Here is a 72,089-nt window from a genome sequence, read left to right on the forward strand (position 1 = left end):
CAAAATAATTAATCTCTTTGTGCTTTAGTTTTTACACCTGTAAAAAAATGAGAATTTTAGTAACATCTAACTCTTAGGGTTGTTGTAGGATTACCACACACACACACACACACACACACACACACACTTTTATAAAGTAGTACAAAGTATGCTTAATAGTTTGTTATTATTATTATGCCAATTTATTTTTTTTAAACATTGTATTTATCATATCTCTCAGAAGTCATTCCATATTTCCCTACTGCATACTGGACTACATGAAAACTCCTCACCCTGGTATGCCAGCTTTATCTCTCCTTTTACTTCACATGCACTATATCTTAGTTAAATAGGAGTAGGGATTTCCAAACCCTTTCAGAACATTCCCACATGTAAAACAAAATGAGTGCTCCATGTCATCATGATGCTCAAATAATCATCTGCCCTCAAGCAATAGGAGATAAGACTGATGACTCATCTGGGTTGTGAAATTATGTTAGAAGTGCCTGTAGACACAGGAGCCAGCATTTTCCCACCCAAACATCTACATGCTACCTATTCTGAGCATTGTTCCTGAGGTTTTTTCCTACCTCCAGGCATTGAGAAGGTCTCAGACTATGACAAGAGGATGATGGATGTGTCCGTGAAAATAATCAATAAACAATCAATAATAAGAATAGAAAATAGTTTTATTTGAGTCAAACTGAGAACTAGCCTGGAATCCTGCTTCCTAGATTACTCTGAGAAACTGCTCCAGAGAAGCAAGGTTTTTAGCATAGTTTTATATTTTGTCAGAACAAAGAATATTAAACAAGTCAGGGATACATTTCTTCAATGTTTAAAAAAAACAGACCAGCACATACACGTACAGCACATATAGCACGTACAGTGTGGCCTTGGCAGCTAGGAAGGGAGTCTTATCATCAAAGGAGTACCAGCATTAGCATCCCAGAAAGAAAGGCATTTAATCTTTACTTTTAACGTGGACATTCTTTACTTCTGGTCAGTGTGCCCTTTTCTTTCATAATTAAAGCAGATGTACAGCGTATGTTTGATAGGCCACAAACAGGCATAAAATTCAAGTTAAATCATGCATAAGCCAGAAAGACTTCCCTAGATCTCAGTATGTAAAAATTTCTTTTATCGGATGGTTACATATAGGTTATGATCATAGGTCCTGGACAGTCACTTATAAGTGTGTCTATCTCAGATACAGCAACTATATGGCATCCGTATAGCCACTTCTTCCTACACCCATAGTAGCATCAATAATTGAACGTGGTTCTGTTTACCACTGAGTCTTTTTACCACAGTGCTCTGAACAGCTAGACCAAGCGAATCAGATATGGTACCAGAAATAATGGCAAACCATCCTTTGTCTTTTCAAAATCTGCAGCTCATCTATCATTTTGGTAGCATCTTCTGCTTTGATTTCTTTAAAGTGAGATCCAGCTTAATTTTAAGGGGTTGGAAAAGTTTCTTATCCCCTTAACAATCACATAGAAAGTGCTTTCATTTTCTAGAGACAACATAAAGCAATAGTACTTGCTTTTGGTTAAAAAATATGAGCTGTCAGCCAGCAACAGTTATACATTGTAAAATGCAGCACTCATGCCTTCTCGCCTCCATTTTCCTCTGTTGCATTCTGTATTCACATTGGCATGTGAGCTTGCATTCTAGCCAAAGGTGTTAGTTGATATGAGAAGGTTCATTTCTTTGAGAGTTTATTAAATAAAGAGCTAAAAGAAAGCACTACCAAGATAGCACTGAGAAGGTAAAAACACAAATCTGGCGCCTCTTTCCCATAAATATTTCATCTGAATTTGGAAACAGTATGTTGGGAGCTCTCAGAAGCATCTTAGCCCTCTCCCTAGAATATTTTCAGGGAAAACAATTGAAATTCAGGGAAAAAATAACCTGAATATCTTTCTCAGGATGGAATTGTGTCTTCACCTGCTTAGCACCAACTAAGTGATTGAAACAGGATTCAAGTCCTGTCTTGGAGGCTCTGATGTCCATTCTCTCTCCAGTATAAGACAGAGCCTGCTGTTAGACACAACACTGCCTGCCCTGATATATCTCAAAATATTTTCAAGAATGTAAATACAGGAGGAAAATAAAAATAAAGCTAACATTTATTAAATGCCTACTAGAGGCAGGCTCTGTAGGAACTACTTTACATAAAGAACTTTGTAAATAGCAAAGCATTTTTGAAATTTTATTCATTATAGTAAAGGGTAAGTGAGATTTTTTTTTATCACCTGTGAGTACTTTCCTTTATCAGCACCCCAGTACTCCCTTTAGTACTTCTTTAGATTTCATTTCTCCAGTTATTTAGTGTCCTTCCTCTGTTCCCTTACTTTTGAGGCAGAAACTCTTGTGTCTGCACTGGTCTGTCTTTCTCTAGTTGTAGATCTTTCCTTTCTTCCTCCTCCTCATTAAAAATGACTTTCCTATGTCTCATCAAATAATTGCTTAGCTAATACATTTTATAGCAGGATTTCTTTTTGTGCAAATAAGTGATGGAGACAGATGGTTTAAATACCTGAAGCTAACACAACGTTGTAAATCAACTATACTTCAATAAAAGAAAAAAAAGACAGACGGCTTAACACAAAACCTATAGCAGAGGAAGTTACTATTGATGGACTTGCACTCACTGCAGTAGGCCACTGGAGGAAACACCTTGTGGATGGTAGTGAGATTTTGCAGTAAGAAAGACATGGGTTAGATTCTCAGTTCTGTCACTAATGAGCTCTATGTTATTGGGCTAGTCACTTTTCCTCTGGCAATCTCATTTTCTCTGTCTGTAAAAGGAGTGACAAAAAAGGATTGTTACCATCTATTTTAGCACTAAAATTGTGTGATTTTATTAGTAATGCATCTTCTTAACAAAAAGTTATAAGGAGAAAGAGCATTATAAACAGTATATTATGCTGTCTTTTTGCAATTCCCATTAAAAGCAGGTAAAAAAGTCACAGTTGTACAGTGATTTAGGAGCTACAACCTGGATATCTGCATGAGAATCTTGGCTCCATCACTTAATAGTGCCACTTAGCTGTGTGGCTTTGGGCAAATCGATCTCTCAGCTTCCACATCTGAAAAAATGGGGATAACATTAGTATTTTTGAACTAAATTGTTGTGTGATATAATTAATGTATGGGAAGCCCCTAACAAACACTAGGTATTACCGTTATAAAGCTCTGTATAAGTCCCAGTATCTTAATCTGTTACAAGAATCCTTGAGAAAAGTAGAAACAACCATCAGAGAGAGGTAGTGTGGAAAAGGATGCGTATTAATGTTTGTGTTGGGTGGAGGGGCAGATATTAAGTAGTAGTAATCCATGAGCTGAAAGTGACAGGCTAACGATGAGTCCAGATTGATTCTCATCCATATCTTGTGTGTATTTAATGGACTGCTAGTCTTTCCTGTCTTTTACTCGTTTTCTTTCGCCAGTCTCTGTTTTGATTTGGAAATCACAGAGCCTTGCCCAACAGGATGGATGATGTCTAATTTCCTTACATTAACATGGAGTTATGATGAGGGGGTTGTTTTGTGCCATTTAGGTTTTGCTAAGAGTACTGAAAGCGTATCTAAGTGAGGCTTTGGCAGAAGTGAGTGGGTGCTCATCCTAATCTTCCAGAAGATTCATTTTAAAGTCTAGATCTCAAAAATAATTCCAGAAATATCTCTTGAAGCAAGATATTGTCTCCTCACACCCACCTTTTCCACCAAGCTTTGTGGGTTTTTAAAAATTATATGAGAGCTATTTGGACACTTTTCATATCTAAGACTCTTCTGCAGACTGCCTTGTATGATTATGGGTCTGATCAGGGGTGAAGCTGAAGGAAAACCTTAGAAGTACACATGTATGATGATTAAGGATACCAGTTGAGACAGCAGAGTTGACTTTCTGGGGTTTTATAAGATTATATATGCCAGGGTGGCCTTTATCATTTTAGCCCATATCATAGGTCCCCAACAAAGTTCAGTGTTTACATTGAACAAATATTACTTCTAGGGGGAAGCTTCGGAGCCACGCAGGAGAGCGCAGCAACAGGGGTGCAGAGGGCAAAGCGGAGAGATTCCCCCGCACAGAGGATCAGTGCCAACCAGCACTCACCAGCCCGAGAGGCTTGTCAGCTCACCAGCCCGGGTGGGTGGGGGCTGGGAGCTGAGGCTCAGGCTTCGGTCGGATTCCAGGGTAGAGGACCGGGGTTGGCTGCATGAACACAGCCTGAAGGGGGCTAGTGCGCCACAGCTAGCCGGGAGGGAGTCCGGGAAAAACTCTGAACCTGCCGAAAGGCAAGAGGCTCTTTCTTGCCTCTTTGTTTCGGGATGCGTGAGGAGAGGGGAATAAGAGCTCCAGAGATGGGCCGGAGCCACGGCTATTAGCACGGACCCCAGAGACGGGGACATGAGACGATGAGGCTGCTGCTGCAGCCACCAAGAAGCCTGTGTGTGAGCACAGGGCACTATCCACACCTCCCTTCCAGGGAGCCTGTGCAGCCCGACACTGCCAGGGTCCCAGGATCCAGGGACAACTTTCCCGGGAGAGCGCACGGCGCGCCTAAGGCTGGTGCAACTGGACAGGTACATGTAAAAGTATGAGATTAGATCACTCCCTAACACCATACACAAAAATAAGCTCAAAATGGATTAAAGACCTAAATGTAAGGCCAGAAACTATCAAACTCTTAGAGGAAAACATAGGCAGAACACTCTACGACATAAACCACAGCAAGATCCTTTTAGACCCACCTCCCAGAGAAATGGAAATAAAAACAAAAATAAACAATTGGGACCTAATGAAACTTCAAAGCTTTTGCACAGCAAAGGAAACCATAAACAAGACCAAAAGACAACCCTCAAAATGGGAGAAAATATTTGCAAATGAAGCAACTGACAAAGGATTAATCTCCAAAATTTACAAGCAGCTCATGCAGCTCAATAACAAAAAAACAAACAACCCAATCCAAAAATGGGCAGAAGACCTAAATAGACATTTCTCCAAAGAAGATATACAGATTGCCAACAAACACATGAAAGAACGCTCAACATCATTAATCATTAGAGAAATGCAAATCAAAACTACAATGAGATATCATCTCACACCGGTCAGAATGGCCATCATCAAAAAATAATAAATTACAAACAATAAATGCTGGAGAGGGTGTGGAGAAAAGGGAACCCTCATACACTCTTGGTGGGAATGTGAACTGATACAGCCACTATGGAGAATAGTATGGAGGTTCCTTAAAAAACTACAAATAGAACTACCATACGTCCCAGAAATCCCACTACTGGGCATATACCCTGAGAAAACCATAATTCAAAAAGAGTCATGTACCACAATGTTCATTGCAGCTCTATTTACAATAGCCAGGACATGGAAGCAACCTAAGTGTCCATCAAAAGATGAATGGATAAAGAAGGTGTGGCACATATATACAGTGGAATATTACTCAGCCATAAAAAGGAACAAAATTGAGTTATTTGTAGTGAGGTGGATGGACCTAAAGTCTGTCATACAGAGTGAATTAATTTAGAAAGAGAAAAACAAATTCCGTATGCTAACACATATATATGGGATCTAAAAAAAACAATGGTTATGAAGAACCTAGGGGCAGGACAAGAATAGAGACCCAGACCTACCTGAGAATGGACTTGAGGACACGGGGAGGGGGAAAGGTAAGCTGGGACGAAGTGAGAGAGTGGCATGGACATATATACACTACCAAATGTGAAATCGATAGCTAGTGGGAAGCAGCCGCATAGCACAGGGAGATCAGCTCAGTGCTTTGTGACCACCTACAGTGGTGGGATAGGGAGGGTGGGAGGGAGGGATATGCAAGAGGGAAGAGATATGGGGATATATGTATATGTATAGCTGATTCACTTTGTTATACAGCAGAAACTAACACACCATTGTAAGGCAATTATACTCCAATAAAAATGTTAAAAAATTATATTCTACATAATTTCTTCCACTGCACCCCTCCCCAATTCTTTTCACTCCTTAAGGAGCTGCTGGTCTTTTTGCCAGAAGGAATCATCTACTCAGGTCCACTGTACAACTGAGTAAGTATATTTTTAAAATTGTAGACAACATCTCCCCATTTTCTGGCAGCCTGCTTTTGTGTCTCTGCTAGTAGCGAGGGTCTTGGGATCTGTTGACTCAGTTAGTATGTTACTCTAAACTAGAAATTCTTCTGAGACCTCCAAACATTTCAGCAAAGCCCTCTTCTATTTGCTTTTTTATTCTACACCCCCTGAGACCACACTTGTTCCTGATTTTGAAGTCAGGTGGTCCCAGCATACCCCATATCTGTTACCTCTGCCCATAATGTTACCTTTTCCAGTTCCTCATACTTTTATACCCAGAATACTTCCCATCCTCTGAACCCTGTCTATTGCATGTAATCTCCATCTCTTGGAAGAATTCTTGCAGTTGACACTTGGCTCTCATTTGAGGACATTTCCTTTTCTTGCAGCTTCTATGGGAAAGTTGATAGTTCTTTCAAACCCCTATACTACATTCCTAGATATGTCTCTGAGACCCAGTTGCCACTTCGAGAGCATTATTTTTATACCCTCATATGAAAACTTCCTCTCATGCCATCTGATTTTATATAATCAGCTGCCCTTCTTGATCATTACTGTCTGCTAACCCCTGGTCATTTTTCCTTATGTTCATGTCCTTACTATCTATCCTATCCATCTCATCTTCACTGCCTTCAATATCTGCTTATACAAGTCAACTAACTCCCTAACTTCACAGATTCTTGGTTTACTCAATTCCAGTTGTCTTCCCCTTTCTTCCGTACCAGGCATACCCTCTCATGGCCACATCCTGGACACAGTCATAATTCATAACTTCTATACTTCTGACATTTTAAACTCTAGTGCTACTTTCTAATTACCACTTCCTACCTTTTCACCTATCTTTCCTTTCTTTCCACTAAAGTTAGTGTATGATCTCATAGAGACCTCAAGTATTTGACATTTTATTTTCTCTATCAGCAATCTCCCATCTGCATATCTTTCCTTATCTTGCCAGTTCATAACTTTAACCACTTTCTTGCCAATGCACTAAACCCTCTATCCTTCTTGACCATTCTACCCGCTTGTTTGGTAGCATTCGAACCAATTTTATTTAACTGTCCATTTTTTCCTACTTCACTTGAGGGTGATAATCATAGCTTTCCTTAGTTATTTTCCTTAATAGCACATCTCCAAGCACATGTGCCTCTACAAGCTCCAGTTCTACAGTCTCAACTTGGCCTTCAGTGCTAGCTAGAAATGCTTCAATGGATTGATTAAAAAAAAAAGAAATGCTTCTATGTGTCCCTCATTTGCTCTCTCTCCCCTTTAACTCAGTGGTTATTTCAGATATTCACTACTGTCCTTGAGTCCTCTGTTTTCATCAAATGATATCATCTACTTGTCAGAAAATACAGAGTCCAGAACATGTGATTCCCTGCAGTTCATCCTCCTACCCTCATGACAATATCTGTATCTCCACTCATCCTTACAATCTTCCCTAGAAGTTTAGTGGAATGGGAGACCTCCTTTTTCAAAACTAAATCATACATCTGTGTCTGAAACTCCCCTGCCCTCCTGTGACATTAGGACCTTCCTCCTTAAATTGTCCTTTCTCCTTCCCTTGACATTTCACTATCCACTGGCTTTTTCATTGCAGTCAATAAACAAGATGGAGATTCTTTGGTCATTGTTTTCACAACCAAGTATTTTTTTAAAGAAGAATTGTCTCTTATAGTTATCTCCACATTTTTACTTCCCATTCCTTCTTGAACCTACTGTGGACTACAGGCCTCCCATCCCTCCAGTAAAATGGCTTTACCAAGGCTAATTCCAGCAGATACTTTTCAGTCTTTATCTTATTTGAACTCTTCATCAATTGATACTTCCTACCCTTGATTCTGTGACACCACTTTCTTGTGATTCTCATGAAATGTGCCTAGTGTGTCTCAGTTGCCCTTGTTGGCTTTATTTCTCTAACTGCCCCTGATATATTAGCCTTTCCTGTGGCAGGCTTTATTGTTAGCTCATTCTCATTTCACTTTATACAAGCTTGTTACATGAGCCCAGTCAGGCCCTTAGCCTTAATGGCCACCTATAAGCTGATGATTCACAAATCTCAGCCTCCTGATTCTGTTTCTAAATTGTAGACCCACACACTCAGTTGCTTCTAAGACACTCTTCAGAGCTCATCAAACTGGACATATAAAATAAAAGTCTTCCCCTTTTTTTCTTTCCTCTTCTTCCACCAAAACTGTTTCTTTCTCTTCCTCTCTCTTTCTTTCCCTCTGGTATTTTCTACCTTAACAAACAGCCACGTGGTCCAAGTCAGAAATTTGGAAGTCATTTTTGATCACTTCTTATCATTCTCCTTCATCCACTTGGCTGCCAATTCCTACCTCCCAATTATCACTTGGATTTTTTCACTCTTCCTTATTCTTATTGTCAGTGCCTTAATTTTAGCTATTGTTGCATCAATAAAACTGTATCACTGGATACAGATCACTGCTAAATTCTTTTAACCAGCCTCTCCTGTCTCCTAATTAAATTGCCCTCCGCAGTGCTATCAAAATGCTATATCTCAAAAACAAACCTGATTCTATCACTTCCCTGCTTTAACCTCTTCAGTAACTCCCACCAACCAAAGAATAAAATCCAGACCCCTTGGCATACCACCCAAGACTCTTAATGATTTGACTCCTGACATTTCCTTCTTTAGCTTCTTCTCTATGTACACCCTATACTTCAGCTGAATCCAATCACCCACTGACCTTTGAATGGACTATAATTTCCCATGTCTCCCTGACATCATGCATGCTCATCTCTTTTGAATTCTGAAATATTATCTAAAATACCCTCAAACTGTTCCACTCTTTTTCATCCTTAAACACCAGTTTAGAAGTCACTTCTCTGTGAAGCCTCACTGAATCCCCTATATTCAGTTAATTACCCAACAGGGATCTCTCTCCTTTCATCCTGGAATATCTTTGTAGCACTCTTTACATGTATCTTAAGCCTGATTACTTGTCTGCCCACTCCATCAGACTATAAACTCCCTGAGGTCAAGGAGTATGCTCTCTTATTCACCTTTCTTTCTCAAACATCTAGTACAATTCCTGGAACATAGTGGATATTTAGTAAGTGTGTTGAATTAAATGGATGAATTTGCTTATATCATAGCAAAAGTCTTTCCCCTGTTTTTGTCTTTTCTCTCCAAAAGGACAGAATTCCCCCACCCATTTGATTTTCCTCTCCAAGAAAGACAGATTTTTCAGATTATAACGTATTCTTTGTTTCTCAGAGTTCTCATCTCCTTTTCTTCATCCTCTGCCCTATTGCTTAAATAGATGTGCATGTGAAATGGTGGTGGTCTCCCTTTTCAGATATGTTGCATTGAATGATATAGAATGGAGCCTGGGGACAGTGGGTGGGAGCAGAGGCCTCTGGTAGGATTCAGCTGGGCATGTGTACCTGCTTGCTTAGGCAGACTCAAACCAGTTGGAGGAAGGACAGCCTATCCCAATTGTTTTGGCTGTTGTGGAGGGTAAATAAACCATCTTGTTATACCATCTCGACTGTGACATCTATAAAAAACAAAACAAAAAAAACCAAAATAAATGAATAAACCAAATAAAAAAAAACACATAGATACAGAGAACAGAGTAGTGGTTACCAGAGGGGAAGGGGTGGGGAGGGCAAAATAAGTAAAGGGGATCAACTATATGCTGATGCATGGAAACTAAATTTTTGGTGGTGAGCACACTGTAGTGTATACAGAAGTAGAAATATAATGTTGTACACATGAAACTATGTAATGTTATAAACCAATGTTACCTCAGTAAATAAATAGATAAATATTTAAAAAATAAAACCTCCTTGCCTGCAAATATTAGGTTCAGATACTGAAAATCAAGACAGTAATTCTTTGGTACTATCAAAGATGTGTTACTCACACAAGTGGGGAAATCCTGAGGCAAGATGCTAGGAAGATGGTTGTTTTGGGAAAATGTCTGGGGGGAGAGAGGGGGAGAGAGAGAGAGAGAGAGAGAGAGAGAGAGAGAGAGAGAGAGAGGCGAGTGCATGGGCATTTTATAACTAGTGGTTACCAGAGGGGAGAAGGATGGAGGGATGGGCAAGATAGGGGAAGGAGATTAAGAAGTACAAACTACTAGGTATAAAATAAATAAGATATGGGGGTATAATGTACAGCACAGGGAATATAGTAATATTTCATAATAACTTTAAATGGTGTATAATCTGTAAAAATACCAAATCACTCACTATGTTGTACAGCTAAAAACTAATATAATATTGTAAATCAACTATACTTCAATTAAAAAATATGGAATCCCAACTGGCATGAGATTTAAGAGACAGCTATTAGCATAAAGTTTAAAAGAGGCATCAAGAGGGTGCAAGAGCTTGTGGAGTATGTGTGTGGGCAGGGTGAGCCTTATTAGGATGCTGAAGGAGGCAACAGACACAAATAGGAAATGTGGCCTAGAGGTCGCTGGTACTAAATCACACATCAGTTAGGATACAAAATTTTTCCTGAAGTCTGAGTTAGCACAGCAACCTACTACATTTCCTGTAGATAAACATATGCTTGAGAGAGATCAAATTTGCAAAACCAACTCAAAATAATCAGACCAGCAATTATTATAACTCCCTGAAAGATAGTACAGCACCTTCACTGCAGGCAGAAGGAGAAATCCAGGAGAATAAATCAACCAGGGCCCAGGGAATCTCTTAGAGTACTTTTGTAATATTATTTATTATTTGGTTTGCTCTATCTGTTGGAATATTCCAAAGACCTTTCCTGTACTATTGGCCCATCTTTAAGGCACAAACCTCACCTTGATATGGCAGTAGGTAGTCCAATGCTAACTTTTAATCAGTTACCATAGGAGCTAGAGAGATTTATGCCACATTAAGGGCTTCTAAGTCTTGAGCTGCTTGATATACATGGTCTTCTAGAAGTGATGCCATTGTCTGGGTGGCCTATATGGATTGAGTTTGTGTTAATAAATTGAAAATACCTAAATTTGTGCCTGTTATACCAAAGGTTTTGAAGAGGCCCAATATAATAGGTAAAAATATAATTTGCTGCTACTTTTTGTGGGAAGGCTAGGTAAGAGAAGTTGATTTTCTAATTGGATATAACGAGACCAGAGACTAAATATGCATAAAACAAAGGTCAATGTGCATAAGGCAGAAGGAGGAGGAATGGAGGAGTAGAATATGCTACCCTACTGAACAGGAGTGGTACCACAGGAGAATCAGTAGCCCAAGGGGGCTTGGAGAGTGGGGTTTCTGATGGGAAAATTTAGATCAGTGCAGACATGTGAGGATCAAATAGTCTTAATGGAGGGACATAGCTGTGTATAATATTGATTGATGGTGGGAGACAGGAAGGATATACAGTCCATGAAGGGAAATTTAATGAGGGCAAGGGAATGCTGGGAAGAAATGCAGGGGCGCCAGATGAGGAGAAAATGATGAGCAGTCAATATGGACATCAAACACCTCCAAGGGGACAGGGGTTAGTTGTATAAGTGGTTGTCCAGGCTGGAGCACCAGGTAGCAGGTCCAGCATTATTAGAGGTTTAGCTCTTAGGTAACATGTTGCATAAATATTTTCCAGCAAGTCAAAGAAAGGAGGAAGTGGGAATGATGACTGTGAAATAGTGGAGAGTGAAGTGTGGGTTGTTGGACAAGGGGAAATCATAGCTACTGCAGTTGTGGGGGTTACAATGGAAAATGATGTGGGAATGATTATAGGTACAGTAATCATGGCCAGGTCCCAACTGCTATGCATAGTAGTAGGTAGAGTTTTAGGCCTTTGTGAAGAGATAGTGGAGGTGAGGATCCCAATTCAGGTTTTAGGTACCCAAGAGGAGAAATTAAATGATGTGGCACCAGTAGGAATAAGTCAGCTAACTTAGAGGGTGGTAGTTTACACCAAGAAGGCAGTGTATGGAGATGGAAAAGAGTGGGCCAAGAACAAATCTAAATAATCTGTGAGGAGTTCTTTGATGTAGCAGGACAGATAATGGGGCCTGCCAATAGACTTTAGTTCCTTGCAAAGTATTCTTACATGTTATAAGAGAGGATATGAAATCATAGAGATGTAGGTAAGCAGGATGGGTAGGATCTTCATTTAAGCAGTTGACAATAACCATGGTGGCACTGGCATCATCTAGGTAGGGAACAGAGGACTGCATAGATTGAAATTGAGGGATAAGGTAGGAGGAGAGAGAAGAGAGGGCAGTTAGGGAAATTGTAGGGGATCCAGGTGGGTATATTGGTGGGTGGAGGAGCCAAGGGTTGAGTCTGGAAACAGAATCTTTATTTGGTGGGTTTTGACATTGGATTGTGTTGGCAGGACATCTTGCAGTGTCAGCATCAAGGCTAGGACTGACAAGTTGTGCTGAGATCATCATTTGAGATGTGTTCATCTACTGGGCAGAGGTCATCATCTTGAAAGTGCTGGGATGCTGGGCTGAGGCCATCATTTCTGAGGTGATGGTTTGTTGTCTGTGTCCTTGTCCATTACTGGCTTGTGGGTGATACCTGTAAGGAGCCTAGTGGGGCAGGGGGACCAGGAGCTCCTGACATGAATCCTGAGCTACCTTTAAGACTTTAAAGCACAGTTTTACATTTGGAAAAATATTACAAAAGTGGCTGAATATTTGCCTTTTGCCCACCAGGTGTTACAGAGTAACTTCTTATGGGGAAACTGTGAACTGATTGAACACTTCAAACAAGTAGGGTAAAAAGGAGCCCAAGCAGTTTGGCACTGAGCTGAAGTGGTGGAATCCCACATCCAAACCATGAGCCAAATAAGGCACAGCAAGAACAAGCAGAACTAGAATGTTCCACAACTTTGGGCCTTTGGCATATAGTCCCTGGTGTGCTGGGGTGCCTGTTTATTATGATGAGAGTCATAGGCATTGTCATCCCAGATCCTGTAGTGGCTCCTCATTTGGTATCACTGTAATGAGGTGGATCCACAGTTGGTATCCGATTTAGCAATACTGACCCAGAGAACTAAGTTAAGATTTTTCTTCACTGGAAGAGCCACACAGTTGTAAGTAGTATCAGGTGTGGAGACTTCTATTCCTTGGAAAGAGGAACCTCTAGTTAACCAAACTTTAAAACCATCACATTGGGAAAGGACAGCAGACTTTTGTGGAAAGCTTCCTTGTGGCATACAGAATAACCTTTTGGGGTGGAGGCAGACTAAATTTTTGGTGAGTGTCATTCTATTATTTGCCCTTCATCCAGGCACCAATTCAGCATGATTTGTGCCAGGATAGAAATGGGGTAATAGAATGGGGATATGTCATTAATTTGAAGGTGCTGTTACATTTGGATATTGTATACCTAGACCTATAAGTGAGAAGTGCCCATTTATGGCTAGAAAGGGGATGACAAATCGTTCAGGAATAAAATGGCATGTTCAAAAAGAGATCCAGGGCTTCCCTGGTGGCGCAGTGGTTGAGAGTCCACCTGCTGATGCAGGGGACACGGGTTCGTGCCCTGGTCCAGGAAGATCCCACATGCCGTGGAGCAGCTAAGCCTGTGAGCCATGGCCGCTGAGCTTGCGCATCCGGAGCCTGTGCTCCACAACAGGAGAGGCCACAACAGTGAGAGGCCCGCATACCGAAAAAAAAAAAAAAGAGAGAGATCCAATATACAGACATATTTAATAAAAACCTGACTTCAAACTTCTTGCTGGTTGCATGATAATTGACCAGAGTTATGTATTCTCCCTAAACATTTATTTCCCCATCTGTGAACTAGAAGTGGAAGTACACACCGTATAAAAGAGTAGTGAAGCGTAAAAGAGAGAATGCACATCACTTAAGCAGTATTGATCCTGGCATTTAACATATTCTCACTATATGTTTGCTGAATATATCATTACTTGTATTCCTCCCAGCCAACCAGAAAAAGAATAAAGGTTAGTGATTGGATACTGGGGAAGTTTATTGCATTTTGTCCAATCCAGTACCCTACTTCTGGCACTGTTATATGAAGAGACCCGCATAGACCCTCTGCTGAGAAATGGATGGTCTGAGAAGTTTCTCGGTGGCTAAAGTGAAACTGGTTAGCTCTGGTTGTGGGTAGTTGACATCCTGGCATCTGCTGCTTCAGTCTGTATCCAGGCCACTGTGCTAAGGACCCTAAGTCCCTGCACACTGTGGACTCTGTCTGCAGGCCTTTTACATCCACTGACCCTAAAAGCACCATGTGATAATGTAAATACAAAATTGTTTTATTTGCATTCATAATAATAATTTAAGAGTGAAGAAAAAGGTTAACACTGAATATGGCTATTAGGGTTTTTTCTATACTTTTTCACAATCTATACTTAAAATAGGTTGCTATATATATTGTTTTTAGTCACAGGTCAGTGTCATCTGGCGAAGACGCCCAAAATTATAACTTGGACATCACGTGACAGGTAACAAGGAGTTGAAGGGGCATGAGGGGTTTTATGTGGTACAGGAAATCAGGCAGAGCACTCAAACACTAAATCACATGACAAAAAGTATTCTCTAGATCTTTCCTCAGCTGACAAGAAAGGTGTGTGTGTTTGTGTGTTTTTATGTGTGTGTTTGTGTGAGACCCTGGGGAAAGAGAGAGAGAGAGGGAGAGGAAGAGAAAGGTGTAAGGAGTGTTCAGAAGCTAATGACATACTAAGAGAATATATAGTATTATATATTATATTATTGAAAAAATATATACTATATATTAACACTATAAATATACTGTGATATATGACTGAACAAAAGATGCAGGTAAAAGGTGTTTATAACCTCATTTTTGTTTCTGTCAATGATACATATTTAACACCTTTGAATGTAAGAGAAATACATTTACACAAAATAATTTTTTGATTCAATTTAAAACTCCATTTCTTACATTTTAAAAATGTATATCAAGTTCTTTTCCTGATGACCAAATTAATATATTTGAGGCAAGCATTAGAAAATATATCAATATAAGAGGAAATTTTTATGTTGTTGCCTCTCACCTTGCCACATCACAAGATAAAACAATAGCAATATTTGGATGTATAATCTCCAGATGTGTGTGTGTGTGTGTGCACGTGCCTATCCCAGAAAATGTAATTTACCTCCTGTAACTCAGGCATTGCCCATCTTCAAAATGGGAGCAATGGAACCTTCCTTGCATGATCACTGGGAGGAGAAAATGAGAAAACCTAAGAAGGTTTGTCATATTGGGCACATTCAGAAACTGGCCTCACTCTGCTTTCTCCCTCACATGAAGAAGTCACTTTAATACCTACTGTTCCAGTTATCTATTGCTGTGTAACAAACTGTCATAGAATTTAGTGGTATTAAATATTTCTTTGGAGTCAGACAGTTATGCATTCGAGTCCCAGTTCACATTGTTTTCAACATTCAGTGGTTATAGGATAAATTACCTAATGGAGTTGGTAAAGAAAAGAATAATTTTTATCATTTTATTTTCTTTCATTTTTTTTCCTAACCCCTGAAATTATTGTATAGTATGATATAGGAGAAAATTTTCCATTGGTCTCCAAAAGGAAAAGATGGACAGAGTGACAGAGCATAATAGTGGGACTGCTAAACAGAGAAGTGGATTCAGGAGATACATACTGTTGGGCCCATACATAACCTACATCATTTTCATTAATGAACATTAATTATATTAATTGATTAATATAATTCATTAATTATATTAATGCTCCCTTCAAGTAACCATTTTGCTAGCACTATAGTAGGCTTCTAACAGGAACTGTCTAAGGTCAACTGGCTAGTTTATTCTGTCTGCTTGATTGTTTAGTACGTCTTCTGTGGTAGGTGCTCTTTAGTGGGTATTAATATGCAATACAAAGATGTTCACTTTTTGCCTACTCCCATTAGTCCATCCACATAACTCCTCTCCAGATTTTCTTGTACTGGATATTCTATCTTTCTCCTTCCAGGACCCTGACCAACTTGACAAGTCATTCTCCACTGCCTGTGAATTCATATATATTCTTACCTTGGGCCAGTTCTCTCTGAACCAAGGTGAATGACCAGATGCTCTCCCTATAGCGCTGCACATTGGGAAACTTTACCCTTAAAATGTATGTCTTTCAAGGCTACCTCTGAGCGAAGCTTAGTGCAGCAGCATTCCATGTTCAGCTTGTACCTGCATACTGGGCCAACCCATACATCAATGTTTCTTTCTCCAAGCGAGTCATAAGGAATCTCCCATGGCCACAAGTGTGACTTGAGACTTGAGTCTCTGATGCAACAGTTTTGCTAACTTGGGAGCCTGGGCCACCCACACCAGTAGTTTAATTGTGCTTTGGGGACCTGCCCATGCCCAATCCCAGCCATATCACTTCCACTTTACAATGAATCATTGCTGGACCCACTCAAGTTTATGGTTTTGTGGGTCTGACAGTATTCAGCTCATGATGGGAAATTCTAGCTGTATATTCACTTAGTGTCAAAGGATCAGGTGCTTTGTCTCTACCAAGGCCCAATAATGTGCTGGGGGGTCTTTTTTGAATAGTATCTAATTCTTCATTGCACATGGCATGCCCTTGCTCCAGGACATCAGAGATTATGTTGTAAATATCCTGCTGAGGCTTGCCATAAAGTACACGTCATCTATTCCCTCTACATGTACCTACCTTTAATATCATAGGATCTGTTGGGTCATATGGCCCAAGAAGCAAGTCTGCATACACCCCAACTTGGACCTACTACAGAGCCTTTACTCAATTAAGCCCAACTCAAAGTTGGTATTCTTGCATACCACTAGGTAAATGTGTCAGAACAGTACTTCCAAGTTGGAATATGCTGCCTCCAAAATCTGAAGAGGTCTATCAGGTGTCTTATCTATCCTACTTGATGATGGATGGCTAAAAATGCTATAACACATCCTGTACGTTCATACGATTGTCCTTGTGTGCCCAACACGACTAGACCCTTAAAAACTTCACTGATGTGAATCTGTGATGGTTTTATCTCCCACCCTCTGGAGCATTATCTGTTTTACTAAGGACTCAAATGTACCTACCAGTTCTTTCTCATCTGATCCAATTAACATGATATCATCTATATAGTGGACCAAAGCAATATTCTGCAGAATATCCACATGTTCCATATCTCTTCAAACTATGTTATAATAGAATTGGAATGTTAACATATCTCTGGGACAAAGGCTTACATTAATTAGGTTGTCCAAATCATGTGAATGTGAACTGTGCCTGGACGTTCTTCATGGTAAGGATGGGAAAGAACTCATTTGTTAGATTAGTGGCCATGTCCTGTGTACTTAAAGCCATGTTAATCTGCTCTAGCAAAGATACCACAACCAATATGGCAGCTGCAATTGAGGCTAATACTTGTTTCAGTTGGTGGTGGCTTATTCTCCTCCTCCATAGTCCCTCTGGACTTTTTATGGTTCAGGCTGATAAATTAAGTGGGAAAATGATGGGCATTATTACCACTGCATCCTCTAAGTCTTTAAGAGTGGGACAAATTTCTGCCACTCCCCACAGGATTTTTTAAAAATTTACTGTCTTGGCCAGAGTAGTAGCAATTTCAGAGGCTTCCACTTGGATTTCCCTAGAATAATAGCTTTTTCCTCACAGGCTAAGGAACCGATGTGGAGGTCCTGCCACCTGCTATGTACATTTACTCTAATTATATATTTGTGGATCAGGGAGATGCCAAGCAGATTGTTTCATAGACTTTTTAGAACCACAGTGAGTCAGACCTGGGATAATTCATATGCTCCCTCTCAAACAGAGAGCCATAAATATGCTTTAGGTCTTCAGGCATCAATGTCAACTAGAACTCCATGTCCAAGAGCCTAAATATGCCTGGGTAATTGTTCCCCAATGTGCAATTAGTTAAGTAAAAGGCTATAGGTGTCTTTGGGGAAGGACTCTGTGAACTATCCCTATATAAACTTGCTATAGAGTTGCAAGATCCTTACTTCTGGGGACCTCACATCTACGCTGTCCCTGGAGGCTGACAAGACAAAATACTGAAGGGAGTAGGTCTGTTAGATTGAGTGCTAAAGTGAGAGTCAGCCAGTGTGTATCCCATAGTCAGACCCATCAGTCTTTGTAGGACCTGAAGTAGGTCACATCCTCTGTCCCCATGTTCAGCACCCAATAAATGCCAACTCATTATTATAGTGAAGTAAATGCCCTGTGGTGCTTTTGAGTAGTTTTACAAGACCCTGTAAAAATATTCAGACCTTCACCCAAACACTTCTAGAATGGAGCTATTTTAAAAGAAAATCTTTCTTGAAGAAAAGACTTGTGAGTGGCTCTGTTGAAGAGAATTTCAAAGACGTGGATCTGGTCTGTTCAGTACACACACACACACACACACACACACACACACACACACACACACACCAGATATCAGCAAACTAAATTCTCAGACACTTCCTGTAGCATAAAATCTCTCTATAATAGATCTAAATATTTTTTAAATGCTCACGTGAAATACAACCTTTTGCAATAACAAAAAAATGGCTATAGTGACATGTATTCTGACATTCTTTACACACAGAAAATAATTATTGGCTGGGTAGTAAGATTAGTTCTAAATTTAAAAAAATTTTCTAGCTCATACTATTACCTAGGCAGTTACTTTTATTTAACTTCATTGTCACTTTAATGCTGAGTAGTCTCTAGCTGAAAGAAAAACTCTAAATATGACCTAAGAGGGCAGTTGATATCTCTTAAAGCAAGAGCTGCATGGCGATGTAGAGGATGGATAACATAAAATGCAAAAATCAGAAGTCAGGAAAGCACATGAAACAAGTGGTGTGCCGCTGAAATTTGTCCCTGACTCCAAACTCCACTGGGTGATTAAGTGACCAATACATAAACTGCTCTTCCCTTAACCCATCATAGACGATAAACTTATGTTTAGGAAAACACTTCCCTATAGTTCCCAACTGGTGAGAATTTTCTGGAATTTTCTGCACGTTTATGGAGCATATGGAGCATTAAGAGTGATTCTGGTAGAGATCTGGATGCTAAATCACATGGTAGGATGTTCCCCTCAGACCCTCTCTAGACTGACAAGAGAGTTCTGTGTGTGTGAGTGTGTGTGTGTGTGTGTGTGTGTCTGTGTATGTGTATGTGTCTGTGTGTCTGTGTGATGGGGGTGGGGAGCAGAGAACAAGAATGAGAATATATTTAAGTGTATACCATGAGACCAAGACATTAGGCATACACAGATATAGTTTCTGTGAAGTCTCTGTATAACTTCCTTTTCATTTACATATTAATTTGACAACTTTCATATTAATAAAAATATACTTCTATAACATCAATTCCTAATGAGATACATCTTATGCTGTCATAATTTTATCTATATAACTATTACTCCTTCAACAATGGAGAAATATGAAATACTCTTAGTATTCTGCAGATACATTTTATGTGTTTGTACATAATTCAGTTGTTATATCTGTATGTTCATATGCATATATTTTTTGTTTAAAACTTTGTCATGGGCTTCCCTGGTGGCGCAGCTGTTGAGAGTCCGCCTGCCGATGCAGGGAACGTGGGTTCGTGCCCCGGTCCAGGAAGATCCCACGTGCTGAGGGGCAGCTGGGCCCGTGAGCCATGGCCGCTGAGCCTGCGCGTCCGGAGCCTGTGCTCTGCAACAGGAGAGGCCACAACAGTGAGAGGCCCGCATACCGCAAAAAAAAAAAAAAAATTCACATTATACATGCTATTTTATGTCTTTCTTATTTGTACATATCAATGTGTCTATTTGCTTTTCTTTAATTTTACTGTTGTTGAACAACCGGATATTTGATTGCCATTGTTTTTCAGCTTTGATTTGTTTGTTGATAAAATTTGAACATAACTGTTCTACTTAGTCAGATTCATTTCTTTTTAACATCTTTATTGAAGTATATTTGCTTTACAATGGTGTGTTAGTTTCTGCTTTTTAACAAAGTGAATCAGCTATACATATACATATATCCCCATATCTCTTCCCTCTTGTGTCTCCCTCCCTCCCACCCTCCCTATCATGTCAATCACACTAGCTATATGCCACTAAATTATGTTCTAATTATTGTTTCCATTTTCTGATATCTTTAAGTGTATCGTGTTTGGCAGTAATGAATTTTTAATTTCCCCACATTATTCCAAACAATGCATATTATGTTTCACTGTAGAAATAGCAAAATAACAATTGGTAGGCTTTTTCTTATTGATTTCTCAGATATTCAAAGATATACTCTATTTATTTTTGACCTCCACCTTAGACCCACTTCCACAACCCCCCACCCCTGTCTTCTCTCTATGATTTGGGGAGTTGTTAGTTAAAACTCATTTCAACCAATACTGTCCTCCTCCCTCTGGTCCAGTGATATAAACAAACCATTTCAATCACTAAATTGAAAACCATGGAAAAGTTAGTTACATCCATGAGGCTGAGTGCATTCTTTAAACGGGTTTAATGAGCCCAGTGTAATATCACTGTTGTGAGATGACTGGGAAATTATGGGAAAAGACTAGCCCATAGCAGGATTCCATCAATTGTTACTCTCTGCCCCATTCCACCTCCTCTCTCTTGTGAAAGAAATTACTTTGGCATTCACTTAATAGCATTACTGTCATAGAGAGCAATGAGAAGTATAAGAGGAAGACAGGAAAGTAGGTGCATATTGTCACAGTGTATAACTCAGATTTGGTGGCATTTTTGTTTTATGGCATGTCACCAAATGGAGTTGGGGAATGGGCAGAAAATTAACTACTTTCTTTTACGTCATGCATTATCCTCTCCCCTCTTTTTACTGTTTGATTGAACAGCAGACACAGAATTTTCCATAGAGCCTAAGAAGGAAGAAGTAACTCAATAATTTAATAAATATTTGTTGACTGCTATAGTCCAAAGACAGGAAATTGTAACTGTCACACAGAGGTCAGCGGGCTCCAGAAAACCACTGCTAATCTTACAGGTCCTCCAAAGCCTTTGGGTGCAAACCTTGCAGAAGAATGTTAAGGCCACCACAAAAACTCATGTTTTGTATCTGTTGGAGTGCATGTAAAGAATGGCTTTTATCTCCATTCTATTCTAAAATGCTTACCATTGGTGAGACCTAAACCATATTCAGAATCCTGCTGGCCAAAAAGTCTAGGAAATGTAATTCATAGGCTTCCAGCTTCTGCAACACAGGGGAGAGCATAGAAGGGGATGGAAAGGCTATCCAATACTAGCTGACAGTATTTGGAAAAGTCCTCTGAGTTTTAGTCCTCTAACCTTTCTGATTTTTAAAAAATACCTGATTCCCTATATTAAATCATTTCTGTTTGAAATACCTAGTGCAGTTTCTCTTTTGCTGACTGAATCCTGAGTGATGCACGCTCCCAGGAGATTCTGACTGAATGGTTCTTATACAGCAGACTGTGATTCGTATTTTCAGAAACAATGCTTTTGAGGGATTCCCCCTCGCATATTGGAAGGAATAAAGTAACACTCCTTTTTATGCTTACCTTGTCCTACTGGCTATTTCAGTGGAATATTTCTTGTGCATGATCTTTCCAGTAGTTTCTTTGATGAGTGAATGCTGCACTAACTTAGAGAAGGACAGGAAAGAACATTAGAGAAACCACCTAATGACTCAGGTAATCTTGGGTAAATTATTGAACCACAAAAACAGCATTAGAAAATGTCCTTAAGAGCCTAGCACTCCAAGTCTCTGAATTTGCTATTCAGCTCCAGCCAGTTGTTGCCAGTCAGGAATACACAACCAATACTGCCAAATCTTCAAATGCTTTTAAGAGACTTTTTTCTTTTGTATGAAATGCACCTTTCAAATGTTGACAGGCAAGTAAATAAATAATTGTGCAGTTAAAACATATCTGTGGACCAGACATAAGGACTTAGGGACCTAGGCTTGGGGACCACTGGTTTTTGACCTTTGCCCTAGGACTTTACTGTGCTGGACCATGAGAAGTCAGAAATAAAACAAACTGTCTTTTATCTCAAAATGGTCCCAGGCTATGGACAAGAGAGGCACACAATAAAAATGTGCACAAGATATAGGTGTAGCACAGAGGAGGGCGGAATTAAGTCTAAGCAGGGACAGGGCATGTTACCTGGAAGAAGTGATGTATTATTTGGGTTTCCAGGGGTGTATAAGGATTCAGTAGGAAGGTGCCTAATGTGGGGAAAGGGGCATTTCAGGAAGAAGGAGCAATGTATACAATAGCATTACATCATGAAATAACAGTTTTTATAGGAATCTGTAAGAAGATTTAATATAGCTAAATAATAAAGTAAAAGAAGTGTCGGGGGGTGGGGGCAGTGGAAGGGGATGAGATAAGGAAGTAAGAGGGGGGACTAATAGTGCAAATGTGTGTCCTTTGACTGTCTAACAAGCAAAGGTGAGCTAGTGATAAATGGCAGCAATATGGAAAGATTGGAGGGTTTGAGATCAGAGAAAAGGAGACCAGTGGGACAGATGTCATAGGTCTGGCAAGAGATGATGAGTACTTGAAATAGGACAATGGAAGTTAGCCTGGAAAGGAGAGCATATCCAAGAGAAACTTTTGCACAGATGCACCATGACACATACCCATCAACAGAGAAATGGATGGATATTGTACAGCATTGACAGTGAGTGAACTACAGCTATATGGATGAACCTCAGAAACAAAATTTTAGTGAAAGAAACAAGCTCCAAAATGCTACCTAGAAAAATATATAAATTTTTGTTAAATTTGAAAAAAAACTAAACAACATGGTTTAGGCACACATGTATGTGCTAGAATGTATGTAAAAGGGGTATGGAAATAATAATATAAATCAAGATATTGGTTTCTTTGGAAGTTGGGGAAAAGATGGTGAGGAGATTCAAATTATAAGTAATATTCTAGTTTTTTGGTTGGGTACTGGATTCCCAGGTTTTTATTGTAATTTAGATGGGTAGATCCATAGTTAAGCAGGACCTTAGGGCCCACGATGAAACACTTCATGACCAAGGCTTCTGCTTATTTCTGTTCACTGAGGGCTGTAAGAAAGGCAGGAGAAGATATATTTTAGAGATATTTTGGGGGTGGAATAAATTGTTTTCCAGACATTTTTTTTCCCTTAAATTGGATTTAGATTAGCTCCTCCAACGGAAGAAGCTTCACTGTGTGAGGCCCACGTGCTTTTACATCCCGCGCTTTTTGCCCTTTGCCCTTGGTCTCCGTTGCTTCCCCTCCAAAGGGAGGCGGGTGACGCCGAGCCGTGGGGGGAGGGGAGGGGTGGCCCGCGGATCTGAAGCGTTCCTATTGGTGGAGAGAAGGAGCGAGAACGAGGCTTGAGCCAAAGAGAGAAGAGGGGCAAGGGGGCGGGGCTAAGAAGGAGGCGGAGACAAAGGAACTTAACTGGAGAGAGATGAAGTGCAATTGTCCGCGCCTCGCTGCGATGGCGGCGGCGCGGAGTACAGCCACACCGCTGGCGGCGGAGTCTTCCTCTAAGGAAGCTACCGTCTCTGCCGCCTCCTCCTCCTCCTACACCGCCTGCGCGGCGGCGGCGGCGGCGGCGGCGGTGGCAGCGGTTGTGCCTGCCTCCTCCGCCACCTCCACCCCTGCCTGCCCGCCTGCCGGTGGCTGCGGCGACGGCGGCGGCGGCTTTGGCGGCTCCACTATGGCGGCGGCGGGGAGGGGGGGCAGTAGTTTTAAAGTAGACACCCGCCCTTGCCTCAGAGAAGGTGAGTTCCCGTCCCGGCGTGTGGGGGCGGCCCCATCTTCTTCGCTGCCTCAGTTCAGTCAGTCCGAGATCGGACTGGGCGCGGTTCGTTAGCGCCCCACCCCCCACCTGCTGTGGCGCAGTAAAGGCCAACCTCGCCCCGCCCCACCCCGCAGTTCTAGCCCCTAATGTGCCAGAGGGACGAAGCAGAGAGGGGCTTCCCTACCTCCCCATGCCCCGAAAAGGATGGCCCCAGGAAAAGGAACTGCAGGTATTCACAAGGCAGGAGTTCGAAGGGAAAAAAAATACCACATAATTTCTCTCCCAGTCAGGGTGCTTTAGTGTTCTCTGTAGGAAGCTGAGATGTCATTTGGTGAAAGCTGAGGAGGCAAGGTAGAAAAGTGTGGCAAAACTAGAAGGTCAGGGAAAGGGAAGGGGGACTGATGGAGAGAAGGGGCAGAGATGAGAGAGAAAAGGCCAAAGAAATGAGAGGGAGGAAATCTCCCTTTGGGGAAATTCAGCATCCCGCAGTGTAGAAACTTGCAGTAGTATACGTAAGGAGAGACAACATAGACGTTTGGGGAGGTTAGAGTGTATATTGAGCTTTAAGGTAGGATCGGTTGGATTTTAGGATCCTAGGGTCTGGTGGAGGGGGTTGTACTGAGGAAAGAAGAGAGGCAGAAGCACAGATTTCAGAATTTTCTTTGGCTATTTGAGGGTGTGACCTTATAAAGCAAGGTTTTCATGCCCATCTTTAAGGTGGTTTTGGTTTTAATAAGTGCTTGTGTACCTACCAACAGGTATTACTCCTAACATAAAAAGATATTTCTTGACTATTTCAGTAGAAGTGGTATTTAGTTCACACAAAGTATATTATATACTTGTAAACAGCCTACTAATAGCAAACTGTAAAATTTGTCATTGAAATGTGTTTTAAAGCAGTTTTGGAAATGCTTCTTAGGTGGTTGAGACCAAGTCCACCCTAGAAGATCTCAGTAAAGCATTTTGCCATCGTAAAGTTCATAATTAATTTCCAGTATATTCTGTGTTACCATATGCTGCTAATTTGCCTCCAAAGTGAAAGACCGTGGACGCCAAAATAGAGTAAAATAATGTAAGTTACTTTTTCTTAGGAGGACACTGCATTAAAATTATCCCATAAAAATAATTTTCTCTTCACATTCTTAAATTATATATCCCATAACCTTTGACACCTTTCACTTTGGAGGAATGGCAAAGCAGTAAAAAAAAAATCCCTTACAATATTTGTCATATGCACATTACATAAATGGCACTTACTAAATATGGAAGTTAGAAATACACTGTAACATGATGTTTTTTAAATTTTTAACTCTCTTACTGAAGGCAACGTTTGAAAGACTATGTAGTACATTCAGTCAGGCTGCATTTGTACAGTTGTTCTGGGATGAAAGTATGAAATCTCCTGGATTTTTTGTTTTTATACCAAAGTTTCTGTCTATAACCAGCAGGAAGGAGGGAACAGTTTTTCAGGGGTGAAGATCACAATTCAGTTTAGCTCTCATGGCCTTTTCACAGTAAGGTTTAGGACCAGCATCTTATAGAAAAATGGCTTTTTGCCTGGCTCTGTAACTGGCTTGGTTGCATTATCTTTGATATGCAAGTATTAATGGCTTTAAGAGATATAAATTCAGAAAGTAGCAGCAATACCCTGTCTGTACTACTGCTAGCTGGTAAAAATGAGGAGAGCCCTTGAATAGGGGTCTGGTGTAGTGAATCTAGCTTCTGTTGTTAGTTTATCTGCTAGATTTTTCTGACCCTGAACAGATCCCAAGCTTCCTGGATTTGGGTCTTGACATTTTTGAAACAGAGGTATTGGAGTAGCCAAACTGGAGGTTGATTTCAGATCTGAAAGCATGAACCATGATTTTGCAGTTCTGCATTGATAATCTTTCGATGACATTTCCATGGCTGTGCACTAGAACAGTGATTCATAAGCCACAGAAACCTTCATTGAGAGTTATGACCTGACATTCAGTGAGTAATGAAATCTGTGTTGTTAGTGTTGAGACAATTTACTAGGATATGAGAAACCAAATATAACTGCTACCTAAAAATTATCTCTTACCATTTCATTTTGGGTAAATATCCTTCATTAACTGTTCAGTCCAAACCAAAACTCTTAAATTTTCACCTAACAAATGATGCATATTTGATATAGTACACTGTCCAAAACACTATTAGGGCTCAAAATATTTTTATTTAGATATTTATAAAGGCCATAAATGGTTACCAGTTATGATAGTGGCTAAAAGAGAAGAGAGAAAAATGTTTCTTGGTGGTGTGCCAATGTCTTTTGCTTGTTTATTTTTTTAAGTCCTAGTTAGGAGATGGCTCTAACAGGTGGCAGAAAATTGTCAAGATTCAGATTATTACAAATCCACTCCAGATAGGACCATTAAAAGTTGTTTGATAAAGCATTTGCTGATCCATATTCAACTGTAGTCAGCATTCCTGAGGATTTCATCTGTCTTGGGGTTGGTAATGAGCAAATATCAGTGGAGATTAGAGATTGCCAAGCAGGGAAGATGAGAAACTCTGAAAGTTTACAAGTGGGAAATTGGGCAATCAACTTAAAAACAATCAACAAATAAAAGAAATGCCAAGTGAACACACATGAAAAAAGCACATACCTACCCCAAATTCATGGCAAGGGGAGTCACGAGATTTTGAGGGACCCTACATATTTCATTCAGTGAAGTTTTTCAAAACTAATGGCTCAAAACTGAATTTTCATCCAGTATTGATGTTGTCATGTGATCATAGTAAAAATCAAAACAAAAATAAAAACCCTCTTGTTTATTTCCCTCTTCCTTTTAAGAAAAAGAAATTATTAAATGGATTCTGTTTTAGATTGGAGGACATGCTGGCATTTAATTTAGTTAATGATCTGTTTGCACAGCCATTACCTAACAAGACTTTCCTTTGTCTTGATGTTATTCAGTAAAGTTCAAGTGCAGCATAAGAAAACGTAGTTAATAGCCTTTCCTTCATTTATTCAGGAATCATTTATTGAACACCTGTGTGTGTGTGCACGTGCGCAGGCACACATGCACCTGTGCCAGGCACTTGGTTCAGTGCCCAGAATATACAGGCGAACTGGACACAGCTATATTATAGAGCTCAATAGTAGTGCTTGATAGTAAAGTTATAAAATAAAAAAATAATTGGGGAAAAAGCAGTTTTAAGGGTAACTAGCCAGACTCCTAAACTATCAAGGCTGCACCATCGTTTATTGTAAATCTGTACTTTGCCCATGGTGTTTCAAATACTATAGGCACACTAAGACACGTTATATTATACATCTAATGTTAGTACTAAGGAAGAATAATTAGCCAACTGTTAGAATTAATTTTTTTTCCAGACTGAAGCAATTTATTTAGCACTTGAAGTTGTTGGCATATTTAACAATCATCAGATAGACCGTAATACTGATAAAGCATTATATGGGTTAATTTATAAAATGTATTCTTAGCAGTTATCTAATAAACAACATTTCTCATTGATTGAGCACTTACTGGCATACTTGCTTTGCTTTCCAAATTGCGACAATCTTCCAATGTCACATGAAGTATTTTAAACTACTATGAAACATACATTCATTTGCTCATAGACTGAAGATTTTATAAAAAGGGCAAAATAATTAAAATTTTAAAATCAAAATCATAGGTTTTATTTTTCACCGTATTTTATTTTTACAAGAGATAAATAAACTGACACCAAGCATTGTAAATGGATGACCACAACAAAAGCAACAATGATTGCAATTACCAAACATGAAACACACTCATACTATGTCATAATATTGCCATTCAGTCCAGTAATCCTCCACTATAACAGCTCTTTACTTTGCAGTGAAAATTGATTTCCATATTTTTTGCCTCTGAGTCCTTGTGGGATTTTTTTTTTTTTTTTTTTTTTTTTTTGCGGTATGCGGGCCTCTCACTGTTGTGGCCTCCCCCGTTGCGGAGCACAGGCTCCGGACGCGCAGGCTCCGGACGCGCAGGCTCAGCGGCCATGGCCCAGCCGCTCCGCGGCATATGGGATCCTCCCAGACCGGGGCACGAACCCGTATCCCCTGCATCGGCAGGCGGACTCTCAACCACTTGCGCCACCAGGGAGGCCCTGTGGGATTTTTTTTAATCAAACAGAAGGTCACAAAAATTATAATCATCCTCATCAGTTCACTCAGTCCCATGTAATTAATTTTTTTTCCTCTTGGTCTTTTGTTAGCACTTTTATGAATTCATTAGTTTTCCATTAGAGTTTTGAAAATGCTTATTCATTCACTTCAGCAGTATAGTCAGTTACCAGAAATCTGTACTTGTCAGAGTCTTTTCCATGACTACCTTGAAGATGAAACCCTTTTATAGGAACATTTTTGTGAAAGCATCAGGGTACACCCAGAACTGTCTGTAAATGACAAAAGACTTAAAAATGACCACGGTTAAAGATTTGATGAAAGTTCATAATAATGCAACTGACAAGGATATTTAGTTATTTCTGAGATATACATTTGAAAGTAATAACTAGAATTATGACTTACAACATTATACCAGAACATATAATTATGATTTTTAGAAATTTCATGTAATGTCTGAAACATTTATATTAATGTATTTCCATACAAATGACCCAAAGAAAGTTTAGTATTAGTTGTTTTTCTTTGTTTTTTATACTGCAGCTTCTTATTAGTCATCAATTTTACACACATCAGTGTATACATGTCAATCCCAATCACCCAATTCAGCACACCACCATCCCCACCCCACCACGGTTTTCCCCCCTTGGTGTCCACACATCTGTTCTCCACATCTGTGTCTCAACTTCTGCCCTGCAAACTGGTTCATCTGTACCATTTTCACATACATGCATTAATATACGATATTTATTTTTCTTTTTCTGACTTACTTCACTCTGTATGACAGTCTCTAGAACCATCCATGTCTCAACAAATGACTCGATTTCGTTCTTTTTTATGGCTGAGAAATATTCCATTGTATATATGTACCACAACTTCTTTATCCGTTCGTCTGTCGATGGGCATTTAGGTTGCTTCCATGACATGGCTATTGTAAGTAGTGCTGCAGTGAACATTTTGGTACATGACACTTTTTGAATTATGGTTTTCTCAGGGTATATGCTCAGTAGTGGGATTCCTGGGTCGTGTGGTAGTTCTATTTTTAGATTTTTAAGGAATTTCCATACTGTTCTCCATAGTGGCTGTATCAATTTACATTCCCACCAACAGTGCAAGAGGGTTCCCTTTTCTCTACACCCTCTCCAGCATTTATTCTTTGTAGATTTTTTAATGATGGACATTCTGGCCAGTGTGAGATGATATCTCATTGTAGTTTTGATTTGCATTTGTCTAATGATTAATGATGTTGAGCATTCTTTCATGTGTTTGTTGGCAATCTGTATCTTCTTTGCAGAAATGTCTATTTAGGTCTTCTGCCCATTTTTGGACTGGGTTGTTTGATTTTTTGATATTGAGCTGCATGAGCTGCTTGTAAATTTTGTAGATTAATCCTTTGTCAGTTGCTTCATTTGCAAATATTTTCTCCCATTCTGAGGGTTGTCTTTTCGTCTTGTTTATGGTTTCCTTTGCTGTGCAAAAGCTTTGAAGTTTCATTAGCTCCCATTTGTTTATTTTTGTTTTTATTTCCATTTCTCTAGGAGGTGGGTCAAAAAGGATCTTGTTGTGATTTATGTCATAGAGTGTTCTGCCTATGTTTTCCTCTAAAAGTTTGATGATCTCTGGCCTTACATTTAGGTCTTTAATCCATTATGAGTTTTTTTTGTTTATGGTGTTAGGGAGTGTTCTAATTTCATTCTTTTACATGTAGCTGTCCAGTTTTCCCAGCACCACTTGTAGAAGAGGCTGTCTTTTCTCCACTGTATATTCTTGCCTCCTTTATCAAAGATAAGGTGACCATATGTGCATAGGTTTACCTCTGGGCTTTCTATCCTGTTCCTTTGATCTATATTTCTGTTTCTGTGCCAGTACCATACTGCCTTGATTACTGTAGCTTTGTAGTATAGTCTGAAGTCAGGGAGCCTGCTTCCTCCAGCTCCGTTTTTCATTCTCAAGATGGCTTTGGCTATTCGGGGACTTTTGTGTTTCCATAAAAATTGTGAAATTTTTTGTTCAACTTCTGTGAAAAATGCCAGGGGTAGTTTGATAGGGATTGCATTGAATCTGTAGATTGCTTTGGGTAGTAGAGTCACTTTCATAATGTTGGTTTTTCCAATCCAAGAACATAGTGTATCTCTCCATCTATTTATATCAACTATAATTTTTTTCATCAGTGTCATAATTTTTTGCATACATGTCTTTTGTCTCCTTAGGTAGCTTTATTCCTAGATATTTTATTCTTTTTGTTGCAAAGGTAAATGGGAGTGTTTTCTTAATTTCACTTTCAGATTTTTCATCATTAGTGTATAGGAATGCAAGAGATTTCTGTGCATGAATTTTGTATCTTAATACTTTACCAAATTCATTGATTAGCTCTAGTAGTTTTCTGGTAGCAGCTTTAGGATTCTCTACGTATAGTATCATGTCATCTGCAAACAGTGACAGCTTTATTTCTTCTTTTCCAATTTGCATCCCTTTTATTTATTTTTCTTCTCTGATTGCTGTGGCTAAAACTTCCAAAACTATGTTGAATAAGAGTGGTGAGATTGGGCAACCTTGTCTTGTTCATGATCTTAGTGGAAAAGGTTTCATTTTTTCACAATTGAGGAAGATGCTCACTGTGTGTTTGTCATATATGGCCTTTATTATGTTGAGGAATGTTCACACTATGCCTACTTTCTGGAGGGTTTTTATCATAAATGGGTGTTGAATTTTGTCAAAAGCTTTCTCTGCATTGATTGAGAGGATCATATGGATTTTCTCCTTCAATTTGTTAATATGGTGTATCACGTTGATTGATTTGCATATATTGAAGAATCCTTGCATTCTTGGGATAAACCCCAGTTGATCATGGTGTATGATCCTTTTAATGTGCTGTTGGATTTTGGTTGCTAGTATTTTGTTGAGGATTTTTGCATTTGTGTTCATCAGTGATATTGGCCTGTGATTTTCTTTCTTTTTGACATTTTTGTCTGGTTTTGGTACCACAGTGATGGTGGCCTCATAAAATGAGTTTGGGAGTGTTCCTCCCTCTGCTATATTTTGGAAGAGTTTGAGAAGGATAGCTGTTGGCTCTTTTCTAAATGTTTGATAGAATTCGCCTCTGAAGCCGTCTGGTCCTGGGCTTTTGTTTGTTGGAAGATGTATTTTTTTTTTTTTTTTTTTTTTTGCGGTACGTGGGCCTCTCACTCTTGTGGCCTCTCCCATTGCGGAGCACAGGCTCCGGACACGCAGGCTCAGTGGCCGTGACTCACGGGCCTAGCCGATCCATGGCATGTGGGATCTTCGTGGACCGTGGCACAAACCCGTGTCCCCTGCATCGGCAGGCAGTCTCTCAACCACTGCACCACCAGGGAAGCCCCTGTTGGAAGATTTTTAATCACAGTTTAAATTTCAGTGCTTGTGATTGGTCTGTTCATATTTTCTATTTCTTCCTGGTTCAGTCTCGGAAGCTTGTGCATTTCTAAGAATTTGTCCATTTCTTCCAAGATGTCCATTTTATTGGCATAGAGTTGCTTGTAGTAATCTCTCAAGATCCTTTGTATTTCTGCAGTGTCAGTTGTTACTTCTGCTTTTTCATTTCTAATTCTATTGATTTGAGTCTTCTCCCTTTTTTTCTTGATAAGTCTGGCTAATGGTTTATCCATTTTGTTTATCTTCTGAAAGAACCAGCTTTTAGTTTTCTTGATCTTTGCCATCGTTTCCTTCATTTCTTTTTAAATTTATTTCTGATCTGATCTTTATGATTTCTTTCCTTCTGCTAACTTTGGGTTTTTTTTGCTTTTGTTTTTGTTTATGCTTTTGTTTTGTGGTACGCGGGCCTCTCACTGTTTTGGCCTCTCCCATTGCAGAGCACAGGCTCAGACACGCAGGCTCATCGGCCATGGTTCATGGGCCTAGCCACTCCGCAGCATGCGGTATCTTCCCAGACCGGGGCATGAACCCGTGTCCCCTGCATCAGCAGGCAGACTCTCAACCACTGCACCATCAGAGAAGCCCCAACTCTGGGGTATTTTGTTCTACTTTCTCTAATTGCTTTAGGTGTAAGGTTAGGTTTTTTATTTGAGATGTTTCTTGTTTCTTAAGGTAGGATTGTATTGCTATGAACTTCCCTCTTAGAACTGCTTTTGCTGCATACCGTAGGTTTGGGGTCATCGTGTTTTCATTGTCATTTGTTTATAGGTATTATTTTATTTCCTCTTTGATATCTTCAGTGATCTCTTGGTTATTAAGTAGTGTGTTGTTTAGCTTCCATATGTTTGTATATTTTACAGATTTTTTCCTGTAATTGATATCTAGTCTCATAGTGTTGTGGTCGGAAAAGATACTTGATACAATTTCAATTTTCTTAAAATTACCAGGGCTTGCTTTGTGACCCAAGGTATGTTCTATCCTGTAGGATGTTCCATGAGCACTTGAGAAGAATGTGTATTCTGTTGTTTTGGGATGGAATGTCCTCTAAATATCAACTAAGTCCATCTTGTTTAATGTATCATTTAAAGCTTATGTTTCATTATTTATTTTCATTTTGGATGATCTTTCCGTTGGTGAAAGTGGGGTGTTAAAGTCCCCTACTATGATTGTGTTACTGTTGATTTCCCTTTTTATGGCTGTTAGTATTTGCCTTATGTATTGAGGTGCTCCTATGTTGGGTGCATAAATATTTACAATTGTTATATCTTCTTCTTAGATTGATCCCTTGATCATTATGTAGTGTACTTCTTTGTCTCTTGTAATAGTCTTTGTTTTAAAGTCTATTTTGTCTAATATGAGAATTGCTACCCAGATTTGTTTTGATTTCCATTTGCATGGAATATCCTTTTTCATCCCCTCACTTTCAGTCTGTATGTGTCCCTAGGTCTGAAGTGGTTCACTTGTAGACAGCATATATACGGGTATTATTTTTGTATTCATTCAGCCAATCTATGTCTTTTGGTTGCAGCATTTAATCTGTTTACATTTAAGGTAATTATTGATATTGATGTTCCTATCACCACTTTCTTAATTGTTTTGTGTTTATTGTAGGTCTTTTCCTTCTGTTGTGTTTCCTGCCTAGAGAAGTTCCTTTAGTATTTGTTGTAAAGCTGGTTTGGTGGTGCTGAATTCTCTTAGCTTTTGCTTGTCTGTAAAGGTTTTAATTTCTCCATCATTCTGAATGAGATCCTTGCTGGGTGGAGTAATCTTGGTTGCAGTGTTTTCCCCTTCATCACTTTAAATATGTCCTGACTCTCCCTTCTGGCTTGCAGAGTTTCTGCTGAAAGATCAGCTTTTAACCTTTTGGGGATTCCCTTATGTGTTACTTGTTGTTTTTCCCTTGCTGCTTTTTATATTTGTTCTTTGTATTTAATTTTTGATAGTTTGATTAACATGTGTCTTGGTGTGTTTCTCCTTGGATTTATCCTGTATGTGACTCTCTGTGCTTCCTGGACTTGATTAACTATTTCCTTTTCCATAATAGGGAAGTTTTCAACTATAATCTCTTCAAATATTTTCTCAGTCCCTTTCTTTTTCTCTTCTTCTTCTGGGACCCCTGTAAGTCGAATGTTGGTGCCTTTAATGTTGTCCCAGAGATCTCTGAGACTGTCCTCAATTCTTTTCATTTTTTTTTCTTTATTCTGCTCTGCAGTAGTTATTTCCACTATTTTATCTTCCAGGTCACGTATCCATGCTTCTGCCTCAGTTATTCTGCTATTGATCCCTTCTAGAGAATTTTTAATTTCATTTATTGTGTTGTTCATCACTGTTTGTTTGCTCTTTAGTTCTTCTACGTCCTTGTTAAATGTTTCTTATATATTCTCCATTCTATCTCCAATATTTTGGATCATCTTTGCTATCATTATTCTGACTTCTTTTCAGGTACACTGCCTATTTCCTCTTCAGTTGTTAGATCTGGTGGGTTTTTGCCTTGCTCCTTCATCTGCTGTGTGTTTCTTTGTCTTTTCATTTTGCTTAACTTACTGTGTTTGGGGTCTCCTTTTCACAGGCTGCAGGTCGTAGTTTCCATTGTTTTTGGTGTCTGTCCTCAGTGGCTAAGTTGGTTTAGTGGGTTGTTTAGGCTTCCTGGTGGAGGGGACTAGTGCCTGTGTTCTGGTGGATGAGGCTGGATCTTGTCTCTCTGCTCGGCAGGTCCACGTCTAGTGGTGTGTTTTGGGGTTTCTGTGGCCTTATTATGATTTTAGGCAGCCTCTGTGCTAATGGATAGTGTTGTGTTCCTGTCTTGCTAGTTGTTTGTCATAGGGTGTCCAGCACTGTAGCTTTCTAGTCATTGAGTGGAGCTGGGTCTTGACATTGAGATGGAGATCTCTGGGAGATTTTTTCCATTTGATATTACGTGAAGCTGGGAGGTCTCTTTTGGACCAGTTTCCTGAACTTGGTTCTCCCACCTCAGTGGCCCAGCACTGACGCCTGGGTGGAGCACCAAGAGCCTGTCCTCCATGCGGCTCAGAATAAAAGGGAGAAACGAAAGAGAGAAAGAAGAAGATAAAATAAAATAAAGTAAAGAAGATAAAATAAAGTAAAGTAAAATAAATAAAAAATGAAATAAAACAAATTAAAAAAATAATTATTGAGAAAAAAAACTTAAGTAATGAAAAAAGAAAAACGGAGAGACAGAACCCTAGGACAAATGGTAAAAGCAAAGCTCTACAGACAATAATCACACACAGAAGCATACACATACATACTCACAAAAAGAGAAAAAGGGAGAAAAATATACATATCATTGCTCCCAAAGTCCACCTCCTCAATTTGGGATGATTCATTGTCTATTCAGGTATTCCACAGATGCAGGGTACATCAAGTTGATTGTGGAAATTTAATCTGCTGCTCCTGAGGCTGCTGGGAGAAATTTCCCTTTCTCTTCCTTGTTAGCACAGCTCCCGGGGTTCAGGTTTGGATTTGGCCCCTCCTCTGTGTGTAGGTCACCTGAGGGCTTCTGTTCTTCGCTCAGACAGGACAGGGTTAAAGGAGCAGCTGATTCGGGGGCTCTGGCTCACTCAGGCCGAGGGTAGAGACGGGTACAGATGTGGGGTGAGCCTGCGGCAGCAAAGGCCCCCATGACATTGCACCAGCCTGAGGCGCGCCGTGCGTTCTCCTGGGGAAATTTTCCCTGGATTACGGGACCCTGGCAGTGGTGGGCTGCACAGGCTCCTGGTATGGGAGGTGATAGTGACCGGTGCTTGCACACAGGCTTCTTGTTGGCTGCAGCAGCAGCCTTAGCGTCTCATGCTTGTCTCCGCACCCCTGTTGCTGCGCTGTCCTCTGTGGCTCCGAAGCTCCCCCACCATGCCACCCACAGTCTCTGCCCGAGAACGGCCTTCCTAGTGTGTGGAAACCTTTCGTCCTTCACAGCTCCCTCCCAGTGGTGCAGGTCCCGTCCCTATTCTTTTATCTCTGTTTTTTTCTTTTTTCTCTTGCCCTACCCAGGTACGTGGGCAGTTCCTTGCCTTTTGGGAGGTCTGAGGTGTTCTGCCAGCGTTCAGTAGGTGTTCTGTAGGAGTTGTTCCACATGTAGATATATTTCTGATGTATTTTTGAAGAGGAAGGTGATCTCCGCATCTTACTCTTCCATCATCTTGAAGCTCCTCTTATATCCCTTTTTAATCACTTTTTTTCCTTTTTTGAATGCAGAATTAAGTCCAAATGCCCTAATGAAGCCAATTATGATTTGGCTTCATTCCAAGCTTTCAATTATTCTCTTTCATATTCTTGTGTACCCCCAGGTACCTTTATTCCACTCTTTTTATCTGAATTTTATTCATCTTTTAAAGCTTAGTTCAAAACCTGTTCACCTCTAGAAAGCTTTTCCCAAACTCCTCAGCAGGAATCCACTGTACCTTATGTCTTATATCACTTATGACATTTTGATCTTGGAATCATAGTTCTTTTTTAAAATAATTAATTAATTAATTTACCTGCACCAGGTCTTAGTTGCGGCACGGGGATCTTTAGTTGTGGCACGTGGGATCTTCGTTGCTGCACGCAGAATCTTAATTGTGGCCTGCAGGATCTTCGTTGCAGCATGCAGGATCTTTCAGTTGTGGCATGCGAACTCTTAGTTGTGGAATGTGGGATCTAGTTCTCCCACCAGGGATTGAACCCAGGCCCCTGCATTGGGAGTGTGGAGTTCTCACCACTGGCCCACCAGTGAAGTCCCCATGGTTCTTTCTATACACATCTTCCTTACTAAATTGTAAATTCCTTGAGATTAGGAGTTATTCACTTGCTGTGTCATTTCCAATATGTGGAGCAGTCATGTATTTATAATGGAAAAATGTCAAGGTAAAACAAAGTTCTGCTCCAACAAATACACATGTGACAAGTTATTCAGATTTCAGGGAATCCTAATTTCCTAACCTTCCAGATGTGGGAAATATTGCTTACCTTGCAGACTTGTTTAAAGAACTAAAGGGGTAAGCTATTATCTTGTTTACACATAGAGGGCCTTCAATAAGTGCTCTTCCTTTTTTCTTATCTCTTTCCAAAATGTGTACCATAGTACTTTGAAACTAACCTCAGTAAATACCAATAAAGCTAAATGATGTGCAAGACACTGAGGGCCTGACCTTGGGTAGTGTTATGGGGAATTAAAAGGAAGAGATGGATATCAAATAACGTTATAAGCTAGAATTGACATGAAACAGTGATTTGCTGGGGAGCAGAATGGCTGAGATTTTGAGTCTGGAATATTATGCCATTTAATAAAGAAAAACAGACCAAGATCTTGTTTGAGAAAATGAGTCAAAGGCAATAAGTCTAGGCAATACCATTCTAAAGGAAAAGTTGTAGGGGTACCAGTAACTTCATGGACTTCATGGAAATTTATCTGGGTCACCAGTAATGAAAGGCTAGGTTAAAATACTTAGCCTTGGGCTTCCCTGGTGGCGCAGTGGTTGAGAGTCCGCCTGCCAATGCAGGGTACACAGGTTCGTGCCCCAGTCTGGGAAGATCCCACGTGTCGCGGAGAGGCTGGGCCCGTGAGCCATGGCCGCTGAGCCTGCGCGTCCGGAGCCTGTGCTCCACAATGGGAGAGGCCACAACAGTGAGAGGCCCGCATACCACACACACACAAAAAGCTTAGCCTTCATATTTCCCAACTTGAGTGTCAGTGTCAAACTTTGACTATTAGAAGTGGGGAAATCTGGAATTAAAGGTTGATCTAGGAAATAAATGAGTGTTAAATTTTAGGAATTGTTGAACCTCTAAATTAGTAGTTTCCTTTTGTCTTCTTAATGGAAACTTTCCCTCTGTAACAAGTTATATTGCCACCAAATGATAATATTTACTTATTATTAAAGAATTTAATAGGAAGTTCAATATCTTATCACTATGCTCAGATTGCATATAGTAGTTAATTCTGAAACAAGGGAAGTCCTGAAATACATTTTAGGTAAACTCTCTACCTTGCTGACTTTAAGAGTCAAAGTTAGAGAAATCATATATTTTAAAACAACCTAAAAATAATTCAGAGAGGATACTATATATTATAGGGATAAATTTTTAAGTGTTCATCACCTTGTTTTTGACATGTTCCTAGTTACAGTTATTATTATCTTGAGCATGCAATTTAAGTAAGCATTTTTAGTCCATACAGTGGTACTGAAAACAAAGCTTAGTTGCAGATATCCAACATAACTTTTAAAATAAATACCTCTAAAGGTTCTTTAAATAGAAAGTCCTACATACTTCTTGCAAAAATTGAAAGAAAACAGTTGTACAGAAAATAAAATGTTAAATGTTCTCCCTTTCTTCCTTTTCTAGCCCTGCTTCCCAAAGTTAATCACTTTTATATTTAATTTATATCTTTCCATATTTTTTATATGTGATGTATATTTAATTTTTGTTAGTGTTGGAAATTGATGTATTTATTCTACAACTTTTTATCCATTTAATATATCATTGGCCTTTCTCTGTGAAAGTATGTGTGGTATCAGCTTATTCACTTAAATAGCCAAATAGCAAGCAAAATTTTGATGTTTTGAGATTTATACCTTATAGATGCATTAATAAATTTTGGGGGAATACATTGCAGCTGTTAAGAAGTTTAGATAGAAGTGTGGACCTCAAGTGTAAATTCAGAAAGTTTTGGCATATGTTATTTATTACAGTGAGAAACATTTAGAAATAACACTTCTAGATGTTATTATATGAACATTACTTTATAGCTTTGGGGGATTCTGTGAGACTTGTTTGGCCAGATGAGTCTACTAATGTTTGTACAACAATGGAAAATGTTTGCCTACTATGGGCAAAGTTTTTTTGTGGTTCCGTGTGATTTTTAGATAACATTGGAACCATAGCTCCAGATAAGTGACAGTCTTATAACAATGCCTTTTTAAGGATTGTCTACTGTAAAACACAAATTCCAAGGCTTGGTTTTTTAATCCTGCCACTCATTATTGGTGCCCCAAATCAGTCTACGAAGCTCATGAAGTTACTGGTACCCCCATAACTTTTCGTTTGGAATGGTATTGCCTAGGCTTATCATGTTAAATAAATAACTCTTGTTATATCCTACATTAGAGGCATATTTACTATGCTCATATTAAATTGCATACTCAATAAGCAAAAAGCTTTTACTGTAGCCTCACAAGCACTCAGGTTTGAGGTGGTATATAAAACAATATGTAGTTGAAGAATGAAAATGATACTTCTAAATATTCATTTATGTGATATGTAGTCTCATTACCCTTTATTTTATTCATAGATATGACTTGGAAAGAACAGGAAAAGACTGAACTTTTTACAGATAATTTTTGTAATATATGTGGAGTAGTGCTGCAGTTTGAATCACAAAGGATTTCACATTATGAGGTAGGTTAAAAATAATGGGAATAGAATCTGAAATAGGTTTTTAAATATAGCAGATAAACTTCATATATTATCTGTTTTTGATTCTTATGAGAATCCTGTGTACTATTTCCCTTTGATGGATGAGGAGCCTGGCTCAGAGAGGTACAGTAACTTACTAGCTTAAGTTTGGAGAATTCAGGTTTAAACTTAGTCTTTTTGACTCCAAAGCATGTTTTCTTTTCTTCACATCATTCTGCCTCCATTTGTATCTATCAAGCCACTATATCCTTCGTGTCCTTGTAGTAAATATAAGGGGAGTTTTATAAAGCTTGAGTAGGAAATAGTTAATGTGAATCAAGGGATATTATTGAACTCGAGTTTTCCTTTACAGTAAATGAAGGATAAAAACAAAATGAACTAGTCTTGCACTTGATTTAGCTACATGTTTTTAAGCACAGTACCATAGAATTCTAGAGTTAAAAGAGGAATGTTTAATGTCCTTACTTCTTTAGTTTATTGATTAGAAAACTGAAACCCAGAGGGATAGTGATTCTGCATAGCTAATCTTGGCATGACTAAGCTTAAAAATGATTTCTTCTAATTTCATATCCAGTGTTCTTTCCTTTCTTTTAGTGTTGTCTCCCATTTCTACATCATATTATGAACTATTGGATTTATTTTCATATCTGGTATCCGTGTTAACAAAAGTACTAGATACATTTACTTAAAAGAAATACAATGCCAGTTCTACTTTTTTAAACACCTCATCTTGTTTTGCCCATTGCTCATCTTATTGGAAACTATATTTCAGCCCTTAGGTTGATTGGGATTCAATTACTGTAATTACAGATAGTGAAATTGTGTTGGCCGTGGATTAAGAGGACGTAGGTTCAAGTCTTAACTCCACCATTGTTGTGAAACCCTGGGCAAGTCACTTTACCTCTCTGAGCATGGTTCTTGACCCTGCAAAATGGGGGCATAAGATCTCTCTTACTATACTTGTGAGAATTAAGTGAAATCAGGTATGTGATTGTGCCTAGCATATCCTGGGACCCCGAAGCTCAAAGATTTAGTGTTAATAAAGAGAGACACATAATCAAGGGGCTCTGTGATAACTGTGGTTGGAACCATTTGAATTTAAATTTGAAAAATCACTTTTATGGGCTTATGAAGTACTATTCAGTGTAGAATATATACAAAAATATAAGAAAATATGAATCAATCATAATTCTGTTGCAAGTAAGCATCATTTAATTAACTTCTATTTAGTTTATATGATTCCAGTATGCTTTCTAAACACACATATTTTTACAAAAGAGAATTGTATGTTGTTTTGCACTTGCTCTTTCATATAAGAACATATTCTGAACACTTTGTCCTATCATTACGTCTTTTTACTTTTCTATAATAGTTTAATGGCTATAAAGCATTATGTTATGTAATGTTGTAGCATATTTTTTAATTTAAATTTCAGCGCCATCTGTAAGTTTGGTACTTAAGCTTGTTAAATAATCAAATCAAAATTATACATGACTTTCCATATATTTGAAAGCACTTCTGTGCAAATATCCTACTTGAAAAGGTGATTTTTTTTTCTCTTTAGTATACAGCTTGGTTAATAGTGTCAGACTATCTCAGCATAGTATTTATTGTACATGTAAAATAGGACAGTACTGCAGAAGTTTTGAATTTTAATGAGGTTGCACTTATTAATATTTCCTTTTGTATTTATACTTACATGTTTAAGAAACCATTCTTTGTTCTTTTGTCATATAGATATTTCTGTCTATTTTCTTCTAATACTTTTAAAAGTTTTATTTTTTAGGTTAAAGTGTTTGATCCATCTGGTATTGATTTTCACATATGGATGGTGGTAACATTATTTTCCATACAGATAGCCAGGTATACCAGCAATATTTATTTAAACAGTCCATCCTTGCCTCACTGATTTGTAGTGGCATCTCTATCATAAGTTAATTTTCATATACATATATATATATATATTTATAATGTCATTATGTTTTATTGTATTGCTTTGTTAGCCTGTCTCTATGATAATTTCACCTTATTAGTATAGCTTTAAAATATGCCATGATACCTGGTAGGGAAAATTTATATGACAAAAAACTCATTATAAAGTCAAAAGACAAGCCACAGATTGAGTGCTATTTATAACCGATATAACTAACAAAGGATTAGTATCTAGAATATATAAAGAACTATATATCAATTAGAACAAGAAACAACCCAATAGAAAAATGGGAAAGTGTTATAAACAGGCTATAGAAGAGATACTTAACTTCAGAAGTGATCATATGGGAAATGCAAGTTAAAGTGATAATGAACTACCTTATCAAAACCATCATGCTCGCAAAAATTGAAATCTAACAGCACTTAACACTTCAGGAGAATATAGGAAGACAAATCACTCATATATGCTACATTTGGAGTTGTAAACTGCTTCAACATCTTTTTTAATTAATTTTTATTGGAATATAGTTGCTTGCTTCAACATCTTTGGAGAGAAATTTTATAATACCTATTAAAGCTGAAAACTCTCATACCTTATAAGCCAAATAGTCCATATCTAGGTGTCTACTTTAAAGAAACTCTTGGACATTATATTAGGAGATATGTTTACATATGTTCAGTGCAGAAATGCTTATGATAGCAAAATAAACAAACATAACTGCCTTCAGTAGGGGACTTGATGGGTAGCATATGGAGTGGAATATTATGCAGCATGTAATATGAATGAACTAGAGCTATATGTATCAATATGGGCAAATCTTACATAATGTTGAGTTATAAAAAGTTGAAAAGGATATGAATAGACTGATTCCATTTTCATAAAATTAAAAAAATGACAGTAGTACATAATACTGTTTATGGGTACATGCATATCTAGTAAAAGAAGAGAAGCATAGAGGAAATGATATAGACCAACTTTAAGATAGTGGTTACCTATTGAGAGAGACTGAGGAGGGGAGGGATTGTTGGCATGAGGAGATAGGACTGTATGTGTAAAACTTTACCTCTTTTGAAAAGGAGATCTGAAACAAATATAGAAAAATGTTAATAATATCTGTTAAAACTGGGCAGTGGGTATGTACTTCAGCTATATTATTTCCTGTGCTTTTCTATATGTATATATTTCACAATTTAAAATGCTGTAGAGAGAGAGTAAGTAGTTGCCTCACAGTATATGTTCAGGAATGTTAGTTTCCCTTCTATTTACACCAACATTTTCGTTATCATATATTTTGTTATACATTTGTTCAGAGATTTTTCTAATGTGCCTAACCTAGAATGGTTAATTTCCTCACATAAAAGAATTTGAGAGGTAAGCAGTACAGGGCTGATGTGACAGCTCCATAACATTATCAGAGATCTAGGCATTTTCTGTCTTTCTACTCTGATGAACTAGCCTCTGTCCTCAAGATCCCCCATAGTCCCAGATGACCTTTAAATCTTAATTCCAGAAGCAGGAGGGAAGAAGGTTAGAAGAAGGGTTCATCCTCCATCCTTTTAGGAGGCTTCCCAGAAGTTCTACCCAGCATTTCAGATTACATCTTATTGGCCAGAATAGAGTCACAAGGTTACATCTTGCTGAAAAGGAGGCTGGAACATGCAGTCTTTTAGCTGGGTATATTGCCTAAGATGTGTAACTAAGGAAGAAGAAGAAGTTTGATATTAGGCAAAAAAAAATTAGGAGTCTCTGTCAAAAACAAAAACCTAGAAGTTATTGGACTCTAAATTACAGCATTATTTTCATTTTAACTGAGATTTAGAGATTTGAAAGCATGTGAAGCCTTTTCGTAAACTTGGTACACATTAAATATATTTCAATTCACGAGTACTGTCCTCAAATTTGAAGAGGTGTAAATTTGGGGTACCTCTGTTATTGAATAAACAAAGTCATATTATATCATTTTTTCAGAGTGAAAAACATGCTCAAAATGTTAGGTTTTATTTTCAAATGCATGGGGAACAAAATGAAGTGCCTGGTAAGAAAATGAAGATGGATGTTAGGAATTTTCAGGTGAGTGGCCTTTGTTGATGTTGTAATTCGAAACTTTGAGTTATTGAATCTTTCTAACAAGATTGTGCTTATTTCAGATGCATAGGAGTGAAGTCGTATACAGAAACACATTTTGTGATCTCTGCAACATGATTTTTAGCTCCCCAGTTGTTGCTCAGTCTCACTATGTGGGGAAAGTCCATGCTAAAAAACTGAAGCAATTAATGGAGGAGCATGATCAGGTATCTCCATCAGAATTTCAGCCAGAGATGGGTAAGATGACATTCACCTCTTTAGCTTCAATACAGGGTCTCTCTATAATTTTCTCCCATCTCTGCCATCCATTTTTTACTGGAGACACTTTTACTCTGCCGCAGTAACTTGGTTCTTCTTCTGCCCAGTTAATCTCTTTCTGTATCCTTGTAATTTAATATAGAGATCATAATTGCTAGCTGAATTTTAAGAAATGTTGCGACCTCTCCTTTTCAGTTTATTAAATCCAAATAAAAGCAAGTTATTTGCTATGTTGCTATAAAGAAAGAACAATAAGCAACCTGAGCTCTCCAGTTTCTAATCAAATTATAAAGTCTTAACTCCTTCTTACTTCTTCCCCTTGGCATCTATCTCATTCTTTTTTTTTTTTTTTTTTTTTTTTTTGCTGTACGCGGGCCTCTCACTGCTGTGGCCTCTCCCGTTGCGGAGCACAGGCTCCGGACACACAGGCTCCGCGGCCATGGCTCACGGGCCCAGCCACTCCGCGGCACGTGGGATCCTCCGGGATCTGGGCACGAACCCGTGTCCCCTGCACCGGCAGGCGGACTCTCAACCACTGCGCCACCAGGGAGGCCCTCATTCTTTTTTTTTGCTTTAGTACTTTCCAAAACATTATCTCATAGTGTGTGTTCAGACCAATGTCTTCACCATAATATAGTTATATTGCAGCATTTTCTGACTATAACTATAGCCAAAAAAAAGGTACAGAATCTTCTTCTACCTGATTGCTCATTCCTTTCTTCCTATGAATATAAAGAAAAAGTACTACTAGCATTATCAGTCAGCAGTTATTGAGTACTTATTTTATGTTAGATGCCAAAGATACAGAGAACTGTAAAACGTTGCTGTTTCCTCCTTCCAGTGATGTTGGGCCTCCAGCGCATGAGAGAACTGACCCACAGATCTCACTTCTGGCCTGAAGTGGCAGAGTACACCCTGGAAAACCCAGCCTGTATTTTGAAAATGTTGTGTGCCAGAACAAAAAATAAGATGATCAATTCTCTGGAATAAATAATTTACCACATTCTCACTAGCTTCAACACTTTAGGAATAAAGCATGTCTAGCATGGTAATTTTACCAACATTAATTTCCAACTCATAGCGTAGGCCTCATCAGCATTAAAACATAGTTTTCTTAATAAATGAAACCAGAATTATTTTAAAATTTATTCTAGTCTCTCTAATTTTTGTATATTTGTTTTTCTGTCTGTCAGTCAAGAGGGACAGAATCAGTGTGCCCTACAAGAGAAAGCATCTTTTAAAGCCTTATCTTTTAGTCCCCAAAATTCATAAATTTGGGCTCAGAGAGGAGACTAAATGAAAGAGCTCTGAAATAACTGTAATTGTGGAAACATATAATTTTATAGCCTTAAACAACTGCATAAATTTTATTTTGATACAGACACCACAAATCTGGACTGAATAGGTGATTTACTGTGCTACTCAAGAAAGACACCCACTTAGAAGTTGATACCATCTCTTTTACCCTCACTAATTTCAGGAAGCATCCTAAGACATCTCTTATGCCTTCATTGATTTTTCAAATGAATAAAATTCATTTGAAATAAATGCCTAATGCTGAATATTCTTTCCTGTATCTTTGTTGGAGAAACTTGGTGACAGACTTGTATTCAAATTTCTATTCTCACAGAAGGAAATTCTTTTTAGCCTGAGTACCTTTATCCAACAGCCCTATATGGAAAAAGTCCAGAGATAGTAGGTTTTTAAAGAACTCTAACTTTCCCTAATACTTCATAATAAATGCAGCTCTAATAGCTGGACACATGTTGATCACTTTTCATTATGACTATTTCAGCAGGTGTGCCTATTACTACTTCTGCAGAGTCAACTTTTCTGAAGCCCCTTGTTGTCAAGCCTCCTCCGGGTGGGATTAAAGACAAGACTATGCCTTCCTCTTCCAGCAGTGCTTTGGATTTGAATAATCCAAACAAGTATTGCAAGCTCTGTCCTGCTTCCTTCAATAGTCCATTAATGGCTCAACAACATTATGTTGGGAAAAAACACAAAAGAAATGAAGCTAGGAAGAAGTTTGTAGACAAGATAAGAAAGAAGGCTCTCCCAGCAAAATCAGATGCAAATGGTAAATAGTAAAAATATCCCAAATCTCTTTCTTAGGAAGTTCATATTTTATAAAACATACTGGCTTATGTATATACTATTTTGCTTTTACTGAATACAAGGTTGATAATACTCATGGGATCATAGAATTTTCGATAAGTAACGACTTTTGAGTCCATATAAGTCTGTCTGTTGGTTTTCTAGAAAATGAGACCCAGAAAGGTTTAGATGACTCTTACTAATAAAATATAGGTATTACCACGGTTTCATGTTATATCATAGGTACATAAGGAAGTATTTTAAATTAGTATCATGTAGTTATATCATTCGGTCACTAAGTATGACTTAAGTGTATCTTAGGTGCTAGGCTAGTTATTCTTGGGAATACAAATGAAGATATACTATTTTCCCTGAAGGGGCAAGTGTATAACTACTTAGGTTAATAATACTTCATTGCAAGAGGCTGCAGACATGGATTTTTGTGTACGTATTTTTGGTAACCAGAGGAGCCAAACATCATGGTTCAGAAAATCTTTATAGAGGAAGATATGATTTAGATTGATAGCAGTGGGAAGGAGAGAGGATGAACAAAGGAGCTGAGAAAGAGTGGCAAGAATTCAGGCGCAATAAAGATTCTGATCCTGACTGGAGTGATCTACTTGCTCTTCTAACCATGTGTTTTTTCATTTTTCTCCCACAGGCACCTTCTCACTACTAGTATATTTTATTCCCTTTTCATATTCTCTTCTCCACCCACTTTTCCTCTCCTCACCATTATTCTTCAATTCTTTCCTTACTAGACCTTTCTGCTTAATGTGAAAATGTTCATTACTCCCTTCTTGAAGTTCTATTCTTTGTCATTAGTAACTCCTTATGCTATTGTTCTTTTCCCGTGTTTCTATTTCTTTTCTGTTTTCTTTGGGGGCTCTTTTTTAAATTCATTGTCTAAATGTAGGCATTCCTGTGGTTCCATTCTTGACCTTAATCTATAACATGATCTAATCTGTTCCTCTGATTTCAGCTCTCATCTGTATGCTTATGACCTTTCTGCAAAGCTTTAGATTCATATATTCAAAGAGCAGCTACCTCTTCACCTGTATACCTCATAGCCATTTCAAATCCACTCAGTCAAAGTAGAAACCTGTAGTTAATTGTAAATCCCACAGCACCATCTACTTCACTTCCTATATCTAATGAAACACCAAGCCATGACTGTTTTACCTCCTGAATCTTACTGTTACCTTTTCTCCAGCCATGCTTTTCCCACACTAGTTCAGGCCCTCAACATCTTTTCTAGAGTTTTGCTACTCAAAGTGTGGTTTGTGGCCAGCATTATAAACATCACTTGGGAGCTTGTTAGAAAAAAGAATCTCAGGCCTCACTGCAGACCTACTGAATCAGAATCTGCATTTTAACAAGATCCCTAGGTGATTTGTACAATAAATTTGTACAATAAATTTTGAGAAGCATTGTTCTAGAATATTGCCACAACCTCTAACTATTCTCCTTGCCATCAGTTTTATCTCCCCAGATCTACCCTCAATTTAACCACTAGAGTTTTTCATCTAAAGTGTACATCTTTTCATGTCATTCCCCTGCTTAAAAGTCCTTATTTCTCTATTTTCTAAGGATAAAAATCTAAGCTTCATAGCTCTCTACCATCTTGTCCCTATCTCCTTCTCCAGGCTTATTCCCTGCTACTTCCTGCTATGATTTATGTGGGTCAGAATCTACAAACTGCTTATGGTTTCCAGAAACCATTACCCCATTTCTTGTCTCTGTGCCCTTCATGCTGCCATTTTGCCTAGAACATCTTCGTGTCCCTCTTTTCTTGACCAACTCCTACTCATTTCACTTCTTTCAAGCCTTTTCAGTTCCTTCAAGGCTTATCTTCTCTGCTTCCTTAACCTGAATATCTAATTATCTCTCCCTGTGTCTTTATCTCCCACTAGAATGTAACATCTTTGAGGGAAGGGACTTCATCTAACTCATCTATATTTCCAGTACTAGAGATAGAAACTGGCACAGAGTAGGCCTACCTCAATAGAGATTAGTTTAATATATGAATCAGTGAACTATTAACCTTTATTTATTGAGTGCTAACCCTGTGTTTGTACTATTAAGTTTTCTGCTTAATGTGATTCAACATGTCCCCAAAAGTTACATAGAGATCTGTATTTTTATCTAGGATTTTAAAGAACATTGATTTAGGCAAGTGTAGAAATAGAAGTGGTAGGGCTTCTGAAAGTCGTAGATGTTTGGAGAAATGACAAACTTCCACTTGTTAGGGTATTTTTCCCATCGCTACGCTGAGGGTGATCTGAAATAAGTGGCTTCTAGTTTGTAGCATTAGGTAAATTGGAACTGAGAAGTGTGTCAGCCATGAGAAATGTGTGCACTTTGGTCCCTTCTGAAAGGAGGGTCATTTTAGCACTCTGAAGTTTCAAGGTTATTAGATTGAGAGAAGGATTTTGGTGAAATTTTCATCTGGCTGGGGAGGCGGGTGCTGATCATCAGCATAATTTTTTTTTTTTTTTTTTTTTGCGGTACATGGGCCTCTCACTGCTGTGGCCTCTCCCATCACGGAGCACAGGCTCCAGATGTGCAGGCCCAGCGGCCATGGCCCACGGGCCCAGCTGCTCTGCAGCACGTGGGATCCTCCCGGACCGGGGCACGAACCCGTGTCCCCTGCATCGGCAGGCGGACTCTCAACCACTGTGCCACCAGGGAAGCCCATCAGCATAATTTAATCCAGTCATTGAAGTCATTTTACACTAGCCTCTGAAGATGAAGCTCAAAGAACAGATTTTCAACCCTGCCTTGACTATTTCATTTTGATAACAGTAAACATTTGAGGATTAAAAAATAGCTGGCTTGAGAGTCCGCCTGCCGATGCAGGGGACACGGGTTCGTGACCCGGTCTGGGAAGATCCCACATGCCGCGGAGTGGCTGGGCCCGTGAGCCATGGCCGCTGAGCCTGCACGTCCGGAGCCTGTGTTCTGCAACGGGAGAGGCCACAACAGTGAGCGGCCTGTGTACCGCAAAAAAAAAAAAAAAAAAAAAAAAAAGCTGGAGAATTTAAAGTAGCTAATGAGAATTGCAAAGAACAGCTACATCAGAAGCCCATATTATAAGTGAGCAAGCGGTAAGACAAAAACAACTTAACCTGTGCCACTTTAACTATATTCACTCTTCACCCATTTTCTCCCTTCTTTCTGTCTCTGCCTTCTTTTCTATCTGCTATTGTTTATATATGTTTCTACTATATCTAATCTCTTTCTCTTTTTCTTCATCATTCTTACTGCTCTCTTCATGTCCCTCATTCAGTCCAGATCTTATTAGCACAGGAATGGCTACCATAATGATATGGAAATAAAGTATGTATGTATTTTTAATTTACTGTATTTGTTTTGTTTATTTTACTAATTTCTAGCCCCATTGTTGCACTTAGATGTCTCACCTTCACCTGTAACTCAACATATCTAAAATTGAATTAATAATCTTCCCTAAAACCACCTTAAATTTACCAGGTTTTCTTTCTTTGCCAGTAGTACCACTATTTATTAGTCACCCACACTTGAATCTTTGAGGGCATCTTTGACTAAATTTCCCTATCTCCTATCCATCCACAGTCTTATCAGGTCTTTTTAGAACTATTTCTACTTCCTTTATCCTTCCATTGCATTTTCACTACCATCATCTCACACTTTAATGCTGTAACCACCTTCTGAAAGGCTTTACTTATACCTCATTGTTATTCTCTCACTACCTAGTAGCAAGATTTCAACCCAGGATCAGTTCCACAGTCTACTTGTTCTACTTTTACATTCAGAACACTGAGTGATGCTATGGAGAATTATATAAGGCTAGAGATTGGGTACCTCTACAGAGTCTTAGTATCCAATCTCTGTGGCCTTTTAGTCCTACTTAATACTTTTCCTTTTCCTTCACTTTCCTTTCAGCAGTGATTTTTAAGCCTACACCACTCTGCAGGACTCTCTTCTGTTTAGCACTCCCCCTCCTCACAACATTCAGGCAAGCTTATTCCTTATTTCATCAAGAAAAATGTGGCCATCAAATGTGGATACCAAGTATCTTGCCTTAACCAAATAATCCCTTAACCTTGAGTTTCCCTTTAACTACTACACTTTCCCCTTCTCTTCTTTGCCAAGTTTTTTTTGTGTGTTGTTGTTTTTGTTTTTCGAATATACTTTTAACTGTCTTTACTGATATTCACTCCTCAAGTCATTACCAGTTGTTGACACTCATTCCCCCAGCCCTCCACACCACCACTGTACCGATCCACTGAAACTGTCCCTCACAGGGTTATTGTGACTTCTAAATTTCTAAATCCAATGGCCATCTTTACTCCATTCACTAAACATTCCTCCTTTGACATCACTCCCTCCTGTTCATCCTTACAACTCTGTCCTTTACTTCTTGATTTTTCATGGACCCCCTCCTCCTCTATCATCTAGTTTAAAGAGTGGTGCTCTCCAGGGTTTTTATCATTATGTTGGTGTTGCTATGCCCACCCATACATTATCCTCAGGATATCTCACCCACTCTGATTGTCTTAACTAACCTCCATCCCCTGACTTCTCCAAAATTAACCTATCTTCTGCCTTTCAAATTCCCATATCTAACTGCCTATTGGACACCTTTACATGAAAATCTCACAGATATATCCGACTCTGTGTGTCCAAATTCAAACTCACCAATGCTTATTCTCCCACCTCCTAAAATAGTACTTCCTTATGAAGTTCCAATTTCAGTTAGGATCACCACCCACTCAGTCACCAAACTATGCTGAGAGGTATTTTAGACTTCTCTAGATTCCTCCTTCTCCCTTATCTCCCACATTCACTCAGTCATTAAATTTTGTCTGTTTTAATGGTAAAAATTTCACCAATATCCCTGCTTCTCTCTACCCCTGCTGTGACCTTTCTAGCCCATGCCCTCCTTATCTCTTGCCTCATGTAACTGTGGTCTCCTTACTTCCAGGCTTGCTCCTCTTAAAATTACCCTCCATATTGCAGTTAGAGGAGAGATTTCTCTAAAACACACAGCTGACCATGTTACTTACTACTTAAACCACTTCAAGGTTTCCCAGCCCACAGAATAAAAATCTAGGCCCCTTAGCATAATATAAAAGTCTCTTTGATGTGATACACTTTTGTGTATCACAAAAGGCGGTTTTGCCTCTCCCATCTCGTCCCCTTATATTTTATTCTGCAACAATTCCAAATTTTAACTAGTTCCTGTAAACACTTCTGTGTTTTTTTTCATGCTATTTCCTCTGCCTACAGTACTCTTCTCAACTCTTTTAACTGTTAACTATTTTTCATTTTTCCAAGTTTAACGAAGGCATCATCTCTTCCAATAGCCCTCTTCAGACCCCCATATTGTACTAAGTGCCTCTGCTTCCTTGAATTCCCATACCTCTTAAGCATACTTTTCTTACCTTTTACCAAATGAGATTGAAATCCTCTGTTCATGTGTCTGTTTCTCACTTGGATTTGTGAGCAACCTGCCTATTTTATTCATCTTGTACCTCTAGCATCTAGCATGATGCTTGGTGCCACACAGGTGTTTAGTGTTGGTTGAACAGATTATTTGAATTCAGCACATCATGCTCATTTCTGTCTCTTCCATACCTGATATTGTTTTAATCCCCTGGAATGCCCTAATTGCCTTCCTTACAATTCAAATCTTTCTTTTCCTCCAAAGTCCATCACAACTTCCCTCACTCCTCTAGCTCTTGGTATTCTCCCCTTCCTCTGATTTTTCATAGGTATTACTGTTCATTGACAGTTGCATTAATTATACTCCCTTAACTGAATTGGCCCCCTTGAGACAAGGGATTGTATTTTATTCTGCATATCCTTCTCAGTGCTTTATATAGGAATGAGTATATGGTTTTTCTCAATATTTGATAATTGTTTATTGAAAGGCAGTGTTGTGTAGTGGGATAAACATAGATTTGGAGAAATGTTGGAAGTCAGTTGCCCAGTTGCACCTCAGATTCCTCAGGTATAAAATGAAACTAAGGCTACTTCACAGGATTAAAAGAGGATGAGATGAAGCGGTATATACAGTACCCATCACAGAATAGGTCCTCAACAAATGTTAGTTTTCTTGAAATATTTTGTTTTCCTGCCGTAATTTAAAAACATGTAAACTGGACATTTTCTATTTTTCTTCATAAGCTAAATGCCACATTAAGTTGCATTTTTGCTTGCATGTAGCTCTCAGTTGATTTTCCCCATTTAAGATATTAGATCAATGGTTCTCATTCTTAACTACATACTAGAATCATGCAGGCAGCTTTTAGAAATCCCAATGCTCGGGCCATCCCTAAAATCAATTAAATTAGAATCCCTGGGACCCACACATTAGTGTTTTGTTTTCTCTTTTTTAACTCCCCAAGAGGTTTTGATATAGAGCCAAGATTGAGAACCAAAATGTTAGACTATAAAGATATGCAGTTCCTCAATCTATCCTTTGAAAACAGACCTTAGTCCAGGGAGTTATGAGATAGGGCTGTGATTAGGAGAAAAGTGGGCTCCACAAATGTTAGTTTATGGATGATTCTGAAAGTTACAGGTTGCAAAGAAGCTTGAGTTTCTGGGTGAAGTCAGAAACAGGGAATCCTAGCAGGGCTGAGGGGAGCAAAACTTGACAGGCCCAAGGAGCAGACTCAGATAGGAGAATGGACAGTGTAAGGAACATAGTAGAGGCAGGTTTCAGTAGGATCAGACCAGGAATTTTGAACTTGGGGCCAATAAATAGACTTCATGTCTTCAACAGAAAGGGTTTACACCATTTTTATATATTATTTTCTGAGATATCTATATCCTAGAAAAAGATAAAGAATATCAGTGTGTGAAAAAGACAAGGGCTAAGGTAATAGAAAGCAGACCATAGTTCCAGAACTGCCTCTGGATCTTTCATATGTGTCCTGCAGCTGCTCTAAACTGCTATATTACCTATATTATAATCTTCTGGTATAATTTGTGAAGAAACCAAGGAGGAACTGAGGAGAACATTATATACAATATACTCTATAAGCACTAAACAAATATGTAAAACCTCTGAAATATAATCTGAGTTTATAATCATAATGAAGATCATTGACTCGATAAGCTAGGCAGTGGTGCTCAACAGTGGCTGCACAGAAAAATCATCTAGAGTGCTTTCAAAAAGTAAGAAAACCTGGTTCTACCCCTAGATATTCTGATTAAATTAGTCTTATGTGGAGCTGTAACATGAATATTTTTAGAGTTCTCCACAAGGTTCCAATGTGTAACTAACATTAAGAACCACTAGTCTAGAGGAAACCAGGATTCCTGCTTATCTTGCATAACTTGGGTGCCCTCAAAATACATGGTATTGGCCAAGTGAATCTGAGCCTTAATTTTCCCACCTGTTAAATAAGGTTAGTAATAATTTTCTGAAAAGGGTTGTTATGAGCATGCAGAGTCCTGAATTTAGTCCTCAGCCTTGCAGGAAGTCCAGAGTCTTCAGAGGTGATCAGCCTCAAATCAGGGACTCCGCAAACCAAAAACAAAATTGGAAGATGCAGATAAATAACCAAGGAACTGGAAAGGTATTCCCTTAGTGTTTTTTTCCACACATCCTCTGACAATAATTAGCTGGGGTATTGTTAAAATGCACATTCCCTGTCCCAGTGAATCATATTCTCCAGAGGAGGGGGTCTGGGGATCTATATTTTAAACTCACACTCCAGGTGATTCTTACCAGAGAGGGCTGAGAAACATTGTAGTTTAATACACTGTCATTCTGGTATTGATTTATGGTAGGAGGAGAAATATATATTTCCAGTTCCGAGGTTTTTAAAAATATATCATCTAGGGTATCCTCTTTTTTGTATCAGTAATATGGGAAACCAAATTATAATCAGAAGTGACTTGGCAAGCACAAAATCAGAGCACAGGAAGAGAGGATAGTTTTGAAGAATTATTTATTTAGACTTTGACATAACCGGCTCTCCTGGGCCCACCACAGAGTATATGTCAATAGTGAACATAGTCCTCATGTTCTTCAAAGTCAAAATCTTTCTTTCTCCTTGACAATTATCTCCTGTTTCTGTGAATAATCTTTGCTTAGACAAGGCCAATACACTTAGTAATAATTAATTTAGTGGCCTTTAAGTGATTAAGTTGCTGTTTGATTTAAAAGAAGATGGTCTTGCCTGACCCTAAAAGATCTCTGCAGCCGTCAGTTTATTGCCTCTTCCTTAGGGTGGGATTGTTTTTATATTTAGCTTATGAAATTTATTAAGTTATTTCTTCAGACCAAAGAGAAAGTGGAAGGATGATAAGATTAAGAAAATAAAACTTAATCTGTCACCTGCTTTCTGTTCTACCTATGAATCAGAAGAGAGGTAGCTAGTATATCTATTCTATAGTTCTTGACTCTTATGAAGTGGTAACTAGTGGTTTTGTTTTAGAATTTTGCTTTCAGCATTTATCCTGAGAGTGAGGCTCACTGAACCTCTCTCCTTTCTAAAATCTGTCTGTAGAAATAACTTTTGGTAAACTAATGCACTACAATGATTTCAGGTAAGAGAGTAAGAATTTGCTTTTATTTGTTTTTAATATTTTGAGATGTTTCAAGTTTTAGTTGGGTAGAAAGAGAATTAGGGGCAAACAAGAAAGAGGTTGGTTGAGGGATTAAGAGGCAAAGATTGATTGGGCATGCTAAATTTGAAGTGTCTGTTGTACTTTCATGTAGCAACAATAAACAGGCAGATAGCAGTTTCTTAGGAAAGAGGCCAAGGCTAGAGAGGCAGTGCGGTGTAGTGTGAAAAATTTGGGACTTTAAATTAAGAGACATGGGCTCTGAGAGGCTATCTCTGTTACTAACGCTTTGTGACTTTGACCAAGTCATTTGACCTCTCTGGGCCTTAGCTTTAAATTGGGAAGGCTCAAGTAGATGATCTCTAGTAAATTCCTGTCCAGCTATGTGATTCGAAGTGTATTCCTATTGACCTTCTTAACTTGAACTCTCTGTTTTTTCAGCATTTAGTATGAAAACCTACGTTTGTCATATTTGTAATATCACCTGTACATCTTTAGAAATGTTCTGGTCCCATATGCAAGGAAGTGAACATCAAATTAAGTAAGTATTTCTTGACAAAATGCTCCTGTGATACCAAAGACCAGGGCTTCTGTCAAGTACCTTTGCATGTACTTTACAAACTTTCTAGGCATTTATTTCCCTAAGAGTTGATCCTGGGTATGGTTGGTGATATTTGTAACATATTGTATGTTAGTTCCATCCCCCAGGGAGTTCTCTAGCCATGATAGTAACTGACAGAGCTGGTTAACTGCCACCCCTCCTGACCAGACAGCATTGTCCTTCTTTGGAAAGATGCTAAAGGATCATTCTCAGGCTAACCATATAAATTCAAATAATCCCTGTAATCCCTGGAAGGTTGGCTAATTCCAGAGATTCAGTGATCCAGTCATCATCCTTCCAATGAGGTATAGTGGTTAAGAAAGAAGGTCTTGTTGTTAGACAGAACTGAATTGGAATACCAGATCTATCTTTCTGCCAAGTATGTAACTTTGGACAGCTCTGACATAAAGTGGTTATAATGAAATGTAAAAATATGTGCAAGGTGCCTGACCTGGCACATAGTTGGAGCTCAATACACATTTATTCCAATCTGTTTTGTTATTTTGAGGAGGAAAGGATTGAGTGGACAATTGGGGATTGGATAAGTCAGGTAGTGGGACAGTGGGGCACTTAACTATTGTATATATTTTTTTGTTTTTAAAATCAAAGCATACTATTTCGGTTACATTATTTTAGTGGAAAATATTTATATTATTGAGTCTGAATACTAAGTAGCTAAGTTGTCTCACTCACCAAATTAACCTTCATTTAGACTCTTTTTTAAAATCTCAGGGTTCCAGAATAAATAGCTGTCACATTTATAGATCTGTACAGAGAACTAATAATCAAAAATTTTTAAACCAGTGTGACATTCAGATCAGACCATCTTTAGGGCATTAAATATTATTGGTCCTTTCCCACACATCCCAACATGCCTTATATTTTTAAGTACTACAGCAGTGTCAAATATGTCTGCTTCTTTGTACCCATCTTTCCCTTCATCCCAGGCCTGAAAATTTTTTTTATGTGTGAAACATTGTGAGGTGCTTAGGAGATATCTGACTATCCCTGCTGCTTCTCTTTGACATACAAAAAGTCACAATTTTTAACTTTTATATTGAGGTAGGTAAAATTTTGTTTGGGCCTCTGTTGTATTTTTTTTCAAACTAATATTTTTGAAAGCAAAGCAAACATTCCAAATAAAATAATCTAGTAACAAGAACTTTCTACTGTCTTGTTTGCAGAGAATCCATTGTTACCAATCTAGTGAAGAATCCAAAGAAGCCACCAGACTCTTACCAAGATGAAAGTACAGATTACATCAAAGTACAGAAAACCAGAGGACCAGAACCAAAGTCTTATTTCAGAAAGATGGAAGAGACTTCTTTGGAAGTCTGCAGGTACAAAGAAGCAGTTGATTCCAGATCCAGATATAGAATGTTTGAACAAAGACTCCCATGTGAGACTTTCCGGACATACCCAGGATCATACAATATTTCACAAACAGTGGAAAACCAGTTACCTCATTGCTTTCCAGCTCAGTCAGAGAACACATATGACACTTTCCAAGATGAACTGGAAGATTATATCAAAGTGCAGAAAGCCAGAGGACTAGATCCAAAGACTTGTTTCAGAAAGATAAGCAAGAGCTCTTTGGAAACCCATGGGTACAGAGAAGTTGATTCTGGACCCAGACCAAGAATGTGTGAGCAAAGATTTTCATTTGAGACTTCTCAGACCTCCCAACGACCATACAGTACTTCACCAGTGGGAAGCCAATTACATCACTGGTTACCAGCTCGTTCAAAGAGCTCATATGACTCTTTCCAAGATGAACTTGAGGATTATATCAAAGTGCAGAAAGCCAGAGGACTAGAACCAAATACTTGTTTCAGAAAGGGAAGCAGGAGCTCTGTGGAAACCCATAAATACAGAGAAATGGTTGATTCCAGACCCAGATATAAAAAGTTTGAGCAGAGACTCCCATTTGAGACTTTCCAGAATTACCCAATATCATACGGTATTTCACAGGCAGCGGAAAACCAGTTACCTCATTGCTTACCAACTCATGACAGCAAACAGAGATTAGACTCTATGACCTACTGTCAACCCACCAGAGACTATTTCCCAGAAAAACCAGTACCCCTGAGCCTTAGTCAACAGGAAAATAATTCTGGCCCATACAGTGTAGAATCTGAAGTTTACAAGCACCTCTCCTCAGAAAACAATACCATTGACCATGAAGCAAGTCATATGCAGAAACATAAGAAGAGAAGGCACCTGGAGGAAGGTGAAGAAAAGCCAGAGGAGGAGCAGTTGAAGAATAAAAGGAAAAAGAGTTATGGGGATACAGATCTAGATAAGGACAAGAGCATCCAGAAAAGGGAAAAAGAGGGAGATAAAGTCAGTTCAGAAAAGCTTAAGCATCGAAAAAAGGGAAAAAGCCATGGTGTTCCCTCTGAGAAGGAAGAGCGTAAGCACAAGAAAGAGAAAAAGAAATCTGTTGAAGAAAAGACGGAAGAGGAAATGCTTTGGGATGAGTCTATTCTTGGATTTTGAACTTTTAGCTTTGTTTACCCAATGAGAAATCAGTTAAGAATAGGGGAATTTAGACAAAGACAGGAACATCCAATGAAGAAAAGGAGAGGTGAATACAGTCAGTGTCAGTTCAGGAAAGCTTAGTTTTTTGTGTGTAAAAATTAAAATTGAATTGAAAGAAAAGACAAGCCTAAATCTAGTCTCTGAGAAAGAAGAACCTAAGAAGAACCTAAGAACACACTAAGAACATAAGAGAAAAGGAAGCCTGTTGAAGAAAAGACAAAAGTGTCAGTGCTTTAGGATGAGTTTTCTCTTGGATTTTGAACTTTTCAGTTTTGTTCACTTAAGGATGAATTGAAGAAATAAATTGAAGAGTTAAATTCATGTTATTGAGTTGTCCTAAGTAGACAGTTACTTTAACCGCTAACAAAAGCCACGTGAAGTAAGAGTATTCAATATGCCTTTTCCTCAAGTTATTTTTCCTCATTTATTAAAGTGAAAGAAAAATTACATGTTTCCTGTGTATAAAGTAATTTCCCTTAATGAGGCTGTCTCTGCTCCTATTCTTCAAATTGCTGTGATAGTGAATTACTTACCTGTGGGAGATAATTTATTTTAAATGAGACAATTACCAGGCATTACAGAATCCATCCCTTGTTTGGGTTTGTGTTAGTGTTGGTGGTATTTTATTGTTGTTATTGTGTGTTTGTTTATGTTTCTTGGTTTTCTCCAGGGGAAACATGTGAAGCGATTTAGACTAATTTTTTGTTTGTTTGTTAAATCTAATTTGCAGTGTATTTTTGTATTTTCTATTTCTGAAAGTGGAAGATGAAACAGTCTATAGTAAACTTAGATGATATATGGTTTTAAAGAGCTCTAAAAAAGTACTGATAAAAAATCAGTCTGTATTCTGGAAATGTTTATATTATATTAAAGTGTTTTAATTTCTACGTATTTTTTATGTAAATGATCATTTCCCAGCTGGATATTATCTTACTTTGGGAGTGAGAGGGGAATAAATTAAACAGTTTGCACCTCTGGGGAGATCACACTATAAAGTTTTAATAGTTTCATTTATCCTACATCTAGCTTAGGAAAAGATACTCAGAGTTGAGCTCAGTTTTAAGTTAGAAAAATATGACCAGCTAAATACTTGAAACTGAAGAAGGAAGAATTTATAAGTGGGAGAGGACTGTGAGGAGGGGGCATTACCTTTATTTATTTATTTATTTAAAATTTATTTATTTATTATTTATTTTTGGCTGCATTGGGTCTTCGTTGCTGCGTGCGGCTTTCTCTAGTTGTGGCGAGCGGGGGCTACTCTTTGTTGCAGTGTGCAGGCTTCTCCTTGCGGTGGCTTCTCTTGTTGCGGAGCACGGGCTCTAAGCCTGTGGGCTTCAGTAGTTGTGGCACGTGGGCTCAGTAGTTGTGGCTCATGGGCTCTAGAGTGCAGGCTCAGTAGTTGTGGCGCATGGGCTTAGTTGCTCCACGGCATGTGGGATCTTCCCGGACCAGGGCTCAAACCCGTGTCCCCTGCATTGGCAGGCAGATTCTTAACCACTGTGCTGGCAGGGAAGCCCGAGCATTACCTTTAACTTGTTTCATCTTGATTATGCTTTTTACTCTGGTGCTCCTTTCTTTTATGTTTTATGATAAACACCTGTAAGCATTTGAGCGTCATCATGGTATAGTATAAAGAGTCGTAGCCTGGGAATCTAAATCCCAGGATTCTGGTCTCAGTTGTACCGTCAAGTTGCTGTGTGACCTTGTAGAAATACCATCAAAATCCAAACATGGAGTCATCAGGAATAGGAAAAATAGGCTATAGTATTCCCTTGATGTGTTAATCCTATCAAAAAGCAAATAAATTTAGATGGTGATTTATCTGCACTTAGGCAAGGCATTTAATGGTTGTTTTTTCTTGAGATTTGAATAAAATGGTAAATATTAACTGAAGCATAATATGATTGTTGGGCTCATACCTGGTTGAATGAATAATCCAAAGGGGAGTTCGATGATCCTCAAATTAACTTTTCTTCCAGAAGACTGTTGGTATAACATTATTGGTGTTACAATATCACTTCTCCTCTTTTTAAAAAACCCATCTGGTGTACTGGTGAAAGTAGAGGGGAAAGAAGAACCAGAGTAGAGCAAATAGAGTGTTAATTGGCCACAAAAATGGCAAATTCTCCTTTCTGAACATGTAAAAAAAATGTAGCATTTTTTTCCACAGGAAGTACAAGATGAGTTCAACTGAATTGTAAGCATTTTTAGAATTGGTAAATTCTTTTGCAGAAGTCCATTTTGCGTTTAAAGCTGGAGGGTGGGAATTCAAACTATATATCGTAAGAATATTCACTAAGATACCAAATTACTATGATCTTTCCAAAATAAATAGATGAATTATTTATTAAAATTAGCTGGACACATCAAAAATTAAAATTTTAGTCAATACTGGGTAAATCATTTAAATTGGTGGTGTGGCAAGTTGGGGGAGGGATAAGGGTGTGGTGTTGACTGCATTCTTGGAGAAGCTATCAGTGACCTGCTCTAGTAAATGGTTTAAAAATTTTTTAGGACAAAACCCCTTTTTTTGCTAAAAGTGGGCTTTATCTTAACCCCACCATAAAATAAATTTTCTGTTAACCAGAAAGTATTATTTTCTGCTTGAATCTGAGGACAAGGACTTGGATCCAACTTTAGCACATTTGCTTTGCTTCCAGCTTCTGCCTCTGAGCACTTGAAGGTCAGAGTATGTCAAGATATTTAAATATATATGGAGGGATCCAAAATGATCTCCACTTCTGGAGTTGAGTGCTGAATCTAGCAAGATGAATTTAATAGCATAAATATTAAATCCACATTTGGCTATGGAAGACAATATAAAAACATGTTTGAGGAGACAGTTTTTAAGATATTACGTGGTAGGGGGGCAAAAAAAGATACTACATGTGAAAACAATGTTGGGATTTTTATTACATGCTTGTTTTGAAAAACTAATAGGCCTATATATATATATATATATATATATATATATATATATATATATATATATAAAATCACATATGATCTAAAGCAAGTTATCGAAGTCAGTATTCAGACAAGTAAATTAATAGCACTTAGCTTCACAGGTATATCCTCATTTGAATAGAAGGCAGAAGGAAGCAAATTTTGGCTGAATTTAGAAAATAATTTTCAATAATTGGAGCTATGGAGAAAAACGGAATTGGCTGCTTGGTTTATATGCATGCATTGAACAAATAATAAGAGGTGACTATTAGCACTGAGCCAGGAAGGAATCTGAGAAAAAAATGAAGAACATAAGTTCTGTTCCACAAACAGCTCACATTCTAACAGAGAAAATGGACCAATAAATAGGAAACCGCAATATAAATTTGCTAAAAGCTACAATAGGAGTGATGAAGGATGCTGTGGGTAGCAAGGGTAATAAGCTTAATGGGATGGTAAGTGGGTATTTAGGAAAGGCTTCCCAAAGGAAATGACATCTAAGTAGACCTTTTCCTCTCAGTTCAAAGACTTACTTCTTTGATATACCCACTTAGCTATCTAACAGGTACTTCATACTTAATTTATCCAAATAGAGTGCCTGCTTCTGCCATTACCAATCATTCATCTCCCAGTTTCCCCCATTTCTATAAAACTTTCATTCAGTTGCTCAAGCCAAAAACCATTTTTGAGCACCTCTTCACTCCTGCATTAGACCATAAGCAATTCCTCTTGATGATATCACCAAAATATCTCTTGTAATGTCCAATTCTCTTCATCTTCACTGTTACCAGTCTCATCTGGGACATCATTACTTCTCGATCAAACTGAGAGAATAGGTTTGTGAGCAACTGAAACATTGAAAGAAGACATTACAGGCTCTGAATTACAGGTGAGCGGAAAAAATTGCACAGAATCAACAAGAGATCAAAAAGTGCTCAGGTGAACTAAGCCCTTGAGGACTTCAGAACTATCCAGCATATAGTTTCCTCCAGAAGAACAAACCCACATATAAAATGAAAACCACTAGTTTCAGAAATCAAATTCAACAGCCAGAAACATTGTGGGTAAGGGGAAGGAAAAGTTCAGATAGCAGTGGATGAAGGAAGAGTCTAGAGAAAGCAGATCCCAGGAAGTATTATGACAACAAAGTAAACAAATTGGAAGGAATACAAGAGAGAAGAGACTATGGTAAAGATAGTAAGGAAAATAATAGAAAAAAGAAAAAATAAAATTTTGAAAATTATATAGATTGATAGAATAGGTAGCAGACAGCAATGGAGATACAAATAAATTTGTTGTAATGGGTGCTGTGTTGTGCTCCCCAGAACTGCCACACCTTTTCACAACAGAGGCACTCATTTCCCCTTCTGGGGAATTGGCCTTGTCTGAAGGGAACTGACTCTCCTAAGGTAATGCCTTCTGGGGGCAGCCCACATTGATGGGATAATGTAGGTATACAAAAACCAGGCCACCTGTTTCAATTTTGGGCAACTCTGAAAGACCATGGGATCAGCTGAGTCCTTTGTTGGAACTGTATCACAGTTCAGTTTCTCTACTAATCTCCTGCTTCCCTCACAAGTGTTGTTCTTTTGAACATACCCCTGTAAATTACCTACAAACAAATCTCTGTCTCATTGTCATTTTCCCCCCAGAAACTTACCTGAGACAGGAGGTACTGGGAGTAGTCCTAGGCAATAGACTCCATTTTGGAGCAGGCTATGAAATTCTGTCATTGGTAGTTGGCAAAATACTGGTAGTAAGTTGTTCCTGGCATGCTGTAGCAGTACAATTTTTTAAATTTTCACAGGTGATAATAGCAGAAAGGAATGCACGTGCAAGTGTAATATCTCAAGCAGTTAAGATTGGGGGAAATAGCCATTATATGGAATTATATGGAATCTGCTGACTTGTTGAGTGACATTGGTGCATTGGAGAAAGAAAACAAAAGACAGAGAATTAATTACCAAATTAAGGCAAAATGTGAAAGTCAGAAGGCATCCTGGGTAGCAGAGAAAGGGACTTCCATCTCTTCATCTTGAAATCCCACCTCCCCCTGAACCCTCTGAACTTGAAAAGGTAGACCAATTCTAGGATTGCCAGATAAAACATAGAACGCTCAGTTAAATTTGAATTTCAGAAAAAGCTAATTTTCAGTATAAATATGTCCAGTGAAATATTTGGAACACACACTAAAACAAAATGTCATTGTTTATCTGAAATTCAAATTTAACTGGATGTCCTTGTATTTATATTTGGTTAAATCCAGCAACCCTATCCATTTCTCCCAATTAATGGCTAGCATTCCCACCTTGTTTCCAGATGATATTTAACCCTCTGCCTTGCAAAACAACAAGCCCCCTCCCCTAGTATCTATCCCCATCACTCCTGCTGGCTACCAGACTGATAACTATGATCAAATCACAACTTAACCTGGCCTAAAAAGTGTTGGTCTGATAAGGTAAAAAAGGGCCTAGGTACACTCTAAGGGAAGGAAAGAACTAGGAGAAGGCTTGGTGGGCTTGAGCTCAAAGGTCACATAATTTGTGGCCATACTGTAAGAGGGCTAGGGATTTCCAGGAAGAGCCCCATAGTGCAGGGGTGATTACAGATAGAGAGTAAAGATAGAGGGAGCAACCCATCAGAGAATGTATAAGAGAATATGCACAGGAAGAGTAGGGTCAGACCTGGAAGACTTTGACAGAGAGGGTTTTAGTCATTAACTGTTAGGTAAAAGGGGTCATTGAGGATTTCTAACCAGAAAAAGAAAATGAGAGAAAGTTGGACTGGATGGTCTTAAATGAATCTAATGTGCTCATAAAAAAAGTGTTAGTGTGAAGCTGGAAAGGTAAACGGGAGGAGACCAGACACAGGATCTGTGTGATATCAGGGGCAGGGTGGTATCAGAGAAAACTGGGAGTAAGAGACGGATGAAGAGAGACTGTGAAGTTCTCTTGACAAGACTCTGAAATGCCAGGGCTAGGTCATAGGTGTCTGAGAAATATACGAGTTGAGATGCAGGAAAGTGGGAAAGCAAAGCCCAGCTGCAGACAGGCTAATTTCACAGTGACTGATATCAAGAAAGTCAAATAAGCATCATGATGTCATTAAAGGAAAGAGGTAGCCTTCAGATTGAAAGAAGCTTAATTTAATTACAGACCCAAGTTTCTTGGGACCATTTAATCAAGTCCAAAGAGAATTAAAAACTTTTAAGTACATAACAATTGACCCATGGGACTTGGAGTCAGTAAAGTTTCACTCTGCACCTCAGTTTAAGACAGGAACTTGGAAAACAGATGTTTGGGCGTAGCAATAACAAATCATATTCTGGAAAGATAGAAAAGGATTCCCCACAGATCTATAAACAAAATAAAATTATTAGCATAACCTCACTAGAGGTTTGCTCCATTTATGTTTTCTTCCATTTGTTTTTATATAATTTTTAGGTATATTGTGGCAAGACACAGGAGGGAGAATTCATAAGATCTTTAATTGTCTCACTGAGGGTAGAACAATGTGTCAGGAAAATCTAACTGTGTTGTATTTCTTTTCAAAAGATTAGATGTATGTCAATTTTACCTCACCTGATATGTATACAAGGAGGGAGATTTGTTAGAAAGAGGAAGTGTAGCTGGTACCCACCCCCCAGCAAGAGGTGGACAAACAAGAAGTGTGCAGTACTCTTTTGCCTTCATTTAAGAAATAATCTAAGCAAGCAAGAGCTTTATTTGGTTCCTCAAATTTTCAGCCACCATAAAATAGATGAATCTATAAACACCAGGGCAGCTATGGGGAGAGCAAGAGTGAGAGCCATGGCGTATCGAGCTCTCATTTATCCTGAAATACCGCATAAAGTAACCAAGAAAGTAATCATTAATTTGGCTTGTATATACTCCACATCATGTTTTTCTTTTCCAAAGCTGACAGAGCCCTTAAGAGGTTGGGTGGAGCAGGGCTCATTCCCATCCTAGAAGAGAAGAAAATCCTATCCTTACATATTTCTGTATCTTATATCCAGTGAAGTCAGGAGGTGATTCCTGAGGCTTTCCCTGAATTCACTTCAGTGTAATATTTGTTACTCAATAATTGGTAGCAACCTACCAAGTGCCCAGGTAGTTTATAGTGCAACAGGGGGATAAAAAAAACCCATATGCATTATGGGGAAATGACATGGAGTAGTGCAGGCATTGGATTCAGATTCAGAAGACCTATGTTTGGAAGACCATTCTAACACTCATTTGCTTTAAGGTAACTAGAAGCAGGTCATTCAACCTCTGAAACCTTACTTTTCCTCATCTGTAAAATGAAGATTTAAAAAACTCACCTCACAAGGTTATTTAAAGATTAAATGAGATAACGTATCAATACAATTTCTGATGCATATTGAACTTTCAGTAAATGTTAATTAAATTAGAATATCAAGTAGAGAGTGTTAGGGAGACCATGACTAAGTGCTAAATTACATGATGGTGATCCTAAGAAAAAGCCCTTTCTAGTGGTCATAGTTGTTCAAAAGTAAACTAGGTCATCTCAAGAAGTACTGAATACTGGCAGTGTTCAACGGCTGGATGATTATTAGACTAGGTTTTACAGGGTGCTCTGAAGCATTGAATATGGGGTTCAATACCAACCTAACCCTCATTTTTCACTCATAACTTCACTCTTATTTTTTTCTACTTTTCTTTATCTACAATTTCATCACTTAAATTTTTTTTTACCATCAAGCCTCTGTCTTTGTAAGCTGCCTTGACATTTTTTTGAAATGAAGCCTGATATAAACAAATAAATTTCACAAAAATTATATATGGAATTAGACCTGGTAATTAAAAATTCTGTGGTTTCATTTTTTGTACTAGGAGAGATTTGATAGGGAAAGTCTGCCTTCAAGAAGGCTGAAGGAATAAACATGTCATGAACTCCTTGCATTGACACCGTTTTCAGGCTATTGCTTTGCGGGTAGGCATTTTTTTACTATCAGCTAAGATTTTATAACAGTGGATATATAAATGAATAATTATACTGCCTTACATTGGTTAAGTTTGAGTTTGTAAAGTATTTTCACATGTCACCTTCATTATCCTCAGTTCACAGATGAGCAAAGTAAGGATTCACGTGATATGCCCCAAATCACACAACTCCCTACCTGCAGGTAGTTAATATCTGCATGTACATCATAGTGTGTCTAATTTATCAAGCATCATGTCCTCTGCGAGAGTGGAATGGCATCATCTACCAAAGATCTTCCCTTATCAAAAACAAATGCCAATGCCCAAAGTTCATGCCAAGATAAGGGGACTCGTTCCTCTTCCTAAACTGTACTTCTCCCCAAAGAAATGAGACTTTTAATTCCATCAGAAAAGTTTAAATCCTATGGGCTGTGGGCTTCCCTGGTGGCACAGTCGTTGGGAGTCCGCCTGCCGATGCAGGGGACGTGGGTTCGTGCCCTGGTCCAGGAAGATCCCACATGCCGCGGAGCGGCTGGGCCCGTGAGCCATGGCCACTGAGCCTGTGCGTCCGGAGCCTGTGCTCTGCAACGGGAGAGGCCACAACAGTGAGAGGCCCGCACACACACAAAAAAAATCCTATGGGCTGAAGATTGTCCTTTATGAGAATGCATACACTCTTCAAAATTTATTTAGCCATTACCAGTCACTAATTTCACCTGTGGAAAAATGGCAAGAGAGAAAATAGACGGCTCATGGAAGATTTGAATGTGAGGAGAGGGAACTGGAACTAGACTTGAGTATCAGTATTGGGCTAGACACTTTCAGATTTGCTATCTCTTTGAGTTATTACTTTAATTCTGAGAACCAAATGGAAAAAAGAGGAAAAGTGAATCTCAGAGAAGTCCATTACCCAAGATCATAGAGTTAGTGGCAGAGCTGGGAATTGAATCCCCATTTTTCTGACCACTGAAGCTGACCTGAGCCAGGAAGTTCACTATCCCTGGGGAAGGGCTGGCTCAGAATGGCTTCTAGGTACCAAGATTCTGGGCAGGTCCAGGGCCATCTTATGAATTAAGCACAGTAGTCACAATGCCTAGGTCCCATGATACTTTCAGGGGTCCATGAAAGTGGTTTAATTTAGGGGAGTGATGTCATTCAAAATGGTACAGTAGCAAACTCCAGGGCCCTGTTCATCTACAAAAGCAACTAAGCTGGCAAAAACTGTCAGACTCAACTTTCACGGAACTCTAGAATCTAGTCAAAATCTTACAACAACCAGGAGAAAGCTTAATGAAGAAAGAAGCTCTGACATTTTAGTAAGAGAGAGCTATGGCATTTAAAATAGTTCTCTTACCGTCCCCATTCCCCATATCAACAGCAGCCATGAAGATCCCTGGTGTAGGTTGCTAAGTGCCAGGGAAAATAGTACAGGCCTTATTCTCAAAGAATAGTGGTTGTATGCTTTGACTAGTATGACAGCTCTGTGAAAGACCACCTCAGGGGCTTCCCTTTGTTTTTTTGACTTGGAGAGTTCCCAGGGCTGAAGTGACTTCCCAGGCAGCATTTGCTGACAGCATTCATGATGGTTTATTTTATGGGTCAACTTGGGTGGGCCATGGTTTTAAGACATTTGGTCAAACGTTACTCTGGATGTTTCTATGAAGGTGTTTTTGTGTTGATGGAAATAATCAATAAACTAATCTATAATAATAGAGGGGAGTTTTATTCGAGCCAAACTGAGGACTATTGCCCAGGGGACAGCCTCTCAGATAGCTCTGAGGAACTGCTTCAGCGAAGCATGGTTTTCAGCACAGTTTTATGTCTTGTCAGAACAAAGAATATCAAACATGACAGAGGTACATTTCTTCAAGATTACAAAAAAGACAGATCAGCACATACACAGTAAGTCAGTATGGCATTGGTGCCTGGTAAAGGAGCCTTATCATTGAAGGAATACTAACATTGATGTCCCAGAAAGGGAAGCATTTATCTCTATCTTCCAAATGGACATTCTTTACTTCTGGACAATACACCCTTTACTTTAATGGTTAAAGCAGATGTACAATGTATTTTTTTAAAGATTTTTTTGATGTGAACTTTTAAATTTTTTTGGCTGCATTGGGTCTTTGTTGCTGCGCGTGGGCTTTCTCTAGTTGCAGTGAGCAGGGTCTTTGTTGTGGTGCATGGGCTTCTCTTTGTGGTGGCTTCTCTTGTTGTGGAGCATGGGCTCTAGGTGCACGGGCTTCAGTAGTTCAGGCACTTGGGCTCAGTAGTTGTGGCTCACAGGCTCTAGAGCGCAGGCTCAGTAGTTGTGGTGCATGGGCTTAGTTGCTCTGTGGCATGTGGGATCCTCCTGGACCAGGGATCGAACCCGTGTCCCCTACATTGGCAGGTGGATTCTTAACCACTGCACCACCAGGGAAGTCCATGGACCATTTTTTTTAAAAGACTTTATTGAATTTATTACAATATTGCTTCTGTTTTATGTTTTTGGTTTTTGGGCCATGAGGCATGTGGGATCTTAGCTCCCCCACCAGAGATCGAAGCTGTACCCCCTGCATGGGAAGGTGAAGTCTTAACCACTGGACCATCAGGGAAGTTCCTACAAGGTATGTTTAATAGGCCACAAAACAGGCTGTTCTGGTTAGCATAAAGTTTAAGTTACACCATGTATAAGCTAGAATGACTTCCCCATACCTCAATATGTGAAAATTTCTTCCATCATGTGGATGAATTTGACATTGAAATCAGTGAACTTTGAGTAAGGCACATAACCCTCCATAATGTGGGTGGGCCTCATCCAATCAGTTGAAGAACTGACTGACCTCTTCCTTTTTTTTTTTTTTTTTTTATTTGGCCGTGCCGCTTGGCTTGTGAGATCTTAGTTCCCCGACCAGGGATCAAACCCGTGGCCCCTGCAGTGGAAGCTCAGAGTCCTAACCGTTGGACCGCCAGGGAATCCTTCCATATTTTTACTTACCAAACCTCCACAATTGTGTGACTCAGTTCCTTAAAATAAATAAACATCCTGTTGGTTCTGTTTCTCTGGAGAACCCTAATATGGATTTTGGTACTGAGAAGAGGGGTACTGCTTTAACAAATGCCTGAAAATGTGGAAGTGGCTTTGTATCTGAGAATGGATAGAGGCTGGAAGAGTTTTGAAGTGCATGTCAGAAAAAGTCTAGTTTGCCATGAAGAGACTGTTGGTAGAAAAGTGGACATTAAAGGAGATTCTGATGAGAACTTAGAAAGAAAAAAGGAACATGTTATAGGGAACTGAAGGAAAGGTGATTCTTGTTACAAAGTGGCAAAGAACTTGGCCAAATTGTGTTCTAGTGTTTTGTGGAAAGTAGAAACTGTAAGTGACAAATTTAGATATTTAGCAGAGGAGATTTTAAGCAAAACGTTGATGGCATTGCCCAGTTTCTCTTTGCTGCTTATAGCAAAATGTGTGAGAGAGAGAAAAATTGAAGAAGAAATTAAGCAAAAAGGCATCAGAACTTAAAGATGTGAGGAATTCTCAGTCTATCCATATTGCAAAACATGAGAAAGCATGCTCTGGAGAAAACACCAAGTATGTGATTAGACAGTCACTGCATAAAGAGATTATGGGTATGACTCATGGTCTAATCAGCCATCTCAACAGAAGCCTGGAATAGAGATGGGGTTATACCAGCAGAAACACTGCCAGCTTCGACTGAAGAAGACAGAGATGGGACAAAGTGAAGGAAAACTGTTGGACCTCTGGGATTCTACAGGACAGGACAACAGACATATCCAACTGTGAACATGTGTTATCCTTCAAGAAAAGGTAGAAATGACCCCAAAGATGGGGCTGTCTCCTTGGTTTCAGCAAGCCAGGCCTTGGGCCTCGGGAGTGGGGCTGCTACCCCAGTGGGCCCAGAAAGTAGAGCTTCCATCCCTATGAGTCTGGAGGACAGAGCATTGAGCCAAAGAGGATTATTCTTGACCCTTAAAATCTAATGGAATTTTCTGCCCAGGTTTCAGACTTGCTTATGACCCATGACCCCTTTCCTCTTTCCAATTTCTTCTTTTTGGAATGGGACTGTCTATCCTATGCCTATCTCACTATTATATTTGGAAGCAGATAACTTATCTGGTTTCACAGTTTCACAGCTGGAAAGGAATTTTGCTTCAAGATCAATCATCTCTCAAGTCTCCCCTACACTTGATTTAGATGGTATTTAGATGAGATGTGGGACTTAGAGTTGAAGCTGAGATGGGTTAAGACTTTTGGTCTGTTGAGATAGGGGTGAATGTAATTTGCATGTGAGAAGGACATGAAATTTGGGTATCTAGAGGGTGGAGTGCTATGAACTGAATTGTGTCACCTCAAAATTCATATGTTCAAAGTCCTAACAACCCCTACTTCAGAATGTGACTGTATTTGGTAATAGGGTCTTTAAAGAGGTGATTAAGTTAAAATGTGGCATTTAGGATGGGCCCTAAACCGGGCCCTAAACCAATCTGACTGGCGTCATTATAAGAAGAGAAAATTTGGACACACAAAGAGACACCAAAGATATGTGCACACAGAGTAAAGATCATGTGAGGACAGAGTGAGGAGACAGCGATCTGCAAGCCAAGAAGAGAGGCCTCAGGAGAAATCAAGCCTGCTGACACCTTGATCTTAGACTTCTAGCTTCCAGAACTGTGAAAAAATTAATTCCTGTTTTTTAAGCCACCCAGTCTGTGGTATTTTGTTATGAAAGTCCTAGCAAAATAATATAACATTCAAAGGTAAAAGTACTGACTGCAGCAGCCTGGAAAAAAGAGCAACAGTCAGGACAAGGAATAGACAGACTGAAAAGCCCAGGAAGGATGAAGTTGGGACAAATAGATGTGTGAGGAAATAAGACCTTTTAAAAGCTCCTGTGTATATCAGGCAATCCAGAAGTTCTCCTAATGCCACTGGAATCAGCTACTGTATTTTTTAAATTTTAGTTGAAAGAGGGCCAATTAATATAGTCTAAATACTACTTTGGGTTATAGCTTTCCACAACCTATTAAAAGTTTAAGAGATTTATTTAGTATCTATATTAAAGACTCACCTACAGACATTTTCACATTTTATGATTTACGCTTGTCTGTTATTTAAGTTTTTATGGAATATACAGTGATACTTTCATAATTGCCTGATAAATTAATCAATTAACGGAAAAAATTAGCCTCATCACCACTTCCTCAACCCTTCCGTTAGCCCACTCCCACAAATATACTGCTCCTTGCTCATTTCTGAAGATCTGAAGGTGTGAGATGTTTTACATACGGACCTCCCGCCCTTCCTTCCTTCCTTCCCTCCTTCCTTCCTTCCTTCTTTCCTACCTTCCTTCCTTCCTTCCTTCCTTTATCCCTTTCTCTCTTTCCTTTGTCTGGTTTTGGTATTAGGTTAATATTGTTACTTGCTTCACACAATGAATTGAGAAGTATTCCCTCGTCTTTTATTTTCTGGATAGAGATTTTGTAGAATTGATGTTAATTTTTCTTTAAACATTGAATTTTTCAGTGGTATCATGTGGGCCTGGATCTTTTGGGAGAGTTGTTAAATTACAAGTTAAATTGCCTCAATAGTTAGATGGCTATTTAAATTATCTATTTCACATTGGGTGAGTTGTAGATTGTAGTTTTGCAAAAATTGGTCACTGTTGTCTAAGTAGTCAAACTGATATGTGTACAGTTGCTTGTAGTTATTCTCTGATTATCTTTTTTTTTAATGGCTGTAGGGTCTATGGTAACATTTTCCTTTATCCATCATTCTGGTAACTTGTGTCTTTTTTTTTCTTTAACAGTCTTGCTGGAGGTTTGTCAATTTCATCTTTTCAAAGAATCAGGTGGTTCTATTTGTAGATTTTTAAGGAACCTCCATACTGTTCTCCATAGTGGCTGTACCAATTCACATTCCCACCAGCAGTGCAAGAGTGTTCCCTTTTCTCCAAACCCTCTCCAGCATTTATTGTTTCTAGATTTTTTGATGATGGCCATTCTGATTGGTGTGAGGTGATACTTCATTGTAGTTTTGATTTGCATTTCTCTAATGATTAATGATGTTGAGCACTCTTTCATGTGACCCAGCAATCCCACTACTGGGCATATACCCTGAGAAAACCGTAATTCAAAAAGAGACATGTGCCAAAATGTTCATTGTAGCTCTATTTACAATAGCCAGAAGATGGAAACAACCTAAGTGTCCATCATCGGATGAATGGATAAAGATGTGGCACATATATACAATGGAATATTACTCAGCCATAAAAAGAAACGAAATTGAGCTATTTGTAATGAGGTGGATGGACCTAGAGTCTGTCATACAGAGTAAGTAAGTCACAAAGAGAAAGACAAATGCCGTGTGCTAACACATATATATGGAATTTAAGAAAAAAATGTCACGAAGAACATAGGTATAAGACAGGAATAAAGACACAGACCTACTAGAGAATGGACTTGAGGATATGGGGAGGGGGAAGGGTAAGCTGTGACAAAGCAAGAAAGTGGCATGGACATATATACACTACCAGACGTAAAATAGATAGCTAGTGGGAAGCAGCCACATAGCACAGGGAGATCAGCTCGGTGCTTTGTGACTACCTAGAGGGGTGGGATAGAGAGGGTGGGAGGGAGTGAGAAGCAAGGGGGAAGAGAGATGGGAACATATGTATATGTATAACTGATTCACTTTGTTATAAAGCAGAAACTAGCACACCATTGTAAAGCAATTAGAAGATTACAAATTCTGAACTTACATTCACCTGATATATCTTCAAAAACATATAAAGCAGTTAAGTAACAAAGTTACAAGTAACAGAAAGTAAAATCCACTTTTGTGTATATGATAAGGAAATATATTTGCTTATATAACTGAGAGTCCAGAGGTAGAGGAGACTTTAGGTTAGTTGATCCAGTGACTCAAAGTTATAAAGTCTAAGGCCCAGTCTTGAACCAATGAGTGTGGCTAGGGACATAGGATTATTGCGTGAGATCTAGAGTAACTCTGGTCTCACCCTTGGAACTAGCAGTCAAATTCCCCCCAAACATGTGACTGTATGAGGGAGGAAATGCACTAATGAAAATTTGAGATCAGGAGGATGACGAATGTATACTGCGTAGGTAAACAAAAATGTCACCTTCAGGCCCCATTTGAAAGCACAATTATAAATATGAGCATAATATCCACAGTACTCAAGCTGAAATGGTTTTCAACTACTATGTCTTTCCAGGTAACAAATACTTCTATTCAGGAAATACCCACATTTAATTTGTGAATGTGTAGTTACAAAGCACTAGAGCTCTCACCCCTGCAGTAAGTTTAGGAAGAACCACAAAGGCATCCATGGGAGCATACTTGAATCTCATAT

General features: G+C 38.8%; 1 protein-coding gene across 2 annotated transcripts; it reads left to right on the forward strand.

Moving 5' to 3' along the window:
• Positions 1-23,476: 23,476 nt before the first annotated feature.
• On the forward strand, positions 23,477-56,785 carry ZMAT1 (zinc finger matrin-type 1). 2 transcript variants are annotated; one of them, XM_060087724.1, is made up of 6 exons: positions 23,477-23,762; positions 38,623-38,729; positions 42,649-42,750; positions 42,828-43,002; positions 54,127-54,226; positions 55,471-56,785. In XM_060087724.1, the coding sequence occupies exons 1-6, from the start codon at positions 23,477-23,479 to the stop codon at positions 56,783-56,785; spliced, it is 2,085 nt and encodes a 694-aa protein (XP_059943707.1). The 2 variants fall into 2 exon arrangements, with proteins under 2 accessions (XP_059943707.1, XP_059943706.1); XM_060087723.1 differs by lacking the exon at positions 42,649-42,750 and adding an exon at positions 44,819-45,103.
• The last annotated feature ends 15,304 nt before the right edge of the window (positions 56,786-72,089 follow it).

Source organism: Mesoplodon densirostris, chromosome X (genome assembly GCF_025265405.1).
Source record: "Mesoplodon densirostris isolate mMesDen1 chromosome X, mMesDen1 primary haplotype, whole genome shotgun sequence".
In the NCBI taxonomy this organism is placed as follows: domain Eukaryota; kingdom Metazoa; phylum Chordata; class Mammalia; order Artiodactyla; family Ziphiidae; genus Mesoplodon; species Mesoplodon densirostris.

Bases quoted from the DNA above. Each gene is read 5' to 3' on its own strand.
- ZMAT1 (XM_060087723.1), top strand. From the start codon at position 23,477: ATGGCGGCGGCGCGGAGTACAGCCACACCGCTGGCGGCGGAGTCTTCC. The intron at 23,763-38,622 runs GTGAGTTCCCGT...TTTTATTCATAG, and splicing joins CCGCCCTTGCCTCAGAGAAG to ATATGACTTGGAAAGAACAG. The intron at 54,227-55,470 runs GTAAGTATTTCT...TCTTGTTTGCAG, and splicing joins GGAAGTGAACATCAAATTAA to AGAATCCATTGTTACCAATC.